Source organism: Castor canadensis, chromosome 19 (genome assembly GCF_047511655.1).
Source record: "Castor canadensis chromosome 19, mCasCan1.hap1v2, whole genome shotgun sequence".
NCBI lineage: Eukaryota > Metazoa > Chordata > Mammalia > Rodentia > Castoridae > Castor > Castor canadensis.
The window spans coordinates 4,185,379-4,255,763 of NC_133404.1; the positions used below are offsets into that span (position 1 = coordinate 4,185,379).

General features: G+C 52.7%; 1 protein-coding gene and 1 pseudogene across 1 annotated transcript; one reads left to right on the forward strand and one right to left on the reverse strand.

Moving 5' to 3' along the window:
- Positions 1–11,096: 11,096 nt before the first annotated feature.
- Positions 11,097–48,732, reverse strand: Hcn4 (hyperpolarization activated cyclic nucleotide gated potassium channel 4). The gene is made up of 8 exons (XM_020165613.2): positions 47,781–48,732; positions 27,464–27,887; positions 19,461–19,622; positions 17,388–17,606; positions 14,086–14,232; positions 13,732–13,972; positions 12,889–13,053; positions 11,097–12,786 (listed from the first exon to the last, which is right to left on the reverse strand). The coding sequence occupies exons 1-8, from the start codon at positions 48,578–48,580 to the stop codon at positions 11,315–11,317; spliced, it is 3,630 nt and encodes a 1,209-aa protein (XP_020021202.2). The 5' UTR covers positions 48,581–48,732; the 3' UTR covers positions 11,097–11,314.
- A 12,239-nt stretch (positions 48,733–60,971) lies between these two features.
- On the forward strand, positions 60,972–65,308 carry LOC109687667 (peptidyl-prolyl cis-trans isomerase FKBP2 pseudogene; annotated as a pseudogene).
- Positions 65,309–70,385: the final 5,077 nt, after the last annotated feature.

The following is a 70,385-nucleotide window of genomic DNA, read 5'->3' on the forward strand; positions in this document are numbered from 1 at the left end:
GGATACTGCCACAGAATTGGGGCGGGGTGGGGACCTATTTTTTAAATAAAATAACTTCAAAGTTGGGGGATTTTTTTTAATTAAGAAAAAGGAAAGCTATTCTGTATTGCACCTTTTCACAATTTAATACATTTTCTTACATTTTCCTGTGACTTTTGAAACTAAGCCATCGTACGTCTTGTCATGTCCTAATTGGGCTGCTGTGCACAGCTTCCTTCTGGAGGACGTGGGGCAAATGTGTCAGCTCCCTTGCTGCCTGCCAGAGGGGTCTGGATGACTGCTGGGGCTGGGCTGTGTACACGCTTGTTTGGCCTTTGCTGTAGTTGATGCTGTAAACTCTATGGCTTTTTAAGAACGGTTTCATGTTTTTATTTAGTATTGGAAATCCAATACACTTTTTTAATCCAATCAAACTTGTCAGAGAGTTATTTTCCTGAAAATAACTTCAGGGCCCCTGTTCCCCAGCCTCTTAATTGACCTCCCCCTTGGTCTTCACAACTCTTAAAGCCAGGTGTTCTAAGAGGCGCTCCAGAGAGGGGGTAGCAGATGAGTCATGGGGTATCTGACCATCCACCAGCCCCAAAGATGAGTCCTGTCCCTTCCCCACTCCATTGTCGCTGCCCTGTGAAGACCGAGCAGCCTAAGGAATGGGAGGAGCCTCTACAGGGCTCATTCTGTTAACAGCAGCATGCTCGCCACCTGTGCTAGTGGCACAGGTCTCCTGGGAGGTTCCCTTCACCGGGCTGCCTGGTCACTGCATTCACTCAGATTCTTCACAGAGTTGTGGAGACCTCGGCAGCTACAAGCATCCTGCCATCTGTGAGCTTGCAGTAGAGCGAGGCCTAGACACAGAATGTAGTGTCCCTCTACCCTGTGGCGCACCTGCTCTGCTGCCAGCCCATCCATTCTCTAGGAAACCCCGATCCCATCATTCCCATTACTGGTGCCCCACTGGCTTCAAGATGAAGTCTGAGCGCAGAGATGCTTGCCTGCCACTGCCTTCAGGTCCAGACAGACAAATAGTCACCTGGAGTACCTGCTGCTCTAACCACAAAAGGCTACTTGTAAAACACTGCCTCCACAGTGCCACGTGTGCTGCTCCTTCGGCATCCCTAGGAGGAGCTCTTGGCATGCTTTGCAGTGTCAGATCTGTTGAGTTTTTCGACAGAATCCTCACTCCTTTGTGAATACCTAGTGCTGGGGACACCTCTGACGATAACAGATGTTTGTCTCTTAGATGAGTGGACAAACAGTCCTGGGGACTTGGTCTGCAGGGATTGAAAGGTTCCCCACACCCCTCCCCACCCTTGCAGGGAGCCCAGTCAGTCCCTAGTGTTTAGGTGCCAGGACCCTCCCATACCAGCAGCTCTGCCCCATTGGTATTCTGGAGTGAGCTTGAAAGATAACCAGTGCTGGCAGAGTCCTAGGGGATGCTGATACCCCAACAACTCACTTGGTGCTGGGGATTCACACAAGGTTGTCCATGGTTGGTTCTAAGGCGAGCAGTAAAGACAAGAAGTGCCTCCCCAGTCCATCTGCCTGGGGAGGAAGCACCATCAGGAGAAACGCCATGGTAATGGGGGGCTTGGGCAGGACATGGATGAGCAGGAAACAGTGAAGGGCTACCCCTGACCACAGACAAAAGGCCCTAGCAGCAAGTGCCAAGCTCTTAACCAAAGAAGAAGCCTCAGGAGTACTGGGGGAAGAGGTGGGAGATAGTAGTTGAAGGGAAATAGTTTAAATTCTTCAAGCTACATAATGTTGGAATAAAATGCTATTTAAAACTACAGTTGCCCTTAAGCCTAGCAAATAATGTTTGAGTCAGGAGGCCCCTTTACTAAGAACTCCATGGATTTGGGAAATGAAAGTGACCTAGATCTGAATCCAGGGAAGTTTAGAAGGAGTGCTTGCTGCCCTTCAGAAAAAGAATTTGGAAGTTCCTGAAATAATTGGGGGTGGGGAGAATGGGGGTTTGCTGGGGGAGAAATGGCTGGCCTTGAGTTATCCCAAAGAACTTTTTAAAACGAGACCTAAGAGGTGGCCTAATGCCACTTCCACTTCTATGAAGTCAACCTATCCGGCTCCCCAGGTCCTGTAAGACAGCTGCTCCATGCATAAGCATGAGCAATGAGTCACTCCCCAAACAGGAAAGAGCCTCTGGCCAGCACGACAGAGGGACCATGAGTGCAAATGACCTGTAAGTAGAACTGGTTCGCTGGAAGCAGAAGCTTGATTGAGAATCCACAGAGATCCAGGGGGTAAAGTGGAGGGCACAAGATCTTTACAGAGCAAAAAATGACTCCAGCCAGCTCTGTCCAGACTGTATGAGGCAATTGGTGTTGGGTTGTCATCAGGCCACATTTCTACACCTTCACAGGGTCCCAGAGAAGAGCCCCATTGCCTCGTTGCTAGGTGCCTGCCCTCTGTTAACGGTTCTACACTCTCCCAAGGGGGAATGAATCCAGAACCCATCCTAAACTCTTTTCTTAACACCATGGCACGTTGCTCAGCAAATCCTGCCATCTGTACTCAGATGTTCCCCCGAGTGCCTCCTCATCTATTAGGCAAACTCCTAGTGGACCCCTGCCTCAGTCTCACTGTCAAGCTGGTGTTGGTCTCCACACAATTGTCCAGGCCCTTTTCTAACTTACCCTGTCTCCCCTGTTCAGTGTCACACAGAACAGTTCCGTATCGTCCTGTCAACCCTTGCGCTTCCCACTGCATTCGCCCCTTCACTCCATTTGGCCCTGGCAACAGAGGGCAATTTGCCCTGGTGGAATAAGCCATGGTGTCTGCCTCTGTGTCACATTTCTCCTGTCCTCTCATCCTTAGTGATCCAGTCTAACTGTTCAGTCTCCTGACCATTCCTGTTCATATTCCTGTCTCCTCCAATACACATGACCACTTTAGGGAAGGGAACCGTGTTTGTTTGGATTCTTTACCTTAGTACCTTGCACACTGTAGATCTTTACTAAATGAGCGTGCCTTGTGGGGAAGGCAAGACTTAAATCAGGTAACTACTGCATCATGACCCAGTGCTGAAGGAATTTAACAAGGCTATAATTCTTCCTCAGAGCATATGCTTAGGATGGCTTTGCCACAGAGATGAGGCTGAGCTGAGCCTAGGACATGACAGGGAGGAGGAGGCACTGCAGAGCTGGGAAGCTGCCCACATGATATGGCCATCAGGGTGCCCAAAAGAGGACCAGTCCTGCCATCCTGTTTCAGGCCTGTGCTGTGCTTCCTGTCATTGAGTTAAGTGCCAGGGCCCCAGCAGACCAATGTAGAGACTGTAGGAGACGCATAGGCCTCGTGGCAGCCTTCAATAAACAAAGCAAACTGGTGCTTTCTGCGTCCAAAGCCCTGGAGTGCTCAAAGCCAGTGCTGGCCCCAGTCAAGCTGGATTTAGCAGGTCAGGTACCATCGCTTGGGGGCAGTCCTAGTGAGATAAGGGTAAGGTAGGTTCCTTTCATAAACTCCCAACTCAGGTGTTGCTGAGAATGCTGGGCAGCTTATGGCTTTCTGAAAGGAAAGGAGAGCAGGGATCCACTCTTGAAAGCAAAATGGATTAGGCTGCACAGACCAAGTTGCCTAGGAGACGGTGGGAGAACCTCCCTAATAAAGAACAGTCTTGCTAGCACACTAATGCACAGGAGGTGCTGCTGGAGCTGAAGCCAAGGAGAACTGGTGAGAAGAGAGAAGGAATACTTTGGACCAGTCAGAAAGGATTTTCCTTATCCTAAAATCTGGGACTCACTCTTTGTTTCCAGATTCTCCTGAGGGCCTACTGTGTGCCAGGCACTAAGGATGAGTAAGACAGTGTCTGTTGCTGATATGGTCACAGCCAAGGGGAAGGCACAGACATTTGACAGACAGAAATCAGCACCCAGCCTGGAAAGAACCAAGACACCGGAATAAAGTGACCTGGGAAAAGGAAGGAGTTTCCAATCCAGCCTAGTGACTTGGAAGTCACAAAGCAGGTTAATACTGAGAGTGATGGCAGATTCACCCAGGAAAGGAAGAAATTCCTCTCGTTCACTTCTTGAGGTCTGAAAAGTAGAGGGCTTCAGATACTGGTCAAATTACAAGTGTTTTAAGTGATTTGCTTAAGAAAGTAAGGACTGTCCCTAGTAGAGGCCCAGAAAGCTCAACCAATATGTAGGAGTTTGCTGCTATACATTTCCCTCTGAGCATAGCTTTTGTTGCATCCCATGTTTGACGTGTGTTATGTTCGTGTGCACGTGTGTGTTTGTATGTGTGTGATTTATCTCACCCTGTGATTGCTTCTTGCCCCATTTGTTATTTAGGTGTGTGCAATTTCATTTTTATATTTGTGAATTTTTCAAATTAATTTCTGCTCTCAGTTCCTAATTTCATTCTATTTTTGTGAACAGGGAACACACTTTTCATGATTGCAATTCTCTTTAGCAAGACTTGTTTTGTGGTCTAACATAAGGTCTTAAGGAATGTTTCATGTGCACTTGAGAAGAATGGTATTCTGACTGTTGGATAAAGTGTTCCAGAGATGCTTGCTAGGTACACTTGGTTTATGTCGTTGAGATTGCTTTTTCTTGCTGATCTTTGGTTGGTCGATCCAGTATTGAAAGTGGGGTATTGAAGCCTACAACTATTGCTGTTGAATGTGTCTTTCTCCCTTTCATTGTGTCAGGTTGACTTCCTGAGGTTTGGGACTCTGTTGTTAGGTGTATGTATTTTTATAATTGTTAAGTTTTGTTAATGGGTTGACCCTTTTATCATTATAAAATGTCCTTTGTCTTTAGCAGCAATTTCTGTCCAACCGACTGCTTTGGCTTTATACTAATGCTTACTTGGTATAGCTTTTCACCTCCTCTTACAATCAAGTCGTGTCTTTGAATATCAAATGTGTCTCTTGTAGACAGTATATAGTTGAATCATGGTTTTTGTTTTTTGTTTTTACTCCATTCTGCCAATTTCTACCTTTAATCTGAGTGTTTGCCCCTTTACATTTAATATAATTAGTGGTCAGCTTGGATTTACACCCTTTTTGCTTTTCAGTATTGGGTATGGAACCCAGGGTCTGGAGCACACTAGGCAAGTGCTCTGCTCCTTGAGCCATATCCCCATCCTCTGGTACTGCCTTCTTTTGTGCTAAGTAGATATTATCTAAGGTGCCATTTTAATTCTCTTGCCAGGAAAATTTTATAAATTGGATATTGTCAAAATTAAAATCTTTAATCTTTGACAGACATGGTTAAAACAAAAGGCAGACCACAAACTAGGAGTAAATATTTACAAAAAAAAAACCTTTCTTATAAAAGACTTGTATCTGGAATATATTATTTGTAATTCAATAATAAGGAAACAGATGACTCAGTAAAAGCAACTGTATAAAGATCTGAACAGCAACTTTTCCAAAAAACATATATGGATAGAAGTCACTCCACAACTTAAATTAAATCAGGAGTTACCATTCCACAACTTCTTGGATGATCAAAATCAAGAAGATTGACTAGAAGAGTGCCGGAGGCTCACACTTGTAATCCTGGCTACTCAGGAGGCAGAGATCAGGAGAATCATGGTTCAAAGCCAACCCAGGCAAATAGTTCACAAGACCATATCTCGAAAAACCCCTCATAATAGGGCTGTGGAGTGGCTCAAGGTGAAGGCCCTAAGTTCAAGCCCCAGTACTGCAAAAAAAAAAAGACTGACAATATTCAAGTGTAAGGACACGAAGGAGCTAGTATCTCATGCAATTGCTGATAGGAATTAAAATAGTCTTCCAACTTTGTAAAACAGCCTGGCAGTTTTTTCATAAAATTAAAAATACGCTTATCATGTGACCCAGGAGTGCCATCCCCGGGTATTTATAAAATCAAGGAAAAGCTGCATTCATCTTGAAAATCACTAAGTGTACATTTCAAGTGTTCTCACCACAAAAAAAACGGTAAGTGTGTGGGGAAATGCAGATATTCATTAGCTCAATTTAGCTCTTCACTGTAGTTCAAAGCATCATGTATGTGATAAACACATATGATTTGCATTTGTCAATTAAAAATTTTATAAAGAAAATTCACATGAAGACTTGAACATGAATATTCATATAGGAAATGTATTCTTGTTCTTTATTGGGACATTTAGTACTAATTACCCTGACTATAGAAAAGACATTAAAGAAGACCAAATGTGGGGAGTGGTGTCTCCTCCAGGAACACAAATTTTCAAATTAATGTCATTTGTAACTTTAATCAGAAGCCCACTGCATCTCTACAACCTGGACAATAATCCATGGTAGGGTGAAGAGAATAGAATAGCCAAGAAGAAGACAGGCACCTGCTCATGTAGACATGAACATTTTTATAAAGCTAGAGTGGCTGAGACAGCAGGCTGTTTGAACATGGAGCTAACCATGCAGAACACAGAGCCTCAACACAGACCCAGCTAGAGCACAAAGGAGAAGGGAACATGCACTGCAGGTTAGCCAAGGTACAGCCTATGAATGACATAGCAATAACTGTTGTCACCTGGGACTGAAAGAAATTATGCCTTCAGACCACACCAAGGTCAGGGTGAGCGAGGACATCAAAAGCAATGAATGACATAGAACAATAGCACATCACAGTATGACAGGGTTCTTGGGGGGGGGGCGGGAAAAGGCACTAAGAAAGTTTCTAGAATTTTTATATATTACCAAACTTGACCTTGTTAAAATGTAAAGCTTCTGTTCATCAAACACACACACACACACAAAACTATAAACCATAAACAGAAAGGATATTGGGAACCCACAGTGAATATTTGTTTTGCAAGTAGATAATGTGTGTGTGTATGTGTGTATATAAAATTCCTAAAAGTCAATAAAAAGACAAATAATAGAAAATTTGGCAAAATATATGAATTTATCTTTCTCAGAAGAAGAAACACAAACAGCAAATGAATATGTAAACAAGCTGGGTACCAGTGGCTCATACCTGAAATCCCAGCTGTTCAGGAGGCAGAGATCAGGAAGATTGTGATTCAAAGCCAGCCTGGGCAAATAGTTCTATGAGACCCTATCTCAAAAAAAAAAAGAAAAAAATCCTTCACAAAGAAAGGGGTGCTGGAGTGGCTCAAAGTATAGGCCTTGAGATCAAGCCCTAGAACCGCAAAAAAAAAAAAAAAGTTTGAGGAGAGCCATGGAGCCAGGCAGGGATTCTACTAACCGTTTCTCTTTCAAAATTCCCAGTTTGGTTTAGTGTTACTGAGGCAGAAGCAAAACCTCGGGCCTTCCCACTATTCTGGCAGCCATAAGCACGGCAGGTGTCCCTTGGCGCTTAAGCATGAGCTGGGGCAGTGGCACTGCTTTTCAGGGTGGGGATGAGAGCGGTGTTTTATGCTGACATTCTCTAGAACTGCTGTGCTTTGGTGATGAGGAAACCAATGGTCGCTTTTATTGTGGCTTTATTCTCTTTATTCTCTGCAGATACCACACCCTATATTGCCTAGACCCAGGACAATGGCTCCTTCCACCCAACCTTTGCTATGATCCCAAGGGAAAGGGTCAAGAGCATCCCTGCTCCTTCCATTCTAGCTGACGGGTGGGGGCAAGCACATTCCTACCCTCTCTGAGGCTCATTCTGAACTTGTAGGGTAGTGGGGAGGAAGAAACAAGATAGCAGAAAAGTATACAGTAGGTGCTTACTAACAGCCCCTTTGGAGTCAGGACACTAAGAGGACAGTGACTGGTATGACCACCCACTTCATAGTTTGGTTGGGAATGACAGCAAATATCCAACCAGTCCCTGAGGCTTTGCCACAGTGGCTGGCTGTCTGCAAAGTCTTCCACAGCCCCAGAGGCCAGCTCATCCTGAGGGGGTGGCTGCTGTGTCCAGCCCAGTCTGTCCCTGCAGCGCTGAGCATGGCCCTGCCTGAGTCAAGCCCACGGGGTCCCCAAGGAAGCACTGCCACCTGGCCACAGGGGGCAGTTGTCATGGAGACGCTGGGCCTGATGAGCTGCCTCTTTAGCAACAGGACTCCCAGGCTGGTTACCACAGTAATAGCCCAGGCAAGCAGTGATGGGGAACGACTGGCCAGGTTCCCTGCCCTTTTACGAGGACTTTCCCTTCGTTGGGGTGAGATGGCACTCCCTGCGCTGCAAGGAGCCTGAGGACTCCACTTTCCCAGCCCCCAACACCTGCCCTACCCAGCAAGGTCCTAGGGCCTGCAGGGACACTCTGTAGTCAAGGGCGGCAGTCATCTTCCATCAAGACCTCAGCTCTGTGCCCCCAGGCTGCCCAGCCAGACAGAAGCCCAAGAACTGTGTGCCATCCTCAGCCACCCCCGTGATGCTCTGCCCCGCTACCCCCCGCCAGCCACCTGGTGTCCCTCCTCTGAGAGCTCGCCTCGGAGGTCTGCTGGTCAGGATCTAGCTGGTTGGAGTTCATGGTCACATTTACTACCCTCCTCCTTCAGGTAGCACAGGGACCCTGGAGCCTCGGAAGCTGGGGATCCCGCCTCCCCCACCGCTACTCTCCTCCTTCGCTAGCAGTCAATGACACCCACTTTCACCCTCCTCCATCGGGACCCCGCAGCCCATAAGCAGGTGCACACATGTCCACAGCCAGGCCTCACCCACTCCCACGAGGGAGCCGCACAGACTTCCACGCTCTTGGAGATGCAGGGTCAAACACTCACGTTCCTGCCCCCTTCCACATCCAAGCTCCTGAGATGCCAGGAAACCCCATTAACCTCAGCCCCACCCCACCCTACCCCACCCCTGACCCTAGAGGAAGACAGCATGTGCTGGAATTTTTTTTATTTAAATAAAATATACAAGACGGCGCATTTTACCGTTTTCTGTTTTAAAAGTGGAAGATTTGAAAATTGCTTGTGGGGGGCTGGGGATGGAAGGGCCCACTGACTGGACCTGGCCTCTCCACGGTCGCTGAGGAGGGCCAGGCAGGGTCAGAGCTTTTATAAAATGCATCTAAGTAGAGAAGAGAGTGGCTAGGCCAGGCCCTGATGGCGAGGGGCTCCTCACTCTTTCTGCCCTTGACCTTCCATGTCCACTCCTGCCACCTCCAGGACAGGACTGTGGGCTTGGGCGGAGTCCTGCTGGCTTCTGTGAGCTGCAGTCCTTGGGGGACACTCAGGACTTAGGTTTGAGGCTGTTTAAATCCTCCTAGGGCTAAAGCCTCTCCAGCCCAGCAGAGACTGGGACCAGGAGGCTCCCACTCCTTACCTAGGGCATCAGGACCTTCTGCCCTTGCACTTGGATTATTGCTCCCAGCTCCCTGCCGCCCCTGGCAGAGGAATGGGCCTCACAGGCCAGGACAGCTCGGGGCTGAAGCTGACTGTGGCAACCTTCTGCCTTGGAGTGCGGAGAGCCCTGTGTGGACAAGGTAGGGCAACCCTCTTCATTTAGGTCTTACAACTGCACCTGCCTCACCCTGTAGGTCACGGCAGACCCCTGAAGTTGGCTCTGCCAGGGTCCTGTGGGAAGGGATGATTGAGCCTCAGGAGGCAGCTGAGCTGCTTTCACGTTGTCGTCACCCCAACCTCCGTGTTACTTCAGAACTAAGCCCAGTCCACACCTTAACCTGTTATGCAAGGCCCTCCTCTGACCTCCAGCCAAGGGCACCTGGGTAACCTCCCCACTCTGTGCTCCATCCCACCCACCACTCCCCTTTCCTTCTTTCTTCCCTCCCTCTCTCTCCTTTCCTGTCTCCCAACTCTTCCCAAGTCTGGAGGCCCAGCTGGAGCCATCCACTGGCCACATTTGGGGAGGCCCTGCCGCCTACTGAGTCCTGAGATTTTTAACTCTTGGAGCCCTCAGCTAAAGCTCCCTGGGTCCTCACCATATTCACTGGCGAATGGGCTGGGTACGTGAGGGGCAGAAGAAAGGTGATTTATTGAGCACCGACTAGTGTGTGCCAGGCACTGGACTGGGCACTTCACGTGTTCGTTTTCTTATCTGCTCCTCGTAGGTTCCTGTGAGGCAGTACCCTAATTATTCTCATTTTGCAAATGAGGTAACAGAAAGGTCACGTAGCTTGCCCGAGGTCACACACGAAGAAGAGGCTGGGCTAGGACTCGAACCCAGGCCTGATGTCCACCAAATTCTGGTTTCTTTCCTCTGCACTAGGTTTGGAAGCCATCAGTGCAGCCCTCAGAACACAGCTTTTGGGGAAAGGGACACAGGCTTTGGCCTCAGAGCTGAGGCTTGGCGCCCCAGCTGTGCCATCCCCTGCTTTGGTGATTTTGGAAAACAAATGACCCGGAACTCATTTTCCTCGTCTGTGAAATGGGAGAGTCAAAGTACCTCACAGTCTGTGAAACTGAAGGAGTTCGTGTGCGAAAAGTGCGAAACCAGTGCTTGGCACAGAACAGACTCAATAAATGGAGGTCCCCCTCCCCGCACTGCACAGCCAGGGAAGCTGACGGCCACAGAGGGGACAGGGTGTGCTTGAGGCCCTGGGAAGTAAGAGGCTTCCACATGGTGAGAGGTCAGGCTGGGACTGCACTGGAGCCCAGAGACGGAGAAAGAGGGTCTTCCGCGAGGTCCTGGGGTCCCCTTCCCCGAGGACTGGAGACAGACAGTACTTTCCCCCAGACCCTGCGGTGCCCAGCCTGCGGGCCACGGCGATTGCTGGATGTAAGGTGACCTGGGTGTCCTGGCAGCGTGGGGTGTGAGCTGCTATCTACGTGGCTCTAGAGTGCTACATAGCTATACATATACACATCTTACATACGTACATGTACATATACATATTCATATACAGATCTCGCTACGTTTACAGTTAAACAAAAACAAAACAAAAAAGCAAGGCCCCTCAGGGCGCCATTGTGGCCCAAGGACTCAGGCATGGGCGGCTCCTCAGGGACCCCATCAGCGGGCAGCCCCTTCCCGGGGCAGGGGCCCTCAGCAGAGTGGCCTCCACGTCACAGCTAAGGGGCTGATGGTAATTCTTGCCCTAAAACAAATACAATGACAGGTCTGCTCCAGGAACCCCAGATACGGGTTGCCCCCAGCCCGGCCTCACCAGAGGCCCTACCTGCTTTCCTCTGGCTTTCACCTTTGGGCCTTGCCTGTCCCCCCTCTCCCCCTCCCTCCCTCCCTCCCTCCCTCCCTCCCTCTAGTGCTGAGTATTAAAATAGTCTATAAAAGCAAGTGACCAAAAGTCTATAGCTCTAAGAATACCTGGTTATTTTCTGCTGTCTGGTTGTTCTGGTGGGTGTGGGTTTTTAAACGATAATTATTATTGTTATTGGTACATTTCCTAATCACAGTTAAACCTGAAGGAAGAAAGAAGGGGAAAAAGAAGAGAGAAGAGAGAAGAGGGAGGGAGGGCCCAGCTCATAGATTAGACGGCAGTTTGGAGCGCACTGGCTCACACCTGGCCCCAGGTTCCCTCTGGGGCACAGCAGTCAGAGGGGGCCCCCCAGAAGAGGCGGCTCTTGCCCCAAACAAAGAAAGAGGGGGTGGCAAAGAACCTGAGGATGTCTTCCGAGGCAGGGTGACATGCTGGCCAGGGATGGCACCATGGGGCCTCCCGGGGGGACCGAGGTCCCCACTGCCCCCGCTGCCACCCCCAGCCCTGGGGAAGGGCGGGAAGGCGGCCACGGACTCCCCTGAGGAGTGCGGGGAGGCTCTGCCGAGAGTCTGTGCCCCGTCCTGGGGCAGGGCTGGCTGCGAGGCTGAGATGAGCTTGAGGTCCTGGGTGAGGCGGCCTGGGGTGACGGGGGGCGTGCCCCGGCGCTGCGGGACCTGGGGTGGTGGGGGGCTGGATGCAGGTGGCAGGAGCAAGGAACCATGGGAGCCAGAGGCCCGGGGTGGAGCACTTGGGAAAGTCCTTGGGGGGCCTGGGCTGTGGCCAGGGGGGCTGAGACCTCCTCGGGGGGTAAAGGCTACAGGGGAAGCCCCCCCAGAGGCTCCAGCCATAAAGGATGGCCGCTCAGGCTGCCGTGGGGGTGTCTCTGGTGTACCTGGTGGACCGGTGGCCAGACCTGGGGAGAACTCCCCGGGGGGCTGGCCCAGCTGCCCGGGGCTGGACGAGGGGGACCTAGATGAAGGTGGGGGTGGGAGGAAGTGCTCCAGCAGTCCCAGGCCTCCTCGGACCCCCGGCAGTGGGGGTGGCAGCTGGGTGGCCTGTGGGGAGCGGGCGCCTGGCTGCAGCGGGGTGAGCAGGGGGGAGTCAGACGACGACAGGGAGCCACCGAGCGCCTTGTGGAAGTGGCCAAACGCAGCGGTGGTGGTGGTGGTGGTGGCAGCTGCGGCGGCGGCGGTGGGCGGTGTGGGGGCCGGCGGGGAGCCACAGGCCCCTGGTGGTGGGGAGGAGCTGGACGAAGGCAGCAGAGGGCTCAGGCCAGCGGGCGCGGAGAATCCAGCCAGCTGTTGGATGTGGAAGGAAGACGAAGATGGCGTATCCACCTGTGATGGGCTGCTGGCCGGCGAGGCAGAGCCCAGCGCAGAGGGGATCAGAGACTGCAGCCGCCTCGGGTGCCTCGGTGTCTGCCCAGCCCCGAGGTTGCCCAGCCCGGGCCCCGGGGGTGGGCGGAAGATGGCAGCAGGCAGGCGAGGGTGGTGGGTGAGGGCTATCGCCACAGATGTGGTAGCAGCAGCCGCCTGCAGGGGCGCCTGGATGAGCGGGGTCCAGATGACCGGCGTCGGGGCCGGGGTAGCTGCAGCAGCCTGGACGCGGTGCGCACAGTGAGCCATTTCCCGGTCGTGCTGCACGATCTGCTGGATGATCTCACTCTCCTGGTAGTTGAAGACGCCCGAGTTGAGGTCGTGCTGCACTTTGTGCAGGAGGATGGAATTCTTCTTACCTGGACCCCAGGATAAGAGCAGGTGCTCAGGTCAGAGCAGGGAAGGAGGTGGAGAGCAGGCCCAGGCCTGCCTTCCCGCCAGCCCTCCTGCCCGCTCCTCACCGATCCGGTCCAGCCGGTCCAGGGCGACAGTCTCGAAGGCTCTCCGCATCATGGGGTACTCCTCCAGCACCTCGTTGAAGTTGTCCACGCTCAGGGAGTACAGGCGGCAGTAGGTGTCAGCCCTCACGCTGGCCGTGCGCCGGCCCCGTGTCAGCAGGCAGATCTCTGCCGGACATGGGGACTCAGCACGGGGCATGCATGGCCCCTCCAGGCCAGCAGGGATGTGCCACCCTGCCTTTGGTGCCCACTTCTTGGTAGATGCTTCACAGGCTCGCTTCCAAGGCCCCACTCCCAGGCTGTGAGCGCACTGGATGCCGACCCTTCCCCCACTAAATGGGTGCCAGACTGCTTCCCATTTCAGGATCTCCCTTCCTCCTGCAATGGACTAAATGTCTGTGCCCCTGTTCTCACCCCGTCACCCCCAGATTCCTATGCTGAAACCTTCATCTCAAGATGATGATAGGAGGTGGAGCTTTGGGAAGTGAGTAGGTCAGAAGTGTGGAGCCTTTGTACATGGGTTTTTAAGAAGAGGCCAGAGAGGTAGGTGCTCTCTTTCTGCTGTATAAAGACAGGGCAAGATGGCAGCAATCTGTCACCAAGAGGACCCACAATGGAACCCGACTCTGCTGGCACTCTGATTTCAGAGTCCCAGCCTCCAGAGCTATGAAAAATGAATTTACTTGTAATCCACCAGTTGGTAGAATTTCAGCCTAAGACACTCCTGTGCTGGGCTCACAGACACCCACCTCCAGGCTGCAGCCATGAAGGTCCCTCAATACCTTTTACCTCCAGCTGTCTCTCTAGCCTATGCCCAGATCCCTAGGGGTCCCCTGGCCACCTCACCTCCAAAATAGGAGCCGTCAGCCAGCTTGGTCTCCTTGTTGCCTTTGGTGAGCACGCTGACCACACCGTGCTGGATGAAATACATCTTCTTGCCGATGGTACCCTCACGGATGATGTAGTCCCCAGGCTGGAAGACCTCGAAGCGCAGCTTGGTCAGCATGGACGTCACAAAGTTGGGGTCCGCATTAGCAAACAGAGGCATGGAGGCCACCAGCTTCCGGCAGTTAAAGTTGATGATCTCCTGCTCCACAGATGGGACGGATTGGGACACAGGAAGAAAGAGGTAAGGGAGCTGCCTGCCAGCAAGGCTTGTCTCTCACCCTCACTGCCTGCCCAGGTCACCTGCAGACTCACCTCCCGCAGAGGCTCACTCAACTCGCCCAGGATGCTCTCCTCATCGAACATTTTGCCCTGGTAGCGATGCTCGTAGTAATCATGGATTCGCTGCCGGGTGTCAGGTGGCAGCTTGTGGAAGGACATGTACTGCTCCACCTGCTTATACTTAGGACAGGGAGCAGGGAGAGAGCGTCACCTCCAGCCAGCCCCAGCTGGTGACCAGAATTGGGCTCCAACTCTGGGGCTTTCTTGGCCAACCTTGGTTGCTTGAAAGTAGAGGTTCTCCCTGTAAGTATTGCCCAAAACAATGGCCCTGATTCCCAACTGCTTGGAGGGGACAGGGTTGGGGAGGCCATCACTGTCTGGTCCTCACTGTCCTCAATCCCATGGTAATGGGTGGACACAGGGACTGACCAAAGTACAGCAGCTCACGGAAGCCAGCAGGACTCCATCAGGGCCCACAGTCCTGTCCTGGAGGCTGCAGGAGTGGCTATGGAAAGTCCAGGGCAGAAGGAGTGAGGATGCAGGAAGCCAACTGACCAGGAGGGTGAAGAGTTTCCCTGGACATCTGTCCTGTCTGCGTTATGTTGGTCACTGACCCTGGAGAGGAGGGGCTGTCTCCAACGGTAGTGGCAAATAGTCAGCAGGATGAGACTACAACAGGATTATAAGTGGAAGCAAGGACACCCCCCCATAAGCTATGTGGGCACATGTGGTCTCGGCTGAGACCTTGAGTCATTTCGTGGGTAGAGCAGGACCCATCAACAGAGGTGCAAGAGGTTTGTGACCCCAAGTCCCCAGGCTCCACCCAAGTTAAGACATGACTCTGTCCATCTTGACAACCAAGGATGGACATGCTCCACCTGTCCCTGAATTGTGGGTGCAGCATGGGTTTCTCAGAGCAGGACTAGGGACAGGCAGTACTGGTTAGGCCATCACACAAATTCCATCTCACATGGGAAGTAAGGGAAGTCCTAACGGCCCCAGGGACGATCAGAAGTAGGGGAGCCTGTTCTTAAGTCTTAGGACTCCGCAAAGCTACCAATGAGCAATTGAAGGCTGGGCTCCCCAGAATTCATCCAGCCAACCTGCCCTCATCTAAGTTGTTGCAAGACCCCAGGAGCCAGCGACTTCCCAGCTGGGGGCAGAGGCCGCAGTTAAAAGATCGCTGAAGTGGTCCAGGGAACATGTGGCAGTGGGGATAGAGGGGAAGAAAGACATCCAGGAGAGTTATGGGTGAATCAAGAAGACTCAGAAAGATATTAGCCCAAGGATACAATCAGGAGTCTCAAAGAAGTCACATGTACCTTGACTCTGGCAGTACAACAAACCCAGACAACTTCCAACCTGGTCTCAGACTGAGCCTGATGCTGGTCACAGGCTGGGCCCTTGATGCTGGCCTCAGATTGAGCCTCACCTGAGCTGGGTTAGATGGGATTCCTGCTCTACCTCCCCTCCCTAACCTGCTCACCCTAACCCGGAAATCTCCATCTCCCTTCTCCAGACTTTGCTCACTCACACCATGATGACTGGCCTAGAATTCTCTTCCACTGTCTCCTTCCTCTGCCTTCCCAAAGTGAGCTCTCTGCTTTCCCCTCCCCTGGCTCTACAGGCTCTCCTGAGCTCTCCTCTTGGTGTCATGGGACCTGACACCTCCACACCTGAATAATTACCATCTGCCAGTCACCCTGCCAGGGCACAGCAGCTGGGGCAGTCAAACAGTGAATCAATAAATTCAGAGCCCTACTATGTGTTAGGCACTAAGAACAACACAGCTGGATCCTGCCATCACAGAGCCATGGCCTGGGTGGGAAGGTGGACGTCAAAACCACAGCTCCCTGTGATCACTAGTTACCAGAAAGTGAAGTGGGGCTGAGATGTAGAAAAGGTGTCAGGAAAGAAAGGGAGGGAAATTCTAGGCCACAGCCTTGCCTAAGCCCAAGGCAAGAGAGAAGAGGTAGAGAGAAACCTGGCAAGGCTGGAATAGAAGATGTGGGGCCTGGAAACAAGTTGAGCATGAGAAAGACTAGGGCTGGATTACTGCCCCTGAAATGCCAGGCTCAGAAACAGGCCTAAGAGTTCATCTCCATCTTAGGAACAATATGAAGTCTCTGTAGAGTTTACACAAAAAAGCAATACAATCAGGGTGTGAGTGTGTGTGTGTCTCAGGCTGGCCCGGAACTCAAGATCCTCCTGCCTCAGTCTCCCAAGTGCTGGGATTACAGGTGTGCACCACCACTTCCAGCTAGATTTGTATCTTGTTAAATGCCCCTGTGACTGCTGTGTGAAGAGTGGAGTGGCAGGCAGAAGCCTGCCTAGCTAATGAAATGGAATGGCTTGCTCTGGGTGACTATGGTACTGAGGATCTGATCTGTATTACTCCTCACAAACCCAAGGACACGCCTTACGCCACTCCATTTTACTTCTCAGAAGTGCCACAGCCACATTCACAGAGCTCAGCAGTTGACAGGTGATGAAGAGACCCCAGGCAGCCCGACCCAGGCCACGGCTCTTGGTTGCCATGGTTAGGCAGCTATTGCAATGACCTGGGGAGAGGTAAAACCTGGCACTGAAGGTAGACAGAGGCCAGCTGGGTTGAAGAAAGGGCGATGCTTGCTGCTCTGAAGCAGGCATCAATGACAGCCCAGTTTCTGGCCGGGTGTCTGTTCCTGGGGTCCACAGGGAAGAAAGGAGGTCTGGGGGTGGAGCAGGCAGGGAAGATGGCTCTGGTTTTGGACGTGATGTGGGTGAGGCGTCCGGGGAGCACACTGCGGAGCTGAGAATGAGGCGGGGCTGATTACATAATTAGGCCCTGCTGCTCATACACGGACATGGCGTGGGTGAGGGCGGGGTGACAGAACATAACAGGGCTCAGGGCCCAGCCACCACGAGATGACTGAGCAGAGAAGGCAGCAGAGGAAAGCAAGGACTGGCCAGATGGACGGAAAAGCGAGAGTGGGCAGCCATGAAAACCAAGTGAATGCCAAGAAGGACTGGGAACCTGTCACACACCGAGTGGCCGAGCACGATGAGGCCCTGAATCTAGCAACACAGAGAGCACGGGTCCTTCAGAATGGAAAGACCCCCCCTGGACACCAGGAGGGAGGGAGAGGGAACTGAAAAGACATGCGTAGGTTTAAGGCCAGGGAGTTGATGGGAGTTCTGGTCCAGGAAGTACCCCCAGCTCTGTCCCACTCTGAGAGTCCTGATCCCGGGGCTGGCACTTGGGAGCCTGGAAGGCCGCTGGCTGACCACCTGTGCTCCCTCTTGCAAAGGACCAGTGGGCGAGAGTCCTGTGTGGACACGGTGCTCTGACCTACCTTCTCCTGGTACTGGCGCCGGGAGGAGTCCAGGGACTGGATGAGGGCGGTGGCATGCCCGATGAACATGGCGTAGCAGGTGGCACCCACGATCATGCTGAGCATGGTAAGCCAGACGTCAGACAGGCCCACGGGCGCCTGGCGCCCGTAGCCAATGCACAGCATGTGACTCATTGCTTTGAAGAGGGCGTAGGAGTACTGCCTGCCCCAGGAGTTGTTCTGTGGACAGACGCACAGGGGCACGGGCCGGGGTGAGCGCGACTGGCCCTGGGACGGGGAGGTCCTGCTCACTAGCACCTAGAAGATCCCCGGTTGCCTCTCAGCCCTCAACCTTACTCTTCCCCAGCAGCCGGGCCCAGGGCTCCCCAGTTTCACTACTGGCTTGGGTAAAGGGCAGGAAGCCCCACTTAGGTCTTCCTCTTGCAGTGATGGGGGGGGTGGGAGAGACAGGGATTAGACTAGAAGGTCTGTCAAAGGGATGGGACCAGCCTAGCCCTATCTGACCTCAGCCCTCATGGGGGACAGCCTAGAGCCTCCTGGTAGAGTTGCAAAAGACCCCAGGCTGAGCCACCCTGCTGTCCCTTGCTAGATGAACTAGCTCCACCCCCCCCACCCCCAAACAGCTGCCAAGAGAAGCCCATTTCCCCACTGACCTCAATTACAAAACCAGCTAAGCCTCCCTGGGGGGGCTGTGGGGGGACGGCCTGAGCAGCCTGAGCTCTGTCCTGCTTTTGGGTGAGCGGAAGTGAAAGCTGCGAGCTGGTTCCCCCTGCAGAAGGAATCCTGTCCTCATCTTGCCGGGCTGCTGTGGCCACTAGCTTTCCTCCCACTGCCTCTAAGATGGTTTTGACTCTGGGGTGCAGGCTGAGGGGGAAAGGAGGGGGAGAAAGGCTCCTGGTTATTTCTATCTCCAAAGCTGGCTAGTGTCACCAGGAAGGCTCAGTGTGGGAACAGTGGCTCAGAAGGGCCAGCTGGTCTCAGATGGACCTGTCACCACCACACTCAGAGGAAACTGTTCTACGTGAGGGCCCAGGCGAACCCCACCACCGGCCCTATGCCCAGTGTCTCTCTGCAGAAACCTAGCCAATGTGCAACCTGCAGCGCCCGCCCAGAACCCTGAGCACTTCTGCAGCACCAGGCTGTCCCCAGCACCTGGAGGAAGGAAGGCAAAGGAGCCCTCAGAGCCCGGGGCCACATTCAAGGTCACTGTCCTGGGGTGACTGAGCTGAGCTAGTTCCTTGGGCCTGGTGGCTCAGTACACAGACCAGAGCAGGTGGGTAGGGCTGACTGATCCCCAGGGGTGGAAGGCGCCTGAGGGGCCCAGAGACAGCCCCCAGCTGCCTCCAGTCAGGGCTTCCAGCCTCACTGCTGAGCCTCTGGGGACTGGGCAATTCACTCCATATGGCCTAAGCGTTTACATTTAGCTTATCAAAAGGCTGTTTCGTAAAGGTCTGTTTGATGCTGAAAGACATCTTGGGGTCTCTTTCAGTCTTTCAAAACCAGTCTTTCCTCCCCTGGGGCCCTGGAGATTTACCTTCAGACCAAAAAGAACTGACTGGGAGGGAGTATAGGAGAGGCAGAGAAAGGCTCAGAGGGTTAGGGGGTCCTCCGCCCCACTGGGAACCCTTGCTGCCATAGCAGGGCTGGGGAACCCCACCTTCTCTCATCCCTTGGAGGGACAGGAGGGGTCAGACTCCATCCTGCCTGTCCTCCCTGCTCAGTCCTCCATGGGTGGCCAGCTGTGTGTATCTGGGGAGACCTGCAGCCCAGCACTGCCCCTGGAGCAGACAGTGGCTGTGTACCATCTAGTAGCCCATTTGAGATGCACTTAGTGTCCTTGTTGCCTTCTGTTTACTCAGGCTCAGCCCATCTGTGTCACCATGACACAACCCCAGGTCACCAGGTCTTAGTCTCCTTGAGGGAAATCAGGCCAAATGTCAGCGCTCTCAACTGCAGCGGACGGTAAGAAGGTGGGTGGCCTCCCACCGGAGGGAGCTCTGTGAATGGCTTCCTGCCTGGAATGGGTTAGGGCCACGGGACTGGCGCCTGTCTACCCACTGGGCGTGCACTCACCACCATGTCATTGATGGACACCCAGCAGTCGCGGGGGAAGTCCTGCAGCATAGGCACCAGGAACTGCAGGCAGCCGTCCCAGTGGCAAAGCAGGAGCATCATCCCAATGAGGTTCACGATGCGTACCACAGCGCTGGCCAGGTCGTAGGTCATATGGAAGATCTGCAGCAGAGGAGGGGACATGGGCCCAGGGAAGTGAGTGGCCAGGAGGAGCGGCAGCCCCTCCTAGCTGGACACTTCCCTGCACATCCATTGTGAATCCAGGCAGGGCTGAGGAGGGAGGGCGCCAGCCAGGGCCTGGAAGAGCCAAGACTGCAGGCTGTAGGGTCCCCAAGAGATGTTTCTGGCACCATGCAGATGCGGGGGCCACAGCCATCCAGATGTGGGGGAGGAGGATACCTGGAGCCCAGTGCAGCCCAGAAGAAGGCAAAGAAGCTGCCTCGTCAGGTTGCCTGGGGCATGAGGACACAAAGAAGGTCTGGAATCTGCCCCAGGGTGTAATGTGTCCCTAAATCTGTCACCGGAATCTCAAGATCCAGCCCAGGGGCAGAGGGCTTTGCCAAAGGCAGCCATGGGATTGCAGAGGGAGCAGCATCAGCCCATAGCTCCATATTCAAACAGACTGGATCCCAGGCCTGGTTCCTACTCAACTCCTGGCTGTGTGACCTTGACAAAGCCTCCAAACCTCTCTGTTTTCTCATCTGGAAAAGGGTGATAAAAATTCATAACTGAGTCAGTCGCCAAAAAGATTAAATTATACATATAAAGTACTTTAGAACTGAGTATAGACGTGTTCAATAAATTGCAAGCCATTACGAACTGATAGGTAGTAATTAATAATTAATCTTTAGTTAATATGTATTAGTGTTTCTCTCCCTTATGCTTGAATACAGTACAGCAGCACCCTCAGCCCCTGCCCACTGTCGCCTGTCCACCTCCACTGGTGTGGCTCTAAGTGGGAGGGCCCTGAGGTAGGGGGAACATCCCAGCATCCCTGCCCTGCCTCCTTGTCCCCAAGTTGCCACACACTAGTATATGGCAGGGGTCACCATGGTGATAGAGCAGGAAGGGGATGCAGAGGTGGGGAAGTCTAGAGAGAGGTCTGTGGAAGTTTTGGCCTTGTTCTGTTTTGGGGGCCTTGGGCAGTGCTTCTAGTCATCAAACCCCAGTTCTGGTTCCTTATATCATTCCCAGTAAATGCCTCTCCTGGAAAGGAGCTTTGGGTCAAAATTATGGGACTGTCAAATGCCACAGAGACCTAGCCAAACATTTCAGAAGGGGAAAGTGAGGCGCAAAGAGATGGACCCTAGATATTTCAACTCAGCCAAGACCACTGGTGACAGCAGTGGCAGTAGCAGGCAGAACAGCAGGCTTTAGGATGCGCTTCACCAAGCACCTGGCCATGACTCACAGAGACAGGCCTGCCTCTAACATGGAAGTAACCACGATAAGGAGAGTCGCAAAAACTACAGGTTTACATACTTTAAGTCATAAATCAGGCTGACAAACTGTTGAATAAAATATAGTCTTTTGGGGGGCCATTATAAAAATTTCAAGCGTATTTGTGTTGGTCCATTTTCTGTTGCTATAACAAAACACCTGAGATTGAGAAATGTATTAGATGTTGGGCTGGTGGAGTGGCTCAAGTGGTACAGTGCCTGCCTAGCAAGCAGGAGGCCTTGAGTTCAAACTCCAGTGCTGCCAAAAAAAAAAAAACAGAGGTGTATTTAGCTCACTGTTTTGCAGGTTCAAGAGCATGGTACCAGCATCGGTTTCTGTGGCCTACTTCAGAACAGGCTAGAAACTTGAACTCAGAAAACCATACTGGAACACAACCTGTTTCTCCTCTCCTCCCTGACTCTGTCTCACAGCAAGGGACCTCAGCCCACAACCGAGCTCCATCAGTGAGTCAAGGGTGTGCACAGAGCAGGACGGTCTTCTTGGGGTGTAGACTTGGGAAGGGGCCTGCACAGGCACCCTAGTGTGGTCTAGAAGGAATTGCAAAGAGCCCCCCAGACTCCTCACTATGGGAGGTCATCCTTCTAGAGTAGGGCGGTACAGCTCCTCTTCCTTGGGTCTCAGAGGGATCCAGACGTCTACTCCATGGCCCCAGGAGGTCAGGCTGTTATCAGTGCCCAGGAAAGCCCGTCCTGTAGGAGGGAGCAGGAGCTCACAGTCTAGCTGGGGAGTTGGTCATGCACAGGAAAGGAACTTGGGAGCAAGTTCACAGAAACTCAGGATGAGACCATGTTGTCCACGTCACACAGGACCCCAAAGATAATCAGCAATGTTCCTCCTCCCCCGAGGCCCAGGAGATACAGTAGATGGGAGCAGTGGATTAGTGCGTCCATCCAGTCGTCTCCCTGCCTATTCCACATGGCCACATCCTAAATCTGTTCCTCTCCATCTCACAACTGGCATCACCATTCATCCAGTTGAGCAACAAAACCCATCAGTCAGCCTGGATCCCCTTCCCACACCCAACCCAACCTGAGTCCTTGGGGCTCTGCTTCCTATAAGCATCCCAAATCTACTTCACACCATCCCAGAATAACCCAATCTACACACCCTGATGACTGCCCCCACCTCTGGATGAGGCTCTCCTCCCTTCTAAGCCATTCCCCACTGAGCATGTAGAAAGACACCTTCAAGGCATCAAGCAGCCTCTGTCACCCCGACTTTCAACTGTCCAGTGGCTCCTCATCACCCCTCACAGCACACTCCACCTGCTGACTGTGGCCTCCCCAGCTCTCCCACTCGCCTCAGGCCACCTCCTCCAGCTACACTGGCTGTCTTCAAGTCATTCACCACCCCAGCCAGTTCTCATGTGCTGCAGGACCCCAGTCCCTGACTTGCCAACCCATCTGCCTATGTCCTTCCTCCAGCTCCCAGCCTCCTGTCTTCACCACTTCCCCGGAGAGGCTGCCTGCTCCTGTGTGAAGGAGCCCATGATTCTCCCGTCCACTCTCAACAGGACTTCACCCTGACTCATTTCCTCTGTGGCATGCGTTTACTAACTGCCATCCTGTTCTATGAGAGGGGTCTTTCCTATATTTTTCACCTCTGCATCTCTCCATGCGTAGCACAGGTAGACATCAGGAACGTCTGTGGATTGCCTAAATACATGCATGTATGTTTAAATGAATGAACGGTTACCATATGGAAGTCAAGGAAGCCTTGGGCCATGCCTACTCAATGTCCCAGACTGTCACAGGCCACAAGTACTGCTCCTTTCTATGAATCACTCTAGGCCTTAAATTCGGAAGCATCTTGGTATGTCTTGAGGCAATGGCTTTTCTTCTTTTCGCACCATCTGTTTCTCTTTCTTCTCAACTAATTTTCTTCCAAGATGGAATCTTTGTCTAATTTTGCCTTTATCACAATCTCAGCAATGAATGTGGCACAGAGCACGTGGTAGGCTCTCAGGACCTGAGAAGTGCTTAATGACGAAGGTGAAGGTGACAATGACAGTGACAGCTGGTGGTGTGCATGCGCTCTGGGAAGAATCATGATGCTTTCTCCTCCAGGTGGACAGATGTGAACACTCCACAGACAGCAGTGCCCTGTACTGAGTGAAGAAGGGCGGTGTGGACACCGGGCTGTGTGGATGGTTCTGACTGCACAGCCAGATCGGCCTGGCCCATCTGAGCTTCCTGGAAAGAGCCAGTTGGGGCCCATCCACTCAGGCCAGGAGGGTGCCCTCAGTTGTAAGGATGCTCGCTGCACCCCCAGAACTCAACAGCACCCAGGACACAGTTGCTGGGAGAAGCTTTTCAATACTATGTGTCCCCGCTGTGGGCTGGGGCCTCAGGCCACCCGCCAGTCAGCTGCACTACACAAATATTTGCCTTGCTCTTTATATTTCATAAAAACCCTGTCTTATGATGTTGGTTCTGACTGCAGCGGGGGGTGGGGGAGGTGGACTTAAGCACCTTCCTTTCCAGGCCCCCCTGTACCCTTGCCGGGTGGACAGCCTGGGCAGCTCACCTGACAGAAGCCTGAGCTCACTTATTCTGCAGTTTTTCAACTGCAGTGCAAGAATGGAACATGTCCTCCACCATAGGCAGGTGTCTCTCCTCTCAGAGCCTCAGTTTCCTTATCTGTGGAATGGGTCAGTAAACTGCTAACTGGAGTTGTCTTGGAAACCAGATGGAATAATGTCTGCAGGTGGCACATAGTAGGTACCCTGCACGTCAGTTCCTTTCCTTCCTTCTCTTTCCCAGCTCTTCAAACAGGTGATTTCTCAGTCCTGAGAAGATACTAGAAATTGGTGGTCAGGCTGCCATGGAGATTTATATGAAGGCCTCTTCTTGGAGCATGGGTTGTAGTCCCTCCCAGGGACTCGCTTTCTCCCGCGTCTCAGGAATGAGACATAGAGGACAACAATCCAAAGCCTGGGAGAGAGGCCAGTGAACAGGTATCCAGGGCACTTCCTGGAGCAGCTGGCCTGAGGCTCACACTGGGTCCCTTCCTGTGGCTAGTAGAGAAAGCCACCCAGGTCACTCCTGTGTCTTGCCTTCTTCTCATAGGTGCCAACCACTGGGGTCTGAGAGAGCTGGAGAACTGGAGGCCCACAGGAGAAGGAGTGGTCAGAAGCTACATCGCCTCCTAGGCCTGGCCTTCTGCCTCCAGCTCTCCTTCCTGCCAGTCCAGGCTGTGGCTGCTGGGAGAGAAGAGGCTTTTGGGATGGGTCACTGGTGTGCAGGGGCCTGCAGGGGAACATCCGAAGGGGGGGCGACCGAGGTTTCTAAAATAGCCTGCGTGCCTGTAACAAGCTCACACCTCAGAGGGAGGGAGGAGGCAGGCTGGGGGAGGCTCAGGAGGGAGGCTGCTGGCCTAGATCTCCAGGACAGATCAGAGGCTTCGTCCCCTGCCAGGGCAGACTGCAATTGCCCTAAACCACTTCTCCCTACCCCCTGCCACCAACACTCAGGAAATCTCTTCATGAGAAGTAGGCCTGGGAGTGGCTCAGGAAGACAGTCAAAGCCCTTCTCTCATGCGCCCTGGGCCCAAACGGTCTTCCTGTTGCTGCCTCCAGCAAGCTGAGGATGGAAGAAGCCCTGCGGCTAGAGTGAGCTGTAAACGACCTGGGGACAGGGTTCCTAAGGCCAGCTGGGAAACCCCAATCCAATTCCAGGGGACCAATGGGAGCCATTGGCTGGGCTGTGTGTTGGCAGAAACCAGCTCAAAGCAATTTCCTCCCCAGCTGGTAGGAGAGATAAGGGTGCATGTGAAGGGGGGTGGGGAGTCGTCCATCTGGGCTCCTGGGATCTCCCTGCTTGCCAACTACATTGGGTGACAATGTCCAGTTCAGGGCCTGAGGCCTCCTGGGGCCTCTACCGCCACCAAGGAAAGGCCAGGACTAAAGCCTGCCTAGTCAGTTCTGGGCAGCCCGGTGGGTAGCCAGGCCAGCGGGGCAGTGAAGACAGCAGCCCTGGGCATGAGCTCCCGAATGTATGGTTCAGGGATAATTAAAGAAGAGCTTAGCTCTGTCCCTGGGTCATCCTGTCCAGACATTGGCAACTTTGTCAACTCCCACCAAATACCAAGCTCTCAGAGTCTGGGCCTAAGAGAGGAGCAAGATCAAGACCCCCCAGAAGCCAATGCTAGAGAAGGGAAAGAGCTGCTACCTGTTTGCTAGTATTAATGACAGAGTAACTGTGGGTCCAAGTCCCATGGAAGGTCAAGGGTTGCTCAGGGTCTGAGGGAGGCACCTGGGTCCTGCCATGTCTACCCGCGACAGAAACCAGGAAACAAACCTGTCGGGGCATTCTGGGAAATACACCTCCCTCCTGTTTTCACAGCCACTCAGAGTGGGCGGGCCAGTTACCCACCCTCAGAGGTCCTGTCCCTTCTCAGCCATGAGCTCAGAGCACCTAAATGTCCCTGAGGTACCTCAAATCCAGCCTGTCCCACGCAACCCCCTACTCCACATGTCCTCCCCCATTCCATTCCCGCTGCCTGCCTTTGATCGCAGCCAGGAGTCCTGCCTATTCTGTTGGCCCGTGGTCCCCCCAGCTAGGCCAGGGCCAAGGCAAGGGTGCACCTAGCCAACATGGCAGGCTAGCAGTCTTGAAACCAGGAGACAGGAAGCCCTGGTCACAAATGCTACCACTGTAGGATGACCCTGCTGATCCTCAGTTTCCTCTCCTGGCAAATGAAGGTGATCAATCCTGTCCTGTTAACCTTGCCAGCTATTGCTAAGACACCTGGGTGGGGAGGAATGTTCAGTAATGAGTCTTCCTCATCAGCCTTCGTGGGAAGGTCCTACTTTACCCATTTTGCAGATAAAGACAACAAGCCTCAGAGAGGCAAGGTACACCAAGCCCACACAGCCAGGCGGTGTGGAGCTGAGATTTTAATTCGGCTCTGACATGTGGCATTCTAGCTCCAAAGCCCGAGAGGATCCCATTACACCAGCAGGGACTGCCATGCCAAGAGAGAGAGCGAGAGCTAAATGGATTCCGTTCTAGTTCTGCCAGAGGTCTACCTCATGACCTTGGGCAAGTCACTCCCCTCTTTGTCAGCAGGAATAGTGCAAATTTTCCAAGCTGAAGAGCATTCTGCCAAGCTGGTGTAGGCATTTCTCCCACAGCACATGTGTTCGTGACGCCTCTGACCTGAATCTGCCGGTACCCTGACCATCAGTCGTGGGTGCTGCCGGCTGGGGCCCAGACTTCCACTGGGAATGGGGGCTCTGTGTCATGGTTATGGGGCTTTCCATCCAATCAAGCAGGGGTCCATCCAATCAAACAACTTCCCAGCTCAACCCACTCCACACGCCAAGGTGGGTGTCTCACAGAACAGTCTTCTTGTAATCCCAGAACCCCAGGGTGCTGCCAAAGCAAACAACAGACCCAAGTGTCTGGCAAGGTCACCGCACTGCTTCCTACCTGGTCCCCAGTCCCCCTTTTCCCTCCTGCAGCTGGATGCTTTGGCCCAGCAAAGAGTCAGTGCTCTTCAGGACCCAATTCATGTACAATTTTTATTTAGTTTCTGAGGCCGTAACTTTGTGCACAGGACTCCAGGCTCTGGGGTGGTGATGGTGGGGGGGGGGCGGGTCTTTCATCCTCTACTGGTAGCATCTGCATCTTCACCAGGGGCTGGCCCCAGGCGGCTGGCACTGCTTTGGCTGCTGGCTCTCGACCTGGGAGCGCCATGAACTACACTCCCAGGTGAGGGGATGTAAATATTGCAATCTTCTCCTGACTGGGGTAACTTTGAGGTATGGTGTACACTGCGTCCAAGAGCTCCCCGTGGGACCGGGCCAACGTTAACCTCTATGGGACTGTGACAGACGTCCCATCTTGCTTGGCTTCCTACCTGCCCCTCTTCTCCACTCCCTTACCACAGGGACTCTTCCCCACTCTCAAATCACTTTCGTGCAAATTCTCATCTCAGGGTATGCTCCCGAAGAACCCAGTCCAAAACAGTTGCCAACAAAATCTGTACAAAAACACAAATTTCTGCATTTATCATAACCAATCTGTAGACCTAGCAACCCTGGATCCATTCCCAGACAACACCAACCAGGTAGAGCTAAACAAAGGCGGCCCACCAAGCCAGAAAATGTGCTCCGCAGTTCTCCCCAGTCCAGCACACCCCACACCATCCCCCTACTGGCCCTTTCCAGGCTTATGAGTTTATAACCCCTCCCATGTAGTGAAGCAATCATATCTGAAATCGTCTGGCATCCTAGGTTTACCAATTACCGAGCACACAACCTTGAGTAAATCACGTCATCCAGCTGTCTCTCAGTTTCCTGTGATGAACGAGTGTCTGCATGTACCTATGTGGTAAAAGGCTATTATGGACTTAAATGGGATACTGCATGTAAAGTGCTTTGGGCAGTGCCTAAGTTACTAATATTTGTCCTCTTAGAGCAGATATGTCTGCTTAACAAGGTGACAGGTCACGTCCAAGTATTTGAGATTGCTTGCTGGCTCTGCTCTCCTCCCAGGGGAATATTCCCTCCCCGAAGAGGTTTGGTGTGACCCACTCACCTCTTCCCACTGGTGAATGTATCGGATGAGGCGGGAGAGACGCAGCAAGCGCAGGAGGCTGAGGATCTTGGTGAAGCGGACGATACGCAGGGCCCTAGCAGTCTTGTACACCTCTGAGTCGATTCGTGTCTCCACAATGAGGAAGATGTAGTCCACGGGGATGGAGGAGATAAAATCCACCACAAACCAGCTTTTCAGGTACTTCATCTTGATCCGCTGTGGGTCCAGGATGATCTCCGTGTTGTCCTCCACCACGATCCCTGTGCGGAAGTTGAGGACCAGGTCGATGAGGAAGAATGTGTCTGACACCACGTTGAAGACGATCCAGGGTGTGGTATTTTCATCCTTGAAGAAGGTGATACCCACAGGAATGATGATCAGGTTTCCTACCATTAGCAGCAGCATGGTCAGGTCCCAGTAAAACCTGCCCAGAGACATGGGGGTCAGTCACTAGGAGGAGAGAGGACAGATATGAACAAGGAGAGAATGCTCCCAGGGAGAGCAAATGGGAGCAGGGAAGTCTCGGGGCTCAGAGATGCTCTACAAGACAAGCCCGAGTACCAGGACAAGATGAAGGGACTGCAGGCACAGGGAATGACATAGAAAGAGGCTCTTCACTCACGAAGGGTACCCTCCTTCCAGCCCTCTGTGAACTCCCCAGGTGACAAGTCTCCTCCAGCCATCCTCTCTTCCCCTATGAGAGTCAGGCTGAGATGCAGTGACACCCAGAGAGAAGTGAAAGGCTGTGTCAGTGACAGAAGCAGTTCACCTCAACCACCCCAGGTTCAGGCCAGGCTGCCCCATCTTCCTTGAGGGTTGCCTGTGGCCTGAGACAGGCTGTCAAGCAGACATGCCACAGACCATGACCAGAGAGCAGGGAAGGTCCAGACACAAAGCAGATGCCTGGGAGGCAGAGGCCTCAGACTCTGCCACTGATATACTATGTGACATCAACCAGGTGTCTCCTCACTCTGGGCCTCAGTTTCCCCACTGTGCAATGAGTGCTATAATTCTGATCTGACCTCCCTCGAACTGCCTCTCTGGCATCCCCCTTTAGTCAGAAAATATCTGATCAACTCACTCCCTGTAACATGGGAGTGTGGGGAAGCTGGAATAGCATCAAAGGGTGGAGTTGTTAAGGGGGGCGGTGGGATTTCAGGCACTGGTGAGCTCCATGAAGGGAGATCAGCCAGGGTTGCCACCATCATTTTTCCTAAAGCCTCAACACTCCCACAAGCCCTGAGGAAGACCCCAAAGGCTCCTCAGGGCAAAGCTCAGAGAGTTCAAACAAGGAGAAGAGACACACCGCAGGCTTTCAGGACCCTCTGTGCATTGTGCAGAAGACACAGGCAGGCCCAGACCACACCTAGAAGGTACGGCCAACCATTTTCAGGATCCCACCCAAGTACCAGCCATCCCCGGGCCACCCTCAAGACTAGAGCCTTGCACTGCACAGCTGCTTCCCTCTGATGTTAATTTAGACAGTTACACAGTGACAGACAAATGTACTGAGTCAAGCAGAAATAAGCACATCTTCTCCCAGGATAAATAACCTGACAGTCATCTTTAGTTCTCTGCTGCAGGGAAGACAGAAGGAAGCACTCCTTAAGTCCTCAGAGAGGCTCCCCAAAATTGAATCACCCCTACCTGAAGAGGTCTGTGTTTTGCAAAGAAATTACTCCACAGAAAATTATTTTCTTTGCCAGACTCAAAATGATCCTGTAAGACAAGGAGAGGGCAGGGTTGCCTCACAGGAGGTACATGACACAACTGTCCCACATCATCGGCTCAGGGAAGAGCAGCTCCAAGGAGGCTTCTGGCCACTTGAGGGCCTCACAACTGGGCTCCTGATGGCTTCGATTTCTAAAGCTGGTGCCAAGGTCAACTTCCACTCCTTCATGACCTCATGACCCACCACTCCTTCTCTATGTCTGGTGGAGAACCCACGAATGCTGCAGACACACCCTAGCCTCCACACCCTTCTGCAAGGAGCATAACAACTTACCAAGGAGTCGTGGGCCCTGGGAGAATGGCACCAGCTTCTAGGTGGTGCTGAAGCTGGGAACCTCTGCCCAGCTGCACACATGCCACTCAAAGGCTGCTGTGTATACTCATTAGAAACTACATCAAGGTATCCCCATTCACACACAGTGTGCAAACAGCCTGCACACACACCATCACCATTCCTTTCCATTTAATCTCCTGGGGGAAAGAAAACAAAACAAAACAGAAAGAACACTGTGGCTCAGAGAACCCACTGAGGGCCATGTGGTCTTCTGTACAGAAAGCTAATAATACACTCAGGCAAGAGGAGTTTCTAAAATTAACAGATTGGGTGCAAGGCGGCTGGGAATGCTGACTCGGTCAGGCCTGCCACTCCAGCGGGTTTCTACACTCCCCGCCCCCCACCAGCTCCAGTCCCCTCAATTACAGACCAAATTCAAGACAGTAATTAACAGGAGAATGTTTGCATTTAGTGGTCTTCATAAAACCAAATTACATGAGGCAAAACACCCATTTCCTTACATTCTGACTAATTATTTCAATCTTGAGTTTCCAGATGCTCAAGATATTTCTGGTGCCTGATGTGGGCTGGGGTCGGAATACTGGAGTTTTCCTCCCTGGCCAGGAATGTCACAGATCTGCTTGAGTGGCAGCATATCCCAGTAAAGGAACACAGATCTGTGGCCAGCCAACCAGTTCCATCATGACCCCAAGTTCACTCAACTTCTTCCTGCCTCAGTCTTCTCTCACGCTGAATGAGGATGACTGAAGCTGAGCAAGGTAGTGCATGCCTGTAAATCCCAGGTACTCCAGAAGCAGAGGCAGGAGCAACGTGAGTTCGAGGACAACCTGGGCAAAGTTAGCAAATCCCATCTCAAAAACAAAAAACCTGGGAGTTTTGCTCAAGTGGTACATCACTTGCCTAGCAAGCACAAGGTCCTAGGTTCAATTCCCAGTACCATCAAAAAAAAAAGAAAAAAAAAAAAAACAATCACAGTACCTAACCAGCAAAATTGTTATAAGAATGAAATGAATCGATATCTGTAAAACGTTCTGACTTATGCCCCAGATTGCAAAATACGTAAATAAATAATTCACAGATTTGCAGGAAAGATGTGAGAAAAGTGGGAAGATTAAGCCTTGCAGGGAAGAACTGAAGTCAAGCATCTATTGCATGGGTGTGGGGCTGGAGGGGGGGGATCCCATAACAAACTCAGGAAGGTCACTGGCAGAAGGCAGGGGTACAATACATGACTGGTAGGTGACCAGTGTCCAGATGCCCTGACCTCAGGAAATTCGTGATCGCATCAGAGGACAATGCTTGGGTAGAAGAGAAGCTGAGCAGAGAAACTATTCCTGCAGCTCAGGCATCTGAAAAGGTGGCTCCTGCTGACATAGACAGATGAGGCAAGGAAAGAGCTCCTGAGCAGGTGAGAGGACTCAGGCTTTAGGAGGAAACCTGCTCTTGGTCTTCTGAATTTATCCTTCCATACTCTGCCAGATTGCTGGCACAGATCTCCGAAAGCCTGGTCAGGCCAGAGCCAAAACTTGTGTTCAGCACCATGGACAGCGTCCGTCACGCCTGCCAGCCCTGCTCTGCAGCCCGGGAAGTTGGCAGCTGCTTCCTATTGGCATCCTCAGCCCCCTGGCCCTTCTTCATCCCCAGTCCTGGTGGTCAGAGGCATTTCAAGTGATTCCTTCATGCACCTGGGCTTTTTCAGTGGGGGTTTCTTGGGGACTAAACCCCCTCCCCAATGCTGCACACATATGGAGTATGAGCTTTATGCTTTCTATGAATTCTTTTAACCCTCACACGAGCACTACAGCTGCTACTGTCTGTATTTTACAGATGACGATACTGGGGCCCAAATAGAAGTGTTTGCCAAAGACCACCCAGCTAGTGAGGAGCCAAAGCAAGAGTCAGGGGAATTTGTGGGACTCCAGAATCTGAGCTCTTGGGGTTTTAGACACCCACCGTGGGATGTGGGAGGTAGACAAGGCTCTCTGACACCTTTGCATAACAGTGGGGAGGTGGCTTACCACAGCAGGTGCAGCCCCTGCCCATCAGGAGCTGGGAAGAGGATCGGTGGGCACCTAGCCTCCTTGATGCCAGGCCTCCTGGGGTTCCTCTCGGTGGGGAGGTAGGTGTACCCTCCAGTGTTAAAGGATCCCTGGCTATCAGAAATCAGTCAGTTGGGCACAATTACACCCATGTGCAGAAGGGGAAACTGAGCTCCACAAAGGAGGGAAAAGTAGCATTGCCAAAGTCTCAAGATAGACACCCAAGGCTCCCCTAGTAACCCACTGCCTCTGGAATCATTCATAAGTCCCACAATCTCAAGTCCACAACCATGGTGGCAGCCTAGCAACTGGTACTGGAGGAGCAGTCCCATGTGCAGAAGGAATGGGGATGTCTGCACCATGTCGTGGTGTGGTCTGAGAGGACAGTTATCTCCTCCAGGGAGCCCAGGGAAGAAGAGATAGGAGGCCCTGACCCCCTGAGACCAGAGACTCAAGGACTAGAGTGAGGGCCGTCCTCTTCCCTGGGGGCTGAAAAGGATGGGAAGGGTGAGAAGCTGGAGACAGTAGGAAGGTTCTAGCAGGGATAACCTCCCTTGGCTCCCCTTGTCCTCAAGTTGACGCTGGTCTTTGAGCACACACTCACTATGCACATGTCCAAACCTGTACACACACCAATACTCTGTTGTAAATGCTCTTGCCTGTGTACTCATTTTACTCTCACATGTACACCCACTTTCACACGCGCATATACTTCAACACCCACTGTGTACATTTTGACACGAATGATATCCCCTGGAATTTTTGTCAGCTGGAAGAAAGAGAATGGCATTGTTTTTGCAATTAAAATCTTTCCATCCTTCCAAATTCATCCGAACAGCTACCAGGGCCTCTCCGTGCTCTGACCAGTGGAGCCTCCATTCCTGCCTGAGCCCTGGTTTCAGCTCTTCCATGGGCTCCTGGAGGGCCAGGCTTTGTCTCAGACACTCCTGTGTTGTGTATGCTGACGGCAACCCACAGTTCCTGCTGGGCACAGCTCCCACTCAGACTCCCCTGCTAGCACCAACCTGCATTCCCACTTGCCTGCAAAATGTGTCCACTTGGAAGGCCAGCTGTCCGGACACCCAGTGAGCCTCCAGCTGAGCTCAGCATCCTCAAAGCTGAATGGCACAGTCTGCATTTCAATCACATGGGCTTAGCACCTCACAGTTGCACAGCTGTCCTCCACCACCTTCTCTTACCCCATGTGACCCTACTCTTCCAGAAGTCACCACATTTACCTGGCTCCTCCTGTAACTTCGGATCTGTTCCAGACCTGCTCCCCACTTTTCACCTCCACCTACCTGGTCTCCAGGCTTCATTCTCTCTCCCTCCACCTCATGTGCCCTGTGCACTATCTTTCCAAATTATGGTTGTCACCCTGACTTGAACCACGGTGGTAGCCCCCACTACAGAAGTGTGAGCTCTTTAGCCAACTGCCCCATCCTTCACCTTCCACTCATCTCCACAGTAGCTCATCCCCTCCTGGATACCATCTCTATCCACACCCTGGTCCCCCTCCTGAGAGCCACCTTCCCTTGTCCAAGGCCCAAAGGCCTCCTTCTCAGTGACATTTACCTAGCCATGTTCCCGCCTGGGGCTTGGGTTTCTGTTAGCGGAAGTCACAATACCGCCCCTTTCATCAGAGTCTACCTTACTGACCCTCCTTCTAGCTCCCCTCCCTCCTCCAGGAGTCTTCACATCTGGGAAAGGGATGGGAAGTTCCCCTCCATTCATGACCTTCCCTCTATTTTTCCAGTTCAGCAAAGACAGGGTGATGACAGTCAGCAAGAATGGAGGGGACAGCAGGGGCATTTGGGGTTATTCTATTTAATACTCAAAAAGACCCTAAGAGGTAGATACTGTGATTATGCCCATTTGACAGACAAGGAGACTGAGGCACAAGACCTTGAGAAATCCATAGTATATGGTGGATCAGGAATTCAAATGCAAACAGACTGACTAAGTCAGATTTGTAGGGTGGTTAGAAAGAGGGACTAAGTCAAACTGACTTATGTAAGTTCAGCCAGTGAGATCTTATTACTCTCAAACTTCCTCTCTCCCTCCCCATCCTCCCTCCCAAAAGCCTCTCCTGGGCTCTTCCATGGCCCCTTCCTCCTGAACTTCCTCACCGCTCTACCTCTTAGTTTCTCCTAGGATACCACTCTCCCAACCCCTCACATCCCAAGGTCAGGGGTGGGTCAGCCCCCTCCCCTCTTCCTCCTGCTCCACTTCCTGCCTGTGGTAGAAATGTCTACTAGATCCTGTCATCTGCTGGCCAGCCTCCCAGCATCCATCTGCTACCCTGCAGGGCTGTGGTGATGATAGCACTTGGACTGCCATCTTCTGTTCCACTCTGAGTCCTACCACCCCCCACCCCCGCCTCCCAGCACCTCTGTTGTCCATTCCAGCCCACTGCCCCACCCCGGCCATCTGGGGTGAGCCTCCTCTCCAACTTCCCTACTCCAGCTCCCTTCGCTGTGCCTTGTCCGCCCTGCAGGGTCCCTGGAGCCGGGAGTACGCTGGCTCTTCAAATTTTCCCCGAAGAGCCCACCTGCCTGCCCCAGACATAAAAGTCCAGCTCACCCACCTCTCTATCACCATCGTCACCTCCTGTGCCCCTCTCTAGAACCCTCTTCACAAAAGCATGTGCCCAGCCAGGGCCAGCATCAACCCTTTTCATGCTGCATGGGACTTGTGCAGAAAGTCCCCCGAGCTCAGACAGTTCTGCTAAATGTCCGAGTTTATTAGCTCCTTGTGTTCCACGTTCTCCTCACAGTTTCCATCCTCACCAGGTCATAACCCTGCCAGTCCATCCTTCCAGAAGATCCTAACAACTTCCCACCCATCCTCCAGCTGTTGCAGAGGCCCCCTAAAACCACCACATTCCCTCACCACCTTCTCCTCCACAGAGAAGGCAGAAGCCACCAGAATGCCCCCTCCTCTTCCTGCCACCAGACTACTCCTTGTTCTATCTCCCTGGTCCTCTTCCTCTCCTGCCAGGCACAAGGGGACCAGCCTAATACATCCCCTTCCCTCCCCAGGGGTCTTCCAGAAGATCCCCCTCTGTCTCCTCAGTCTCTCCCTCTCCTCTGATTCTTTCCCATCAGCCTTTTCTTTTAAGTTCTTCAAAGACTGCAACCAAGGCCCAGCTGGCTGATCTGTACAGGCCACTGGTGGCAGAATAACCCTCTCCTGCCCTCTCCCTACCTGCCAGGTTCCTGCTTGCCATTCTCAGAGACAGAGTCACCCTTCTCATCACCCTATGCCACCAAAGGAGCTGCTGGCTGCCAGGCCAGCAGCGTCCTTCTGCCTCTGCCCTGGGGCTGCACTTCAGCCTCCACCACCCTTCTTCACAGCTGACATAACTGCTCTCACAACCCCCTCAGGCCAGGCTGAGCTCACAGCTCAGCCTCTGGAGGGAAATAGAAGCTCTTCCACCTCCTCCACCGCCTCCTTCCTGTGCAGCCTCCCCTCCTGGACCCCAGGGTCTCTCTCCCACTACAACAGATGAAGTGCTGCCTTCCTCCCACCTCCGCCTGGCCACTAGGGCTCTATTTTTAACCCACCTCAAAATCTCTGACTCAGAATCACAGAGCTCCAGGTAGCTGCTCCCTGGGCCTCCTGAGAGTGCTGCAGACACAAGCTCAAAGCCAAGGGCACGGAGCACTTGCTTTGTGGGTGGTTTATTTGGATTCAGGATACCTTCATTTTCTGTTTCTGTCACTATCATTCGCTTTATCAACATTTTTTTTAAAAACTTAGGCACTCAAGGGACGCTTTCCCCTGCCTCTTCTGTGGTCCTAACCTGGTCTGAGATCCTGGCCCCTCAAACATACTGGTCTTGGTGTCTGAGGGCTGTAACTGACTGAGCCCTACCTGCCTTCTCTGTGATCCTTCGGTCACACAGCACCTGAGTTTCTAAGAGCCAGGCCTGGGGGGCTTCAGTAGCTGCGGGTGGGGCCTGACATCTGTATTGCTAAGCAGCCCCATGGAGATGACCCAAGGGCCACACTGAGCACCAGGTAACAACATCAGGATGCTTAGGTGCTCTGGGGTTTGACTACCCAGTTGTGTGGCCTTGGGTAAAATCACTTCGCCTCTCTAAACCTATTTTCTCGTGTGCCACCGAAGACCATCAATCCCTACAGAACGAGATTCTGGGAGAAATACATTTGTGACTTGGCCTGGGGTCGGGGACTGGTCTCATCTCAAGCAGTCCTCAGTCTGAGGGATGAGGACCCACTCCACAGGGGAGCCAATGACTCCAGGCCAGCTCCAAGTATAGATGGGGTCCTCAGCTGGAGGAGGGGCAGACAAGGAGGAGCAGGGGGCCTCATGGCCTGCTGGATACTACAGCCTCAGGTAGTAGCCAGGGGTCCAAGTGTGACAGGCTCAGCTCTGCTGCACACAAAAGGACAGGAAGCCAAGGGTCTCAGGTCTTGTCCCATCTCTGTCTAACTTGGCTAAGTGCCTGCCTCTCTCGGCCCCTTCCTCAAAGTCCTCACAGTGCAAAGAGAAGATGGAGCTGAGTCTGCCCCTAAGTCTGAAGAGGCCTGAGATGCCGGGCAGGAGAGCTGAGCAGGCAGAGAACTCGCTAAGGGAAGGGAGTGCCTCAGAGAACTCCAACTCAGTCCCAGTTTGACAATGGGCTGCAGAGAGAACCGGGGACAGCCTAAATGCGAGACCAAGGCCGGGCACGCTGGCTCACGTCTGTAATTCCAGCTACTCCAAGACTGAGGTTGGGAGTATCTTGAGTTTGAGGCCAGCCTGGGCTACTTAGTGAGACCTAATCTCAAAACAAAAGTGCTCCAGGCATAGCTCAAGTGATACAGCACTTGCTTAGCATGCACCAGGCCCTGAGTTCAATCTCCGGTACCTGCATCCACCCCACACACAGCCAGAGTGAGGCTTCTGGGGGGTCATGAGGAAGGAGCTGTGGCTGTACCTTCTCAACAGCATGGCTGAGCAAAGCCTGACCATACAGGCCACTAAGGTAACACTCCATTGCTTCTTAGTGGGCTGAGCCCTCTGGAAGCCCTAATCTGTACACACACGTACACCCACAGCCCAAACTGCACAGCAGGAGACATCTGCTCTGCTCTGCAGATGTCTGTGTTCCCTGAGGCCAGTGGTCCAACCTCTCTGTGCTTCACCCAGCTGCAAAGACCATCTGGGGAAAAGAGGAGAGAAGACCAGCAGTTGGAGAACTTAGCTCAGCTTATGAGAATCAAAGAAGGCTCAAACACCACTCCCCCAGGAGCCCTTCTGCCCTACACTTGGGAAGAGTGGAACGAGAATAGAGTATTGTCATGGAGTTGCACCTCTGGGGAAATGGGTAGGAGAGCTCACCTACTCACACAGGAAGGGGCTGCCTGCATGGAGGAGGAAATGGGTGTGAGTAGGGCTGAAAGGCATTGGGACAGGTTTGGGCTAGAATGTCCCAAAGCCAAGCAGTACTGGTCATGGACAGGACTGCTGTGGAGGCCACGGGAAGGCAGCTAAATTATGGCCCATCTTTGCTGAGAGGGGGGCTGAGGGCCAGTCAAGCAGTAAGTGTCCCCTAGGGTACATAAGCTCCCAGGACATGGGCCATGGGTCTCCCCATACTTCTCTCCAGGAAAACAGTCCAACAAGGAAGCTGAGTAAGAGCCATGTTCTCCGAGGTCCCTCCCAGCTCCAGAATTGTATGATTCTGATTCCTAAGAACGTGCGTGGAATAAAGGGGAGTGGCTCCCTGGAGAGGGAGGCCCGGCTGAGCAGTCAGGATTTCACCAGGCTCTGGGAGTCCCCGCAAGACTAAGGCAAACACAGGCAATCAGAGAATTGCAGACGCAACACGGAAGGGGCCCAGGGATGTCACGGAGCCAGTTTTGGTGCTTGCCCAAACTGCACCCGCTCTGTCTTCCTGGGGAAGTCCAGGCATGGAGATAACACAAAGCCCCCCCGGAGACTGCAGCCGCAGACAAACTCAGGCTTCGGGGTCTTGCCAAAACCCAACCCCTCTCCTGTTCCATTTTCAGATGGGAAGAGCAAGGCCCAGAGAAGTGAGGCTTGGCCTCTGATTTCACGGGCTTGTCCCCTCAGCCCTGTCCTCAGAATCTCCGGAACAGCAGGAACAGCCTTTCACATTTCTTCTCTCTGTGGATTCCACAGTGTGCAGTCCTGCTGGCTCCTCCAGCCACAGCTGCCTTGTGGGAACTTCAGTCTCCATGGGTCCTCACATTTGGTACTCTTCCGAGGCCAACTCTGAGCTTACAGGAGATGAGGACAGCCCCAGGAGCTGGGAGGAGAACATAGTTGCGATCTTTTGCAGGAGGACATCATCTGCACTAAGCCCCTGGTCAGGATGCCCAGGGAACAAGGCAAAGAGTAGGACTGTCCATCTGCAGGAGCCATGAGTCAATGGGGGGGGGTGGGGGAGGCTGAACAGGCCACACCAATGGGACACCACACGTTAGGGAACCTCACCCCATTTCCCAAGTCTAAGGGCTGGCAAAGCCTCAACAGAAAGATGCCCATAGGTAAAAGACCCCACGCACACACCTGCTCTAGGACCACAGAGGCTGTAAAACTCTAGGATCAGGCCTTGGCAGAGTCCCCAAGTCCCCAGGAAGACAGAGGGAGAGTCTCATCAGCTCCACTGGCTGGCAGCGCTGGCCCTGTCCTGCTGATTCAATTCACACTAATGGGGTCAGGATTACAGGTTCAATACCTATTTGTCCAATTAGCTCTGCTCTCTTCCCAGCCTCTACTGAGCCCTGACCCTGATGCTGGGACAGGAAGGGAGTTTGCTGAGATCACATGGCAAGACAGGGTGAGGGCCAGGGGGGCAATCACCAAGCAGGAGGGGCGGCCAGGCATAAGCTAGGCAAGGTTGTGCTCCTGGTGAAAGGACAGGGCTCCCAGTGGGCCAGCCCCAAGCTGTCTGCAGAGGCCTCTCTGATGGGCCATGCTACTTCTAAAAGCTACTAACAGTATCAATGAGACCCAGGTGCCTACAGGTCTTTCCTGACCCTGGGGAAGGGAACAGGCACCTCACTCCTCTGACACACTGAAGGTGGGAGAAGCCCTTGGCTGGCAGGGCGACCAGTAACTGGGGACTCACGTTAATCATTGACAAGGGCTGCTGCAGCCTTCAAGGGAACTGCAGGGTAATTACTTCTGGGCTCCAGGCCACACGCTCAGTGACAGGGCAGCGGTTAATACCTGCCTTCTGGGCCTGGTAGGGCAGAAGGGAATCTTCTCCCAGCTGCACACTGGGGCCCGAGCCTGGGAGAGCTCACCCGCTGCAGCACAAGCAGGCCAGGCAGTGGGGTCAGAGGCCTCAGGGGTAAAGGACAGAGCTTAAGAAGTGCAGATTCCAGGAGTTGGGGTATGAGCAACCTGGTCTCAGTGCTGGCCAGTGCCCACCCCCAACCAAGTGACCCCTTGGTTCAAGCTACCTGATATCTGCTTCCAAGAAAGTGTGTGCAGACCCAGGTCAGATCTTCCTCCAGGAAGCCTTCCCTAACCACCAATCCATACTGGTTTATCACCTGTCTGCCCTCCCCCAAGCCAGATCCAGAGACCTGAAGAGGAGCTAAACATCCCACCTTCTTTCTTTGCAAGGTGGGTAGTGACCACCCCCCCACACCCTTAATGGGTGAAACCATCCTGGAATGAACTGTATGGTCTCCTGGGGAACATGACCCCCTTAGCTTACCCCTCCCCAAACCCAGAAAACAAAGCTCCATTACGTATTAATTTCTGAAAGCCTTGCTCATGCAGATATAACACATCTACCCACACAGGTAAATGCTTAAACAGACACAAAATCATCACCAGCCAATTATCAGGTCCCCGCAGCTGCCATGATCGGTTCGGTAGGCACCACTGCTTGCTCTGCAATTTGTGGTAGCCCAGAGCTGGGGATGCAGAGGAGGCAGAGGGAAGCCCACTATGAGGCCAGCATTCCTCACGTGGCCAGCACCGAGCACGGCTCTGCTGGCGCCTGGAGCTTGCTGCCTCGCTAGTCCCACAGTGAGAGCAGAGTGGGGCTAGGAGTGGTCACGTGTAGGTTTGGTGGTTCCAGGGTTTGGTGGCAGTGGTGGCACTGTCATTTATTTATAGTATGTACTTTGCCTCCCGGAGAAGACCAAACAAAAGCAGCTGGCTCAGATGCCAGGCGGTATAGGGACTTAGGGAAGCCCTGGAGGGCTTCCTAAAAGGGAGGGGAGAGGATGGGTAACTTGGCTCCCTGCCCCAAGCCCAGGAGACATAGGGAGGGCACTGACGGTTCCAGGAAAACTTCTGTTTCCAACCTGAACCAAGCTTTTATCTTGACTTGACCCTAGTCACGACTGACCCCTGATTCTGAATACAAGCTGATCCCTGATCCCGATCCTGTCACAGACCATGTTCTCAGTCTGAGCTCCAATCTTCATCTCGGACTGAGCACTGACGCTGGTCACAGAATGAGCCCAGATGCAGTCATGTGCTGAGTCCTAATCCACAGACCCATTCCACAATGTTGTTTCTCTGAAAGACCCAATGAAGAGACGGACCATACATTTCTCTGCCGGACAGACCACAGACAGCCCTTCCCCCTAAGCCCCAGTGACCCTCTGAGAACAAGGGCACCAATGACACAAGATGCTCTTTGCGCTTCCAAAACCCCAGTGGGCTGCAAGCAATGGAGCCAAGGTTGTGGGGAGCAGGTGGGCAAATGTGGGAGCGCCAGGAGAGACACCCCCCTGGGGTATAGTTAGTACAGCACACCTTGGCCACCAGACTCTGAACCTTCAGATGCAGGAAGACTCACGTCTCACGTGATGAGCCTAAATCTTTTCTTTTTTCAAGTTCTAGTAATAGAATCCATGGCCTTACATGTCAAGAATGTACTCTACCACAGTTACATTCCCAGCCCAACCCTAAATTATGAGGGACTCCCAGAAAGACAGGTGAGGCTAGGGTGTTACGAAGAAGCTCCAAGTGACAAGACCATTCAGGAAAAGCCTTCCTTGAAAACCCTCTGTCTGGAAGTTGGGTGTGTATGTGGGTGGGGGGACCCCAAACTTTAGATCTTTGCAGGCAGATACCACATAACTCAGTGATCCTGGCTTTGTCTTTGACCTGGACTTCCTCTGTGACCTGGGGCGAGTTGCTTCCCCTCTCTGATCTTCTGCCCCCATCTATGCAAGAAAGGCTCTCCATCAGGGCTTGCTAAGGCCCCTCCAGATCTGGGGTTCTGAGATCTGATAGATTTCCTATGCCCACTGATCACCCTCCCCCGCTTTCTGTTAAAACCCCTCCTCAATGTTTTAATCACCAAGAGAATATTCTCTTGAACTACTTGTGTAATTAAATTTTTTCAAAGCAGAGGAAAAAAGGAGAAGGATGAAGGAGAGAAAGGGGAAGAAGGAAGAGGAGGATGAAAGGGAAGAGGGGACAGAGGGCATAAGTTCAGAGTCCTAGAGACCAAGGTCAACTTCCAGTTCTAGTTTTCACCCTCCCTCCCCCATCACAGACTTACCTGTAAACTGAGCACAACAGCATGTTTGGGGGCTAGTATGAAGAGAGAATGAAGTAAGAGACATAAAACTCCCGTCACAGCCTGGCATGTGGTGACAGTGTGTGAATGCTCTGAGAGTCCCCCTGGTTTTAGCATCTTGATTTGAGTTGAGGTTTGCAACCAAACTCAGAAACCTGCAGGGTTTAGGTGGCTGGATGGCATGAATGACATGGCTGGATATAAGACAAACACTTAGGGCTAGGCATGGCGGTTTGAGCCTATAATCCCTGCTTCTTGGGAGGCCGAGATCAGGAGGATCTCGGTTCCAGGACAGCCCAGGCAAAAAGTTCACAAGACCTCATCTCAACCAATGTCTGGGCATGGTGGTACATGTCTGTCATTGCAGCTACTCAGGGAAACACAAATAGAAGAATTATAGTCTAGGCCAGCCTGGGCATAAAGCAAGGTCCTATCTCAAAATTAACCAACACAAAAGAAAGGGCTGGTGAAGTGGCTCAAGTGGTAGAGCAAGCACAAGGTCCCAAATTCAAAGCTCAGTGCCATGGGTGTGGGGGAGACAGACACTCTAGGAACAGCTGGGGGCTGAGGGCAAACTAGACAGCAAAAGCCAGGCTAGAGTAGCAGCTCTCGTTTCTTTGAGCTCACAGTTGAAGTGTGGGGATGTGAGGCCAAAGTGCAGGTTTTTGGGGTCTTTTCAAGAGAAGCCCCCAAATCCTGTTGTTATGTTTATCTTGCCATCTGCTGAGTATACTATACTGGGAGAACACAGCACATGGGGTCTGCATTTGGTCCACAGTGCCAGGAGCTGCCTGCCTCTCTGTGCAGCTTCCTGCTTGTTCTGGCAGTGCTGATGTGTCTCTGAGTGGCTTCCTGGCCCTTGGGACCACAGGTTTCCAGAGCCTGGCAATGCTTTCTCAGTACAGAAGCCTGGATGGCAGAGAACATCCTCTCCAAAGCCAAGGCAATGCCCCTGGCCTCCCATGGCCCGCTCTGGCTGGGAAACATGGATTCTTCAGCATCCCCTGAGCCCAAGCAAGGCTGCCTGGCCAGCCCGAGTAGCCTTTCTATTAATTAGCAACTGGCAGTCAGAGCCTTGTAAGAGTCCTTGAGCCAAGCTGGAGCTGCTGTCTCTGCAGCTCTGTGACAAGCCCATGGGGGACTGGTTGGGACCTAGCTCTAGGTGAATTCCCCTTTGGTGTCCAGTGTCATGGCAGGTGCAAAGGCCACTCAGGTTGCTATGACACATCATCTGAGAGGGGAGGCTGGTGCCTTCCAGAGTGAAGGGGCAGGAAGAAGTGACACACAAGCCTAGCCAACAGGAAAGGCTGCTGGCAGAGTCTGGGACAATGGAGGAGAGGGGGACAGAAAATTAGGAGAAAGATCCTGCTCAAGATGCTAAGGCAACTGCTGTTCCAAGATACCTCTGTCCTCCTCCCAGTCACTCTGGCCACCGTCACAGGCACCTCACGCCTGCTCACTTACTTTGTCATCTCTGGACTCTCTCCCTGACAACATCTGCTCCTTTCTGGAAACCTCATTGCAGTCCAGCAGCCACTGGTGGGTCCTGCCCCACTGGCCCCTGGCTGGGAGAGGAACTGAGGAAGTGGTGAAGACAGATGGATTAGCAAGGGTCCTCCAACCACCCAGTCTCCCCCTGCACTCCCCAACCCCAGAAGCCAGCGTCTGGGGCAGGCAGGGTCCCAGCCCAGGAAGGAAGGGACCTGTGAGTCTGCCATCCCCAGGGTGAAAGTCTATCTCTGCTGTGTGTCTCTGCCCAGTTTGCAACATCCACCTGCCCTGCTCAGCTGAGTTTGAGGCTGGAGGCCAAGGGCTCCAAGGCCAAAGGGAGAAGACAGAGGCTCTGCCCTCAGGGTACCTGGGGTGCTGGGCAGGCACAGAGCAAGCACATGAGCTGTAAGTTCAACACTTCAAGTCTGGTCCTGGTCAGAGCACCGGCATCACTTGCAAACTTACCAGATGTGCAGAGCTCACCCCAGACCTACTGAATCAGAACCTGTATTTTAACAAGGTCCCCGGGTGAGTCAGATGACATTACAGTGAGAAGCTTCATTATAACAAACACAGAGCTCCATCCAAATGCCACGAGATAGCCAGGAGGGAAAAATGGATGGTGGCCTCTCTGAAGACCTAGGAATATAGGCACTAAAAAGCCCAGGGGAGCAGGGAAGATGGACAGGCAGACACACCAGCAGTGCTGGCTCTCCTATGTGAGGTAGGCAATCCGCCTGTGTGAAAGCCTTGAGGCTCACAGCACCAGGGGAAGAAGAGGGGATGGCCAGGCAGGGGGGAGGGAAGCCCCTTGCCTTATGGGGCCACCACCAGACCAGGAAACTGGAGCCTTGCGACAGGGACAACCTGGATCCAGGAGGTCTGAGAGTCCTAGGCTTCCAGGCACCTGACCACCTGGAAGCACCAGAGTCCTGGGTCCACCAGCCCCAGCCTTTGAAGTGGAGCACGGGCTTTCGGCTAGAGAACCTGCTGCCTGCAATGCCAGCTGACAGCACCACCCAGGCAACTCACCTTGGAATTCCCCTCTGCATCAAGGCACCCTCTCCTCCACTTGCCTTCCTCTCCTCCCCTCCCCACGCCTGCCTGCCACTCCTTTTGCCCGGCTTTTCATGTGGCCAGCACACTGTGGTGGGCAACAATCCCGGGAAGACTCACTCAAGAAGGGGTCTCTGAGCCCTCAGACCAAGCCCCTTCCTCCTCATCCCTCCTACCTGAACAGTTCTTCCCAGGGCTAAAAGGGAAATATGGGGGTGAGACAGAGGAAAGAGCAAAGCAGTTTGTCCCCAAACAGACCACCTTTCCCTCTGCAGATGTCTAGTCCCTGATTTCATACTACTGGCAACGGACTCAAGTCCCTGATTACAGAGGGCCCCCACACACCAGGCTCCAGGAAAAGCTAGAGCCTGTCACCACTTAGTCCAGACTCCCTTCTTGGATGGCCTGCAGTGGGGTTCATAATCATCTGCCCCCACAGGTTCCTCATTTTAGGGAAGCCACAGACACCGGAAATTGAAGTCTGGAAGTGTGTGTATTTTTCTAAATACAGAGAAACAGTTTCCAGCAGGTTCTCAGTGAGGTCTCAGATCACAAGCAGGTCCAAAATCCCTGACCAGAGCAAAGGACAGAGGCCCACATGCTCTTCCAAGGACTAAGGGAAGGAAACAGTGAGGGTGGAGGAGGTGTGGCCCCAACAGCATCACTGCTCCTCCGACAGCTCCAGGCAGCGACTCACCTCCACATGGTAACCAGAGTGGCACAATTTGTGTCTGTCATGGAAGTAGGCAAGAGGATTCCCATTTTCTGGGTGGGAAAACTGAGGCTCCAAGAAGGCCTATAACCCAAGTAGGGCCTCATAGCAGGCAGGGTTGGGGAGGTGGTGTGAGATAAGCAACAGCAATGACGGAGTACAGGGCCAGTGGCAGGAAGTCACATTAGGGAACTCCTAGGATCCCCAGGACCATCATCCCAGTCCATAATTTCAGAGCCCAGTTGTTTCTGTTCCAAGGAAAGGCCGTTTTAAGGACCTTCCCTTCTTGCCCTTCCTTCAAGAGACTCAGGACAGGAGACAGTAGGAGAGGGGATGAGATGGGCCAAGCTTGAACCTGCTCCATGCTCAAGGCCAAGCTGTTGTTTGGGACATAGCAGTAGCACCAGAACTACTATCCCCCAATAGGGACTTCCCTGCCAGCCCATGTCCACTCACAGGACCCTAAGAAGCCCACTCAGACACAGACACACAGCACGCCCAGGCAACTCCCAGCCCCTGGAACGAAAACAGCCACACTTTCCCTTGGGATCTTCTTTCCCCTTCTCCCCCTTTCTGTCCTCTTGGAAAAACAGAATGATTTAGGAACTATGCTTTATTTGTTCCAGGTCCTACCACCAAGCCTTGGCTTTTAGGACATGGCTCCTATGGAAGGAAGAACCCACCTGGGACCAAGGACCCAGCCAGCCTTGGGCAGAAGCCTGGTGAGCAATGTCCTCAGAGACCACATGGTGGTCTCTTCTCTTAATAAATACAAGTTTCCAAGGGCTAATGGAAACTGGAGGGGTGGGGAAGCCAAGCAAGCCCACGTAGACCGGAAGAGCCGCGTAAGTAGCTGGGACAAGGTGTTGGGGGTGTGGGGTACAGTGGCAAGAATGAAAGGCAGCCAAGAAAAACCTATTATAACCACCAGGTTATGGTGGTCCCTCAAGAGCAAGCTCACTCAAGCCTTGGAAAAGGAACCCCATCCTCCTCCCCCAGGACAGCCCATCATAGCCAGCCCTGAACTCCAAACCCCACACTCAATCTATCATGGTTTGCTGATGATTCTTTATTAAACCAATTCTGCTGGATCAATGCTTCCTGCCCATCAAAATGATGAATAAATCCTCAGCTGGCCTGGGTGATGCTTGTAGCAGCTCTGGTGGGCAATGATTGGCTCCATACAGAGGCCTCAGGCCAGTGGCTGAAACTCTAGGGACAGAGGCTCAGAGTACTCAGCAGGTGGGGAGTGGGCCTTGCGGGGTTGAGGGGTGAGTTTTCTAAGCTTAGAAGACTTAGGTAGCCCTTGCCTCTTTGACCTCCTGAAACTGACTGCTTTGGCCTAGAGGCAGGAGAGGCAGACCACAGGCCCTCCAGAAGCACATAAACAGATGGTATTTCTTAGATTCCTTTCCTTCTGCCAGACCCAACATCAGACAGCAACAAAGCAGTGCACTTCCAGCCACCAGTCCCTGTTGCTCATTGCATAAACCCAAATTCAACGCCCAATTGGACCCTCTTTCTTCTGTCCATTTATCAGTCTTGCTACATCTACCCTCTCCTGTTCCCAGCAGCCTCCCCACACTGCCATGTCCTGGGCAGTCTGCAGTCAATAGGAGGTTCTTGCAGCAGGGGGACTGCAGATCCATGTACCAGGAAGTGCAGAGGACCAGGAAGGTCTAGGATGAAATCAACCCAGTCCTAGCTCTTCACCATCCAAGGTAAGGGAGGCTAGGAAGGTGAGGCCCAGCCCCAGAAGGTCCTCCATCAAGGCCTGCCGCCAGTGGAGGCTAGATATGCTGAGGTTGGCAATGAACTTGGTGACAAGAACCCTGAACAGAAGCTGGGCATGGGAGGGGAAGGCCCCTTAAGGAATCTCAAGTGTTTGATACTGGAATGCTCTATCTGTCACCACTGAGGAGTTCCAAGGGAGGAGGAGAATCTGCCCAGGACACCCGGGGGTGGAGGAGACATGGGTCCTTGTCTATTCTTCCCTAGCTCAACCTGGGAGCCTCAGATCCTAGGCCTGTCCAGGGGAAGTTTATTTACTCTTTAGGGTCCTGGCCCAGGTAACCCAGCCACGGTTCCTAAGGAGAAGGGAAGGTACCACATTTGCCCAAACAATTTGATGGTTTCAGCTCTGTTTAGCTTGCCTGCTGGCCTGCTTGCCCTGTGGGAATGGGAAGCCTGGATATCAGGGCTAGAAAGAGCAGTCCCTCAAAAAAAGAGGGGGACTCTATTCACCACCTATTTTAAGCCACAGAGTGTTGTCTGACTGGTCATTCCCAGCTGGAGAAATCTCTCATTGGGTGGAAAATGGCTTTGCTCTCATTACAAATCCAGCTTCCCTGGAGTTTGCAAAGAGGGCTCTGGATTGACAAAATGCTCGTCTATGCAGGCAGGCAAGCAGGGTGGGCAAGCAGAGCCCAGGGAGATGGAGAATGAGAAAAACCCAGCTGGAAAAAAGTGAATGTTTCCAGCCTTTCATCTCTGCCTGGTGTCAAAAAAGCCCAGTGGAGCACCAGGGACCTCGGAACCCTGACTGGGGGAAAGGCATCCCTGATCCCAACCCCAGAGGCAACCAACAATCCCTCTTCCACAAGGATATGTCCCCAAGCTCCATGTGGTATGACTGCACAGTGGCATCTGCCTCAGACGATGCAGGAGAGGTCAGGGTCCCTCTCCCTGGCTGGCAGTCACAGCTTTTTTGCCTGGGAACCCACCATTGACCCATGAGAGACCTCAAAGTGGCTACAGCTTGGGCCACTGGGATAGGGATGGGGCACTGGACCAGCTTGGGCTCACAGGACAGCCACACATCAGTTAGGACACCAGGCATCTTCACTGACCACTATGAGCAAGGTCATTCTGCCCTGCCGGTCTGGAAACCAGCTGCCAAAGGGACCTGCTCCTGGTCCACCATTCAACCTAAGGGGCTGGGCCCAAGGCAAAGGGATCAACTGGGGGCTTTCATCTTGGGCCCTAGGTCCCAGTGACCTCAGTCCTCCAGGGACTTCGCTACAGCTTCCCAGGGCACCAGAAAGCTATTAATGCCTGCAGTCAGCACCCAAGGAGCTGGCCCAAGCCCCTAACGGGTCAGTTTCCCCTCATGGCCCTGCTCTGCAGGCTGAATGACCCGGAGCTGTCTCTAGGATTGCCACCTTGATTCTGCAGGCTCTAGCGGGGAGGTGCCGCGTGTGGCTTATGGTGGCAGAGCCCTACCCTGGCTGCAGGCAAGGTTAGGCCAAGCTCAAAAACACCTTTACAGCCTGCCTTCAACGTGAGGAGCCTGAACAGAGGAAAGTTCCCAGCGCGGTGCAGGAGGAGGTCTGGGGGTGCCTGGAGTCTAGAGGCACCCCGCTTCTTTTGGAGCTCCCAGAGCAAAGAAGGAAAGTTAACTCCGGCTGGGAGGCAGGGCGGGGAGAGGAAGCATGCCCGCGAGTCCCGCCCGCCCGGCCTCTTACCTGAAGTCGCTGTAAGGGTGGATAATCCAAAACCCGGCCGACTTAACCCTCTCCTGCTCTCGCTCCACCGCTTTCTGGCTGCCGAACATCCTCAGGGAGAATTTGTTGACCCCGGGTTGCAGCATGGCCCCGAACTGGCGCTGCATGAAGCCGGCCTGGCCCAGGCGCACCTCGGCCTCGGGGAGGATCTGGTCGCCAGCGGCCGCGCCTCCCTCCACTTTGATCGCGGTGTCCGCCGAGGGCTGCTCGCAGGAGGCGGAGGCCGGCTGCTGCTGCGGCGGCGGCGGCTGCTGGGGCGGCGGCGGCGGCGAGGCTGGGGGCTGCACCGCGGCGCCGGGGCGCTCCGGCTCGGCCGCCAGGCCCGGGGGCGTCCTGTCCTCGCCGGGGGACGCGTCGCCCTCGGCGATGAGCCGCCGCTCCTCGGCGGAGTCATGCAGGTGCCCGTGACTGCTGCTGCTCCCGGCTCCGCCGCTGCCGCCGCCCCGGCTACCCAGCGACGCCAGGCTCCCGCGGAAGCGCCTGCAGTCGCCGTTCGTGCTGGACTTGCCCGCGTTGCGGGCCGGCCCCTCGCAGTCCGCCGCCCCGAGGGCCGCACCCCGGGACTCCGTGCTGCCCGCGGCCGCCGAGGGCGAGGGCGAGGGCAGCGGCCGCAGCCGGATGCTTCTGCGGCGAGGGTCTTGGCGACCCCCGGCGCCCTCCTCCTCGGCGTCCTCCTCCTCGTCCATGATCCACGCCTTGGCCCCCACCTGCTGCGGGAGGCTGTAGAGCCGCTTGCGCATGGACGGCGGCAGCTTGTCCATGGTGCCAGGGACCGGGGCCGGGCCGGGCGCAGGGGTGCGGGTGCGGCGCGGTGGGACCGCTCCAGATCCGCCCGCCGATGGGACGCGTCCTTCGCCGCCGACGTGGGGTCGCCTCAGGAGCCCATGCTCGGGCAGGCTGCGCGCCGCGGGGAGGCTCCAGTCCGGCCGCGAGTCCCCCGGCTCGCCGCGCTGCGCCTCCTCCCGGGCCGGGCTGGGCGCGGGGACCCCGCGCTCGCTCCCTCCCTCCCTCCCTCTCTCTCTCTCTCTCTCTCTCAGTCTCTCTCCTCCCTCCCGCGTTCAGGGGCGCGGCGCGGCCCCGGCTCCAGGCGCCCCGCCCCCGCGGGGAACAATGGGCGCGGGCAGAAGCGGCGCTGCGGCTGCCGCGCTCGGGGAGCCGCTCCGGAGCGCACGGCGCACTGCCTGTGCGGCTCGCAGGCGTGCGTCCCGCCGGCCGCCGCGCTGTCCGTCTGTCTCGCCGCCCCGGCTTCGATGGCGGGCCCCTCCTCCCCGTGAGCTCGCCTCGCCTCCTCCGGCGGAGTGCGGCCGGCCGGTCCCGGGGCTGCCGCCGCACCAGCGGCCCGCCGGGCTTACATCAGCGGCCGCCTCCCCCGGAGCGCCCTCCGGCCGCGCTCGGGCTCCCGCGCCCCGGAATATTCATGAAGCCGCCGCAGCTCGCGGGTTGCCATAGGAGCGGCTCCCGCAGCCGGCCCGGCCTACCTGGGCTTCTTAAAGGGGCAGCGGCGCGCGGGCCGGGGGCCAGGAGGGGCGGGGGGGGCGGGCCCGGCGGGGGGCGCGGGGTGGGCCTTCGCCGGATCTTAGGGACCTGGGTAGGAGGCGTCCTTGCTCTTGCGCCCTCAAATCTCTCTCCGTGTCCAAGGGCTGACAGCGCCCCCCATCCACCCCACCAAGTGTAGAGCTTCGGCTTCGATGGCGAAGTCCCCCAAGATCGGGGGGACGGGGGTTCGCAGCCTCTGCCCCCACCCCCCCAGCTCTGGGCGCTCCTCCGTTTGCTTTTCGCCTGGGTCTCCGACCCTGCTCTGGGGAGGCGTGGCAGTTGTGTGGATGCGGAGCTCCTGCCTTCCCGCAACTCGCCTGGAGAGGGGGTTTCCGGGAAACGCGTTGCGTCGGGGCGGCTCCCAGGGTTTTCCTATGACTCGGGCGGGGGGCGCACCCCGCTCTGGTCTTTCCCCTGCGGAGCCTCGCGGCGGCCCCGCAAGGAAGGCGTGGGGGAAACTCCCGCGGCACGCACCGGGCGCGCGGGTGGGACGCAGCCCTTGGAGGTAAGACTTCGAGGAAAGGTGCCCGCCGCGGCCACCAACGCGGGATCCCAGCGCCCGATTCCCCACCCCCGCACCCCCGCAGTGTCTCTCCGGGGGTGCGGGGGGTGGGGGGCGGGAATCCGATGGAGGGTTTCCAAGCTGAGCGGGCTGCGGCCGGGAGCTGGTGGACAGACTCCTCTGGGTACCTGGCACTCTGGGGCTGGCTTTGACCGTCTTCTCCCCGTGTTCCCATCCAACCGAGACACCTCCTATGTGGACCAGTGTTATCCGGATCCATCTCGAACCCCACCTCAAGCAGCTGCACAGCCCTACTCCCTTTGAGGCCGCAGTCGCCCCTCCAGGCCAGCCAGGGATCCCCCTGGGTGTCCTCTCTCCAGGCGTTACATTCTCCTGGCTTAAGGACAAATCCCACTAGCTCGGCCTGAGGTCTAGCTAACTCTTCTCTGGCAGCGCACTTGACGTTAGCTCAGAAACCAGGCAGGGGAGTTAAATGGGGCCTCAGAAGGAAGGGGTTGGCCAGGGAAGGCTGGGTTAATGCGGGAGTGAGTACTCAGGAAACTGACAGAAGCGGGGTAGAAAGGCGCATTCGCTCTGAGGAACAGTATGAAGTGTTTCTTCAAACGATTTTTAAATTCGAATATTTAGCCCACTGTGACTACCCTCCCCCGCCACACACACACATACACACATCCAGAACAGGACTTTTGGACGCATAATAGAGGATTCCTGGTGGGCAGCCTGGCAGAGGCTTTCCCCTCTACTCACTGGACCACAGGACCTCCCTGAGGGAGGGAACGACTAGGGTGATGACATCACACATAGCTGGCATTTCTACTGTTGAGCAGCTCCAAGCTGACAGTTTTCTGCACAGATGCTGGGAGGCCTAATGCCTGAATGTCCTTGGATGTCCTTGAGAAGGAGTGTTCTTAACTGGCTGAGAGCCTGCCTGCCTGGAGTTCCAGGCACCATAGAAGACCTCCTTTTTACTCGCTTCTTCTAGCTTCTTTGCCCACTGGGAGCTGGTCTGCCCTGACCCAGCCACAGGAACGCAGCCCACACAGTCTTCCCACTTACTCCTGGCAAGACCTCCTCTCTCCCCCGAGCTCTTTCCTGACCACCCAAATCTTGGTCACATCCCCCTTTTGGTTCCCATGGCCTGTGAGCCCCCATCTACCTGCGCACTGAGGACACAGTGCAGTCTGTGTCCCCTTATGGACTGGGGGCAAGTCTTACTCATCTCAGGGACCTTGGCACCTACACAAAGGTGGACGGAGAGCAGATCAATAAGTGTCAACTCTATGAATAAGTGGGTGGATCCTGGGAAAAGATGGAGGGAAGGGCCAAGATTCTGCTTCCTGGGAACCACTACCACGGACCAGCCATAATTAGGGCCTCCTAATTCTCCCTGTAACATCTTACCCTCAACTGGGTTAGCAGTACCTATTCACAACCATCTAGGACCAGTTCAGGGACAGAAGTGACCACTGTATAGGTCAGGCACATAGTAACACCAATTGAGGCCAGGCCTCTCCTGTTTGTTCCATGTGAGAAGCCAGGGAGGAGATCTGTGGTATACCAGCAGTTGGGGGGTTCAGAGAAGGAGGGGAGAATCCCTTGGTCTTGCCCGTTGTGGGCTCCACATTGTGGGGAAGCTAGACTCATGCTCAGAAACAGAGGAGAAAGCTAGGCGGCAGGAATGAAGTATGTGCAAAATTCAACCCCAAACATGAGTCTTCTGAGACGGAGACCTTGTTGAGCTTGCATAGTTAGGGAGGGATTCCTGGAGGAAGGGATCAGATTTGGGGAGAGATATATATTCAACAGTTTATAGTTTATACCTTATTTGATAAGCCACATGAAGTTGTCATTTTATTGGGGCAAATATGGTCAAATTTTGGTGCTTTCATCTGGCTCAACTGAACATTCTTACCCCATTTGCATGCAAGAGAAAGAGAACACAGAAAGGTTCAATAACATGCCAAATGCCCCACAGCAAGAAAATGGTGGAACTGGAACTCTAAAAAATGGTGGCTCTGCCCTATTGCCCAATGGGCTCACACAGGTGGGGTGGGGCAGGCACAGGTGCAGGAGGGAGAAGGCGTTCTGAGTCTGTCATGGCTGAAGCAGAACAAAGATGAAAAGTGGAGAGGGAATGGAGCTCCCATGTTCTACACTCCCCCCATGGCTCCATCTGGGTCTCCTGCCCTGTCCTTTCCAGCTCTGGTTCCTTCAATACAGTAGCCAGAACTGGACTCCCTGGCTTAGAACAGGGATAGAAAGAAGACCTGCTTCTCTCAGCGCCAGGGGCTGGGGGAGTTGGCAGTAGGCCTGGGTCTCCCTGATACAAACCTTGAAATGATCTGTATCTAGGAGAGGAGAGGCTGGGGAGGACCAGCTTCCTCCCCTGGAAGGCACTACATATTAGGGAAATGCCGAAACCTGCTGGAAGTGGAGTGGAAGGTAGCTGATTGTGCAGATCAACTTCAGAACTTATTTGATGGGACCTGGATGGGAAGAGGGGATGGAAAATTCCTGAAGTTTACTTGCTTAAGGGCCAAGGGCATTGTTCTTACTTGGAGAGGCAGCTCTGGGTTAGGGCAGCGGGTTCCACACCCTGTAATACCAAGCTTTGGCCAGTTCTGGCTTAAAATGAGGGAGGCGGGAAAGCAACAGAGAATAATGTAGTATATTTTAGTGTAAGGTTGCCAACTGTCCTTTCTTAGAAGACTATCTTTATTCCAAGATATGTCCTTGCCACATTTTCTGTTAAAATGCCCTTTTATGAAATCATGGTGTTTGGAGATGGTATTTTTTATGTTCTTGACCAAATAAAAAGTTGGCATAGGGTTCTGTGTTTGTTCCCAAAAATCATTTTTGAAACATAATTGGTGCATGAATTCCAAAAGTCTGGGGAACACCAGCTGTAAGCACTAGAGAGTAAGTCCGGAAAACAGAAGCTGTCAAATTCGATTCTCCCTGTCACATCCTGCTTCAGTCTTCCTCGTGTGTGAAATGGGTCTAAGGGTATTCACCTCAAAAGTTATTGTGAAGACTGAGAAAGTGAACACACCTAAGGTACAGTCTCATTTGTAGTAAGCTCTCTGCAAACACCAGAGACAAGACCATACAAAGAAACCTGCCTTAGCCAGTGGAAGGGAAGACACTTGACCTTTGGAGTCCAATTTAGGTCATATTTCATCCTAAAAGTACTATAGAGATGGAAGGGGTGCCTGACCATCCAGGACTGTTTCCTTTCAATTCTCCATCCTTGGTAAGCCTTGGCCAGGGCTCCAGAAGGCAGGGACAGGCATTTGGTCTGATTCCAAGCCCTTGCCTAGGTAGGAGCAGAGCCAACTGAGAGGCTACACCCCTGACTGACCCCATGCTCAAGAACCCCTGAAAAAGTGGCAATTGCTACCCAGACACAGGTGTGTGTCTACTTTTTCCTTTAGTGTAGTCATAGTCCTGCGCCACGCACCTTCCACCCTGATCTAAGGCAGGTTGGCTGTGCTGTGCTGGACAGAAGTTCTGACCTGAAACCAAAGCCTCTGAGAAAGAGCGCTGGCCTCAGGTCTCCTGTCCTAAGCTTCCCAACTGGAAGGGTGAAGGGCCACAGGGCCAAGCCATGCTGGAGGTAGCTGAATAGGCAGAATAAATCAGTCATCCTGTCTTAACCAAGCCTCGGGCATCTGGCTCTGTGCACAGATGTTCATGGCCGGTGGCTGAGAAAGCAGGGGGTGCCCCAGCTTGGGGAGTGCCTGGTCCAGGTGAAGCAGCAGGAGGCCGTCGCAGCAGCTTGTATCTGAGCGTCAGCAGCTCAGAGCAGTGGCTCTCCTGTGTATGGTCAGGGTGGGCTTCCTGAAGGAGGTAGAAAGTAGGCTGGGTTTTCTAGGCAGGGTTTGTGTGTGTGTGTGTGTGTGTGTGTGTGTGTGTGTGTGTGTGTGTGTTCTGGAGGAACCATGAATGGAGAGGCTGCTCCATTCCATCAATGGAGTTCATAAGGACCCGGCTAGGGCAAGTGTCCAGCTTCAGAGTCACTGTACTGTTGCCCTAAGCTGGCTGCAGGAGAAAGCCTGCTGTCTCCATAGAAGGACAACTTTGGGTCCTTCTGATCCCTCCTCCCGGCACCCTCACCCCCAGACTCTGGCTATAAAAAGTACGGCGACCTTCCCCTAACTATGTTAAGATGCTAGTGAACAAGAAAGCCAGACCGAGCTCACCTTCCTGCTGGGCTCACCTTCCTGCTGGGCTCACCATCTGCTTTCTTTTCAGCTCTGCCTGGTTTCTTTAGGATCTGGGAGCAAACGCTATTGAACTACCCTTTGCTTCATCCCCTGCCTCTATGCAGGACCCCACCTGTGAGCACCTGGAGCCCAGCAGAGCCCAGAGCCCCTTCACATCCAGGCTGGCCTTGGCTCCATTGCTTTTCATCTCAAAACTCTCCCCAATCCTGGGCACCAGTTGATCCCTGGGGACTCTGCCAGGATACCGGGGAGGGTCTCATGCTGCTCTCCCTCCCCTGGGGAGAGCTGGAGAAAGATGTGCTGACAGCTGAGCCAAGCCTGGACTGTGTCTCCGTGTCCTGCTAGGGCTCCAGGACGTCTGAGCCACCTGGACTTGGAGCCAAGCTGGAGAGAGAGGCACTGGGAGGGGAGGCCCAGAGGTGCCAGCTGAGCTGAGCTGCCAAGAAGTAAGTACCAGAGACTCCTCTGTCCCATGTCTGGAATTCAACATCTATCAGGGCTAAAGTGGGTTCAGACAGCTCCCCCACTGCTGCTGGGATTGGGGGGGCAGTGGTTAAAAACATGAGCTGGAGGCATCAGGGAGGAAGGAAGGAAGGGGGTGGTGAGGAGGCTTGGTAATGGGGCAGGTAGTGGGGATGAGAGGATGGGGGTTGCAGGAAGCTGGAGAGACAGGGCTTTTCTGAGGTCCTGGAGATGGTCTGGGAAGTGAGCCTGCCTCACAGTCCCCCACTAACCCAGGGATGACAGCTCAAGTTCATGCTGTCCCCACTGTCATCTCCTCTGCCTTCTCTCCTCATCTGTACATTTATTCTGTCCTCAGCTTCATGTCATCCTTTTATTTGTTCTGCCACTCACCCACTTGGCTAGCTAGCACACATGCAAGCACCGCCCAAGTGATGCTGCAGCATCCAGCTCCCCTCTCTAGGCAGCTCCAGGCTGCGGCAAAAATGAAATAGGGTAGGCAACTGGTAGCCATAGGGACACAAGCAAGGAGCAACTGGGGCAACTTAACATAGGTTAGGGCTTTAGGGACCACCATCCAGTTGTGCCCTGGGAGCCCAGCCCTGTGCTGATTGAGGCAGGAAAGAATAAGACACAGTCCTGCCCCTGGAGGCTCGCAGTGGGGGCAAGGAGACAAAAGTAATGCCATAAAGTCATTCTGCCATCCTGAGAGAGGCCCATGGAGTGCACCACAGCCAGGCTCGCGCACCAGGTTTGGGAGTTCTGCTCCCCAGCTCCCTGTGAGCACATCTTCTGTACAGGCCTGGGCCTGGCCTCCCTCTCACAAGCCCTGCACATCAGGATAACCTGCTATTACGTGAGCCTTCCGCTGGACGCCTTCCAGAGAGACAGTTTCACTGTGTAATGAGAGCTGTGCCCCGTGGGCCACCCTGCAGGGCACAGAGAACAGGAGGAGCCAGGGAGGGGCAATAGAACTGCGACACAGGCTGTGACAGGGCTCTGGCAGGCTGGGACAGGAGTCATGATAGAGGCAGTGACAGGGCTGTGACAGACACTGTGACATGGGCTTTACAGGGCTGTGACAGAAGCCATGATAGAGACAGTGATGGAGGCCGTGACAGGCACTGTGACATGGGCTTTACAGGCTATGACAGAAGCTATGATAGAGACAGACACAGGGATTGTGACAAGGGTTATGACATGTTGTGACAGAGGCTGTGACAGACACTATGACATGGTTCTGTGACAAGGATTCTAAAGGGGCTCTGATAGAGGCTATGACAGAGACTATGGCAGGGGCTATAATAAAGACTGTGACAGGTTATGACAGAATTGGTGACAGATTGTGACAGGGACTGTGATAGAGGCTAGGACAAAGACTATGACAGGAACTGTGATTGAGGCTATGACAGGGGCTGTGATGGGCTGTGACAGAGACTGACAGGAGCTGTGACAGGGATTATGATGGGGCTGTGACAGGAGTTGTGACAGGGATTATAACAAGGGTCGGATTACGACAGAGACTGACAGAGATTGATAGAGGCTATGACAGGGACTATGACAGGGGCTGTGTTAGGGCTTGTGACAGGCTGTGATGGGGGCTGTGATAAAGGCTGGAACAAAGACTGTGACAGGAACTGTGAGAAAGGCTGTGACAGGGCTGTGATGGGCTGTGACAGAGACTGACAAGGGCTATGACAGGGATTGTGACAGGGAATATGACAGGGTCTATGATAGAGGATGTAACCAGCTGTGACAAGGACTGTGACAGAGAATTGACAGGGACTATGACAGGAGTTGTGACAAGACTGTGACGGGCTGTGACAAAGGCTATGACAAGACCTGTGATGGGTTGACAGGGGCTGTGACAGGAATCGTAATAGATGCTGTGGCAGGGACTATGACAGGCACTGTGACAGAGGCTGTGACGGGCTGTGGCAGGAACTGAGACAGCAATGTGACTAAATCTGGAACCACAGTCAGAGTTGGGACAACAGTTCCTGGAGTCCAGGCCACACACCCACGGTTGACAGAGCAGTTGGCGGTGGCAGCAGCAACACAGCAAACACAGCCAGGCCCATCCAGGCCCAGCTGCTGTGAAAACGCCGCAGGCTGGAGCTGCTGCGGAGGACGATGGTGACAGGGAGGCCCGTGAGGCTGCTCCCCGTGTCCTGGGTAGATCTTGAATGGCCCTCAAAGGCCATGTATTCAAGTCTTTGTCACCAGCCATTGGCGCTACTGGGAGTGGCAGAACCTTGGAGGGTCTGGTGGATGAAGTTGAGGCAGTGGGCCGTGCCCCTGAAGGGATGTCGCCAAGTGGGCTTCTTGGTCTTCCATGAGCTAAACAGCCTCCTCTGCCCTGAGCTCCTCACCATGATACACTGTGCTGTCATAGGCCCGAAGCAACAGGTCTAATGGATGAAAAATCTGAAACCATGAGCCAAAATAAACTTCCTCTTTTAATTTTTATGTACTTATTCATTTTTGAGGCAGGGTCTTGCTATGTGTGTTGCCCAGGCTGGCCTAGAATTCCTGGGCTCAAGCATTCCTCCTGCCTCAGTCTCCCAAGTAGCTGGGACAACAGGTGTGTGCCACACTGGGCCCATTCCTCCTTTTAAGGGGATTGTCTCAGGTATTTGTTACCTAAGATGGGAGCTGACTACCACTCTAGCCCTCTTGGGCCTCAGTTTCCTTGATTACACCCACTACGGGAGTACAGCTTACTGAGGAGTGAGGCAGGTACAATGTGACCTGACACAGGTCCCTGACCCCAAGTTATTTCCAGGGATTTCTGAATTTCCACAGCCTCCTGATGGAGTCAGTAACACGCCTTCCTCCTATGCCAACAGCCATTTCCCTAGTGTGTGCAGATGCTGCTATGAAGGACCAAACATAAATTTGTGTTAAAAGATAGCAGAAACGACCCTTTCTAATTCACGGTCGGGATAACTAACACTGGCGGGAGGCTTGCTCTCTGCCAGGCACCATGTCAAGTGCTTAGCGTGGATTAGCTCATGTAATCCTTGCTGGCGCCCTGCTCGGGAAAGTGGTATTATCCCAATGTACAGATGATTAAATGGAGGCTCCGAGAGGTTGACAAACTTGCCCAAGCTCCAAGGTTGGAGAACAAGCCAGGCTTTGAGGGCAGTTACACCTGACCTGGGCTCTGCCCTTATCCTCACCTAACAGGAGCACTTCTCTCAGTCACAAGGGCTATCGTGTCATACAGTTGAATTTCAGTCAGAGATGTTAGTAGTGCCAAAGGGGTCCTCATAATCGCACTGGCTGCTGTGTCAAGAAGTGTTCATTCAGCCTGTGATCACTTGTAGAACTCAGTTTCCTTTCTGACTCGGCCTGGAGCGCCAGGCTGGGTGATGGACATGGGGCATGGGGAAGATGGAAATTTCTGCCTCAGATCAACTGTTAATGATTTTAAGGACTGTGGTTGGTTTTGTGCCTTTTAGTCAGGATCTCACATCAGGCATAGAAGTCCTCTTCTCTACCATCCTGGAGGGAGGGGTTCTCATTCACCCAGACCCCAGGGTCAGAGAGCATCCTAGCCCATTGCCCTACCTGCCCATAGACCTCCGCCACCCACCTGCTCCTACCTGTGGCTGTCACCCAGTTGCCTTTCCCATTTCCTGCCCTCTTCGAGAGGCTCTGCGTGAACCTTGGCCTGACTTCTGGCTCTCAGTGCCCTTCTCCTCACATTCCTCTCACCCCCACTTCCTTGACCCCACCCTCAAAATCTGAAATCCAGGCTTCCAGCATGAGCTCAGCCTCCATCCTTCCACTGGCTCTTCAAGGGCACAGTGAGAACCGCAGGGCTCTTGGCACAGGCGACTTCACCCAACCCTAGCCTGAGAGACTTAAACAAACACTGGCATGGCGTCAGGTAGCTCAGAGTTGTGTCCCCAAGATGACGTGGTTCCTGTCTGGGAAAGCTCGGGGCTGCCAAAGGGGTTTTTGTTTGTTTTAGCCAATGCTTGAGGATAGGTTGCCGTCTGTCTCCCCGTCTCTGTGTGGGGGGGTGGCCTAACTTTGACAAATGACAGTTAGTGCAGACAGTGCCACATGGGCCTGGACACCTCCTCTCCCCTCACGCCTCTGCTGTAGCATACCCCGCCCTTCACAAGCTGAGCTCAGCTCATGCTGACTCTTCCCTAAGCCACTGGGTAAAATCTGTCCTTAGCACTTTAGCATCTAGCTTTGTTTGTCTTTCTCTGTCACCTGCCATTCACCCCTCCTGCCTTTGATACCTCCCCTCCCTAGCTTACATCCTGGGATTCACCACCTCGACCTTATTTTGCCTGTGTCTTCAACTTCCTCGCCTTGTCAGCCTGAATATTTCACCCTTTTTCTCTCTTTCTTTCTTTCGTTTTTTTTTTCTGGTGGTACTGGGGTTTGAACTCAGAGCCTCACACTTGCTAGGCAAGCACTCTACCACTTAAGCCATGCCCCTAGCCCTTTTAGCTTTAGTTATTTTTCAGATAGGGTCTCGTGCTTTTTGCCTTGACCACTCTCCAACTGTGATTCTTCTACCTACATCTCCCTTGTAGCTGGGGAGTACAGGAAAACACCACCAAGCCTGGCTTGTTCTTTGAGTCAGAATCTTACTAACTTTTGCTCAGGCTGGCCTTGAACCAGCCTGACCACCTATCTCCCCTTCCCAAGTAGCTGGGATTACAGATGTGTGCCGCCATGCCTGGCCCCATCATTTCAGCTCTTCATTAATCCCAGCCACCAATCTTCTCTGTAGGTACACCGGCTGTTGCAGCCCTGTGAGGTGCCAAAGAAAACCACACGGCTGCACAGATTTGTGTTCCCTCCATTTTGTGGTTTCTGTCGCACCTCGATGCTGCCTGGCAATCTGATTGTATTTTCCTTATCTGCCATGTCTTCATCTACTTCCATCAGTCACCAATTGTGCCAAAATGTCTGCCTCCTCCTACAGGATCCTTTCCATCATCATGTAAGCCTGATCAAATCTCTGCAGTCCAGAACTGTCCTCCTCGGACCTCAGTGTCCCTTTCTCTCCTTCCTAAAAGTGAAGTGAGCTTCACTTGTCACCCTTCTCCACTCCCACTCATTCCTCAGCCCTCACTCCCCATTGGGTCTGTGGCAAGAACACCAGTGATATCCTCAGTACCAAATCCACCTTTCCAACCTTCCCTATGACCTCTGAGGTCATAAGGAAGTCATGCCATGCTGCTAGCCATTTCTCCCTTCCTTCTCAAAACACCCCCTTCCCTTGGCTTCAGGAACACAAAGGAACAAACACTGGATCTTCTTCCTGTGTCTCTGGCCAATGCATGATTCCCTTGCTGCCCTGTCCTCCTGCATTGGCTTCTCACATGTGGGTCTTGGCCTTGACCCAGTGCAGGCCCTGATTCTTCTCGTGTGATCTCTGGATGTTCACACCCAGGACATTGGCTCTGGTTACTGGCCATGCCCTCAGCCCAGATCTCTTCCCTGGGCTCCAAACCTGTTTATTCAGTGGCCTCCTGGATGTCTTAAAAGCACTGCACACTCTAAATGGCTAAACACCCCTGCTCTTCTCCTAAGACCCCTCCTCTTCTTGCTCACTAGGAAGGGGAAAACACCACCCATCTAAGAGCTGAAGCCAAAAACATGGAACATTCCTGATTCCTATCTTTCCTCTTCTCATCTAATTGGTTCAAAAGTCCTAATTTTTCATAATCTCTTCCTACCAGATCCGCTGACACAACTCCTGGTGATTTCTTGCCTGGACAATGACAACAGCCTCCCAACTGGCCTCTATGCCTCCACCCCTGCTCTGCTGTAATCCATTCTCCATGATGCTGCCAGCATGGGTTTTCAAAATGTAAACTCTTCAGTGAATTCCACCAGCCTTAGGATAAAGCCAAACTCCCCTTGCAAGTAAGCTGTTTATAGCCTGGCTGTCACCGTGGGCTTAGCTTTCTCATCAGTCAGTGCCCTCCCTCCCTGGCACCGTGAGCTCACACTCTTCCTCAGGCTTCCTGTTAGCGGTGATGGTGACAGTGGTAATGGCAGAGATGTTACTTGTTGTGGATTATGGGGGTAACTTTGAAACACTGTCCACCATATTATATTTATTTTTTGGCAGACTGGGGTTTGGACTCAGGACTTTAGGCTTCCTACCACTTGAGCCACGACACCAGCCCCACCCGCCACATTTTGAAGGCAGGCTTTGGAGGCAGACTCCATCTTATGGATGTCCCTTGCTGCTGTCCCCTGGAAGGACGATCAGGCCCACCTCAGGCCCCTCTCCATGCAGAGTTGTTTAGGACCCTCTGGTCAGGGTCCCATCCTGGGTAGCTCCCACCATCTCTTGGATGTCTGTCCAGCATTCACCTCTTTCCAGCCTTGAGTTGAGCCCCAGGTGGTGGCAATGAGGCAGCAATGGTGATGACCATAGAGGAACAATGTGACAGGTATGAAGAGCTGCCATCAGCACTCAGTGGGAAGATGGACGTGGTTGTTGGGGACCATGGAAAAGGAGCCACAAGTTGGCCCAGCCAGTTGGTAACAGCCAACTGCTGATTCCTTTGGTGATCAACTGAGGGGCCTTGACCTTCTCAGAGGCTTAGTACTGGTGGTCTGATCTCCATCACTGGGCACCTGGCCTGCCAGGTGGGGCCCTGACACTCCTGACATGGACAACACCCTGCCTCAATATTGCCATTTATTTGCATCTATGAATATGCATGAAGGCTGTTTTCCTAAACTGGGGGAGGAAGCTGAGGCACAGGAAGAAAGGGCAGAAGCAAGCTGGAGGGTGATGAGAAGGCATCACCCTGTGTAGGATGAATGATGGTATCAGAGATAACTGTTTCCTATGCCCTCGAACCTATGAATACTACTTTATATGGCAAAAGAGACTTTGTCTATGTGATTCAGGACCTTAAGATGGGGACTTTATCCTGGATTATCTGGGTCAGCTCTAAATGCAATCATAAGTGTCCTTATAGGGGAGGCAAAGTGAGTTTTGGCAGGGAACCAGAAGGCGATGGGACCATGAAAGTACGAGGCTTCAAAGATGGAGGAAGGGAAGGGACCATAAACCAAGGAATGCAGCTGAGTGGGAAGAAGCAAGTAAGCCTTTTCCCCCAAGTCTCTGGAGGAGCAAACCAAAAGCTTCCAACACCCTGATTTTAGCCAAGTAAAACTGATTTCAGACTTCTAACCTCCAGAATTGGAAGAGAATAAATGTGTTCTGCTAGGCCACCAAGTTTGTGGAAATTTGTTACAGCACCAATAAGAAAGTAGTACAAGCCAGGCATAATCCTAGCAGTTCTAGAGATGGAGATTGCATCACAGTTCAAAGCTAGAGATGGAGATCGCATCACGGTTCAAGGCTAGCCTGCAAAAGCTTATGAGACTCCATCTCAACCAAAAGCTGAGCATGGCTGCATGTGCCTGTCATCCCAGCTATGTGGGAAGCATAAATAGGAGGATCAAAGTCCAGGCATAAAAGCAAGACCCTATTTGAAAAATAACTAAAGCAAAAGGGCTGGCAGAGTGGCTCAAATGACACAGCACCTGCTTGGCAAGCACAGAGATCAAACCCCAGTACCAGAAAAAAAAAAAAGGAACAGAAGGAAGGAGGGAAAGAGGGAGAAAAGGAGTGAAGAAAAGAAGGAAGGAAGGACAGAAAGAAGAAAGGAGGAAGGGAGGGAAGGAGGGAAGGAGGAAGGGAGGAAGGGAGGGAAAAAAGAAGGAAGGAAGGAAGGGAGGAGGAAGAGAGGGAAAAAAGAAGGAAGGAAGGAAGGAAGGAAGGAAGGGAGGGAGGGAGGATGGGAGGAAGGCAGGAAGAAAGGAAAGTAATACAGTATTCTTCTGTTTCCTTGCTCTGTACCCCAAGTTCTGGTTTGTTGGGTCCTGGCTGATGTAAGCAGGGGTGCCTGCCACTGGGCTACAGAGGAGGCCATCTGTAACTCCACTTGGGGCTGGCACCCTTTTCATTCCAAGAAATGGTAGATTTGGAGCAGCAGTCACACGTGGGTTGCCATCAGAGTGACAAGCTTAGGCTACTTTACCTAGCAGCAGGCATTGATAGAACAGGAGAGGGAGAATTCCAGAGAGGCCATATGGAGATGGTGGGATTGTGACTGACTGCTGATGCTCCCAGAAATACTGTCGCAGAGGAGAAAGAGGGCAGAGGTCCTGTAGGTGCCAGAAGAGAAATAGCAGGGACTCTGGGTGAGGTATGCTAATGGAACTTTATTTATAGTCACAGACTGGGAGGGTCTGATAACATTTTGTCACGTTGCTCTCCTAACTGACTGCCTCTCCCAGCCTCTATATAAGCTGATAGAGCAAATGATGGTTTTCAAACTCATCCCCTTGCATTTTCATCGTTTCTTGTTGTTGTTGTTGAGTGGAGGAAGCATTCCCTATATTGGGGCCATTTTCAGTCATTTATTGCTACAAACAACCCATTCCCCTCTAGTTGGCATTAGGTTTTGTTAGGCAGTATTTGCCATACAGAAGTGGTTTTTGTTTGTTTGTTTGTTTGTTTGTTTTTTAATGTCACCTGTTCTGTGTTACAGCTGACTTAGAGATCAAATCACCTCCAGAAATACTTCGAACTGGGGGTGTTGCTCAGTGGTAGAACACTTACCTAGCCTGTGTAAGACCCTGGGTTCAGCCCTCCACCACCATGCACACACAAAAGAAAGATACAACAAAAGAAATCCTCACTTACATTGCCTTTCGATAAATTGATTTTCATATATGTATATAATCCATTTTCCTACCACTAATTAGCAATGCCACCTTTCTTATATACTAAATTTCTCTCTATATATGAATATATATTTCTGGCTTTTATTATCTGTTCCATTTATTTGCTTCCCTATTCTTGTTTCTATACCAAAATTACTATGACATACTATTATCTTTAAAAAAAAATAAGAGTCTCTCTCATACTCATTTCTTTCAGAATTCTCCTAGATTTCTTACCAGATTCACTATCTGGTTAAAATGATTTAGTCATGTTAAAAACTTGGCTAGTATTTTGATTAGGTTTGTGAACTTATCGATTAATTTCAGGGACATAGATGATGTTTGTATGGTAGCCTCTTTTCCTCTGAGGGCTAGCTCTGCCTCTATTTAAGACTTCTTTTGTTTCTGAGAGTACCATGCTTTCAGCCCTGGTGCAGTTTTTTTCTCTCATTTTTGTTTCTTTTTGTTAATTTCTGTCAAGTCTGGGGAGAGTGGTTTTGTAAACCTGCATTTAAGCCACCATGATTCCCGGAAGTCTGTAGATTTGCCTTGAGTCAAGGGTGAAGGCGGGGATGATGAGCTGAAACTGTGGGTGTGGGTGAAATTCGGAGGATGCTAAATTCATTAGATGCTACATGAGAAAAATGGACTAAGACAAATATTAAGCAGCAGATAGAGGAGGAGCCAGGAAGAATGTAAAAAGGAAAAGTCACAGAGGAGGATGTGATCATCGACATAGAAGGCTACGTACAGGGCTGGTGAGGCTAGGATTTGGCAATTAGGATATTACTTGTCACTTTAGTGAAGGCATTCCAATAATACAGTCAGGACAGGACGTCCAGAGGAGACTCAAAGGTGAGAAAGTATAGTAGTCCCCACTGTTTTGCTTTGCATCCAGGATTTTTGACTACCTGTGGTCAACCTTGGTCTGAAAATATTAAATGGAAATTTCTAGAAATAAACAATTCATAAATTAAAAAAAAAAGATGCTACATGAGAGAAAAGCACCAGGGGAAAAATGAATACGGATGAGAGAAAGCACACAGGAGGGAGAGGTGAGAAGTCAGCACAGTGGTGTCATGTAAGCCAGGGGAGGAGGGACCTCCAAGGGCAGCAGAGTCCATTGTTGCTGGGAGGTCGTGGAGAAGGATTTCAGTGGAGCTGTGCACCATGCTGTTGGTGGCTGGGTAGCTGTGAGGTGACCATATCACTTAAGGTTTCAACTGAGACGCTTAGAGAGACTCTGGGAGAATAGGGGTAAACCAGAATTATTCCTGGCAAAGAGGGCATATGGATCTCCAGTTAGAGATCCCTAGTTAGAGGTGGCCGTCCTCAGAGGGCAGTCAAGGTGCCCGGGTTGTGTGGGCTGATGTCTTAAGATAGTGACAATAAACTGTTCTTTTTAGAAGTTTGCCCAGAAAGATAGGGAGAGCATTGGGCCATAGGTAGAGGGGGATTATGGTTGAAGGGGAATGGATTTGTCTGTCTTCCAGGTTTAAGAGTTTTATCTAGGCTCCAGGGGCGCTGTGAGGAGAGACACGAGCTGAGCTAGGTCCTGACAGTACTGTCCACCTGCCTGACCACCCTGACATGGCCATGAGGGCCGAGAACAAATGGAAGCTGCAGATTGGGGTCAAGAAACAGGTGGACCACTGTCCTATGAAGACACACAAAGGAGACATCTTGCACATGCACTACATGGGGAAGCTGGAAGCTGGGACAGAGTGTGACAGTGGCTGCCTCAGAACCAGCCCTTTGTCTTCTCCCTTGGCACCAGCCAAAGTCATCAAGGGCTGGGACCAGGGACATTTGAGGATGTGTGAAGGGAAAATCTGAAGCTGGTGATCCCATCTGAGCTGGGGTGTGGAGAAAGGGGAGCTCCCCCAAAGATGCCAGGTAGTATAACCCTGGTGCTTAAGGTACAGCTTCTGAAGATCCAGTGTCTTCAGAACTGTGGGGCTGCTGCAGAGGGGCAGAGGGGCATCAGGGACCAGAGTGTTAAAAAATCTTAACCCTCCCTCCACAAAAAAGAGTTTTGTCTATCTAGAGAAGAGAGAGAGAGAGAGAGAGAGAGAGAGAGAGAGGGATAAAGGAGTAAAGAGAGGAGATAGAGGAAGGGAGCAGCCAATATCAACAGCCTGTAGAAGACGTGGCATTGGACTGGAAGAGAAGGAAGAACAGTTTCTAACAGGAGAGGCAAATCAAAGGATGCATGACAGAAAGCTGAAGTACAGGCAGAGAAGGCAGCTGGTGAGAAATCAATGTCTCAAGAATGGTTACTAAGTCGGGTGCCAGTGACTCACACCTGTAATCCTAGCTACTTGGGAGGCTGAGATCAGGAGGATCACAGTTCAAGACCAGCCAGGACAAATAGTTCATGAGACCCCCCCACATCTCCAAAATAACAAGAGCAAAATGGACTGGAGGTGAGATTCAAGTGGTAGTCTGCTTTGCAAGTGGGAAGCCCTGAATTCGAACCCCAGTCCCACCAAAACAACAACAACAAAGAATGGTTGCTGAGAAGAAGGAGGCTGATCTGCAGGAGCTGAGGAGCCTCCACAAAGAAGGAGTGGTGACCCTCTCCTCTGTGCCTTGGGGATCAACCCTGTCTGGTGGATGGGGATCACTTGGTGGTAGACAGCTAGTGTGAGGTCAGTGCCAGGCTCTAAGCTGGCATGATTCTGGCTGATGTGTCTGGGACTGGATGCCCCTCCCGTCCTAGGCACTTTGGCATATTAAGAATGGAGAATGCCCACAATGGCTGTAGAAATAAGGACAGGTGAGAACATCACTGTATCAGTAGCAAAGATGCTCAGATGGTGCAGGACCAGGTTTGTACAGTGACACCTTGGGTGGCAGTGGAAGCCACCACTAATCAGAGGCTGATTGGATAAACCAGCCATTTGGATCCAGGAACTCTTTGGAGTTCTGAGACAATTCAAGGTGGAGGAAGTTCCAAAAAAGATCACTAGGTTTCTTGTTACTATGGGTGGGCTTCAGAGGTTAGCATGAGTATTTTTAAAAATATCAATCTAGGACTGGTGGCTTGGCTCAAGGAGTAGAGCACCTGCCTAGCAAGCACAAGTCCCTGAGTTCAAACCCTGGTACCACCACCAAAAAAAGAAAAGTAAAATATCAATCTAATTTTAACTCAATACGGTAAACCAGGTTCATATAAATAGAATGGTATGCAGCCACTCAAAATGATGTTGGAAAATAATATTGGATAACATAAAAAAATATCCAGGGATATATTCATTGAAAAGCTAGCACTAACACCATAATCTTATTTTTGCAAAGACTATGTAATATTTCTCCATAGGAACAGATATAAGAATGAAAGAATATGTACCAGTTAGGAGTGGTTGTTTCTTGGTGGGAGAATTGTGGGTGATTTTTCTTTTTACTTACCCTTATTTTCTAAACTTTCTTCAAGGTGCTTGCATTGCTTTTTAAATTACAAAGTTGTTTTGTTTGTTGTTTTTGGTGGTGGTGGTTCTGAATTTGAACTCAGGGCTTCATACTTGCTAGGCAGGCACTCTACCACTTGAGCCATATTGCTAGCCCTTTTTGTTCTGGTTATTTTGGAGATAAGGTCTCACTTTTTGCCCAGACCAGCCTAGACCACGGTCCTCTCTATCTTAGCTTCCCATATAGCTAGGAAATGGGTGACCGGCTACAAAGTTATTTTTGGAAAGGTTGCCAAGCTGAGATTTGTGGCGGGAATCAGTGGAGCAGCTAGGGCATGAGGTGGGGATCCTCCCTCCATCTGCCCTCGGCAGGTACAGCTCATGGCTGTGTAACCAAAGGAGAAACAAGCTGGCCAAATGAGCCATGCATCTAGCCCAGTGTTACTCAAAGCTCACCCAAGGGACCTGTCCACGGGAGCTACCCTGCATTCCCCATCTGGGGCTCTTCTCTGCAGACCACCTTCGAGCTGGCATGTTCAATCCAGGGACATCAGTGAGACTTTCCCTCTTTTCTGGACCCTGCATAGAGCTCTCCTGTAGCCCGTCTGTACTCTTGCAAGACCAAAAGGAAAAGATGAGTGTCTAGGAAGGCTGAAATAACCAAGGGATTTTTGGAAGGAGGGGACGGCTGTTGCTATAGCTGTGATTCTTGTTGTATGAACCTGTATTTGCCATGCTGCACAAATCTGTGGTTGTGCCAGTGGACCTGGGGAAAGAAGAGTGAGGACACAGCCAGAGACAGACGGCAGTGAAAGCATGTCACCAGCCCAGAGCCCAGCACTCGGGGAAGACCGGAGTCTCTGAGGAGTTCTGGGCACATCTGACCTGAGGCTGGATGGTCAGCACCTGGGCTGATGGTGCATCCCATCCTTCACACAGCAGTAAGTCTGAGAGAGAGAGAGAGAGAGAGAGAGAGAGTCCTTGGGGCAGCTACTGGGCCCACAGGCACATTGGAGAAAAACCTAATCTAAATGTGGCTGGAGTGTGTCAAGAAGTACTTGCAGATGTTGCAGGGGCTCCACTGGACCTTGTGGGGGCTTCCACCTTGCTCTTAGCAGACCCCTGAGCTTCTGATCCCTGAATATGATGCCCCCAACTGTCCCATGGGAAGCTGGTCAGCCAGCTGGGACTCTGTGCTCAGCACAGCAGGACTGTGTTTCTCCCAGGAGCAGCACCTTTGCTGGACAGCAGCAGGGATGAGGTGGGGCAGGTGCAGAGGGAGGGCCTCTTCAGGCCACCTCATGCCCATGTACAGTCTCCATGCCATACCTGAGCTTTCCTCTCTCTCTGAACTTTCCACAAAAACAGCAAAGGAAGCGGAGTTTATCTCTGACTCACGACAGGCATTCCATAAATATTGTTGAATGAACAAATGAGTGAGCAAATGAGTGAGCGAATTAATTAACAATGTGAGCACAGAGGCCTTATGTGGATGGATGAGGAGACAGGCTCTTCTTAGAGCAGGATCATTTGGATAAAAATACCCACAGTGTTGAGCAATGAGGAAAAAGAGAAGCTAAGATGCCAAGGTTTGTGACTGTGAGTCACAAGTTGTGTGTATTAATCACAATACTTTAAAAAGTCTTCTTCTGGCACTAGAAACACAGATTATGGAGTCCAACCAAGTCCAAGTTTCAGATAAGAAAGCTGAGGTTCAGGATGAAAAAGGAGTGTCCAAAGCCATAGGTTGGTGAATTAAAGCAAGCTTTGGGCCTCTTGCCTCCCAGCCCTGCAGGGTTTTTCTGCCCCCGTGCCACTTTGTAGTGCCCCTGGGGATCTTCTTCCCAGGGGGGAGGATATAATCAGTGCCCCTTAAAAATAAATATTGGGGTCTGAAGGCCTGGCTCAAGCAGTAGAGCACCTGTCTAGCAAGTGCAAAGCCCTGAGTTCATACCCCAGTACAGCCAAAAAACAAAATAAGTAAATATTGGTTAGGTATCCATTAGATGTGGTATGGTCAATATACACCAAGCAAGTTGCTAAGTCCTGTGATATAATGGTGGACCAGACATGAACTTGACAGGGAAGGAGGCAGGCTATTAATCAAGCAATCTCCATACGGGAAGTCCACCAGCCTTGGAAGTCAGAGAAGGAATGCCTAGCCCAGACTGGGGGTGAAGGGTCAGAGCAGGAACTTGAAGTGGGGTGGGGGAGCAGACATTCAACACACTCCTCTTAGAGTCACAGGCATGTTGTCCCCTCCCCCAGCACTCTAGACTGATCTGTCTCCTACTTGTGCATGAGTGCCAGACTCCAGGGGCCCAGGCTGTCCAGATAAGAGTCACACCGTGGAGGCCAAGGGGACAGATATGCAGGACAAGTTGCTTAGATAGAGGGGGCCTCAGTCAGGAGGGTCAGGCTCTGGAGGGAGGCCCTGGGAAGGAAGGGCCTGTTGGAGGGGATGTGGGGGAATGGTGTGGAAGCCTAAGCTCCAGGGCCCCCTCTGTAGGCCCTCCCACCCAGGCAGCCATACTGGGTTTTGCTCTTCAACTATGCATCTGTCTTATTTTGCAGGCAAAGCTTTTCCAGGAGATTCCATCTTCCTGCTTTCCTTTTCTTCCTCCCTTCTCTTGTCTTCCAACCTTCCAATGGAGCTGGGCGTTGGTGGCTCACACCTGAAACTCTAGCTACTTGGAAGGCTAAGATTGGGAGGATCACAGTTGAAGGCCAGCCTGGGCAATACTTTGAGACCCTGTCTCCAAAATAACCAAATGAGCAAAGTGGACTGGAGGTGTGATGCAAGTGGTACAGTACATGCTTTGAGAGCACGAAGCCCTGAGTTCAAATTCTAGTTCCACAAAAACAAAAATAAAAATTTCGAACCTTCCACCTCATTGACCAGTTCACCCCTTGTGCCTCCTCAGCCCACCCAAGTAATTTCTTCCGTCTTCATTGGACAGCTCTTGAAACCCAATCTCTTCTGGAGAAGTATGGGGGAGAGTTGGGGAGTAGAATCTCTGTGGTCCTCCATCTTCTCCCCTTATTCATCCCAGTACTAGCAGTCGAGTTAACACAGTCAGGAACCTATGCATCTGTCAAGGGCCCTGCAGGAAGTGGCGATAGAAAAGCCCGGGACAGCAAGATAGGGGGTGGAGGTGGGGCTTCATCATCTTCCACACCTGGACATTCTGGATAACATAATCGTCTGAGTCTGGGTTCCCTAAGGTGTTATTGCTACTGCTGCCTGGCCTGGGGCAGGCCCCTGGGCACTTTTCATGCTTCTTGGTAAGGCCTTCTTAACTGGACTACTGAGGGTCCACATGTGGCTCCGGGGGAGTCCCTGATGATGCCTCTGAAATTGTGTGCAGAGCATTCTGTATTTGCACATGTGTCCTTGCTTCTTCTAGAAGGCCCACAGATTTCATCACATTCCCAAAGGTATCTGTGACACAAAAAGAAACCTCTGGGTTTCTTCCACTCCATTGCTTCTGCAGGCAGCTTGTCCTCAGAGCCAGCTAGGGCCATGTGCCTTTCTGCTCACCTGGACAGAGCTCTGTGCCTCTGTCGACTGTCCTATTTAGGAGCTGCTGTGCTGACTGCAGAAACCAGGTCTGCATTTGGCCCCTCCAGAGGTGTTCAAATTTTAAGGAAGGGTTGAACGAAAGACTTCTAGATCTCT

Bases quoted from the DNA above. Each gene is read 5' to 3' on its own strand.
- Hcn4 (XM_020165613.2), bottom strand. From the start codon at position 48,580: ATGGACAAGCTGCCGCCGTCCATGCGCAAGCGGCTCTACAGCCTCCCG. The intron at 27,888-47,780 runs GTAAGAGGCCGG...GTCTCTGGGCAG, and splicing joins CACCCTTACAGCGACTTCAG to GTTTTACTGGGACCTGACCA. The intron at 12,787-12,888 runs GTGAGGAGCGGG...CCTGGGGTCCAG, and splicing joins GGACCGGCTGGACCGGATCG to GTAAGAAGAATTCCATCCTC.